General features: G+C 34.3%; 1 protein-coding gene across 5 annotated transcripts; it reads left to right on the top strand.

The window, feature by feature from the left end:
* Positions 1-14,253: 14,253 nt before the first annotated feature.
* Positions 14,254-58,769, top strand: LOC105220131 (GTP-binding protein Di-Ras2-like). 5 transcript variants are annotated; one of them, XM_054233198.1, is made up of 11 exons: positions 14,254-14,361; positions 14,426-14,645; positions 14,844-15,065; positions 15,137-15,452; positions 15,525-15,937; positions 17,662-18,729; positions 28,936-29,103; positions 32,413-32,522; positions 43,663-43,826; positions 58,109-58,220; positions 58,285-58,762. In XM_054233198.1, the coding sequence occupies exons 6-11, from the start codon at positions 18,565-18,567 to the stop codon at positions 58,358-58,360; spliced, it is 795 nt and encodes a 264-aa protein (XP_054089173.1). In that variant the 5' UTR covers positions 14,254-14,361; positions 14,426-14,645; positions 14,844-15,065; positions 15,137-15,452; positions 15,525-15,937; positions 17,662-18,564; the 3' UTR covers positions 58,361-58,762. The 5 variants fall into 5 exon arrangements, with proteins under 5 accessions (XP_054089173.1, XP_054089175.1, XP_054089174.1 ...); XM_054233200.1 differs by having other exon boundaries at positions 14,331-14,645; positions 17,662-18,471; positions 18,523-18,729; positions 58,285-58,765; XM_054233199.1 differs by having other exon boundaries at positions 14,331-14,645; positions 14,858-15,065.
* Positions 58,770-60,948: the final 2,179 nt, after the last annotated feature.

The following is a 60,948-nucleotide window of genomic DNA, read 5'->3' on the forward strand; positions in this document are numbered from 1 at the left end:
GACACATCTGATAAAACTTTTGACAATAATTGAATGGCATGAAGTAAGCTATCATAAGCCATCACTTAACCAATTTTCAGACTTTTCTGCACACGCTTCCACATCGCATTCACAACTAGCGAGCAAATAAAGCAAACATAAATAGCTAAGTGAGTAACTTAGTAAGCCCTGAAATGCTACTTGTAAGTGCAACTAGCTGATTGCAGTGCGAGGCGTGGACAATTGAATGACTTCCTACTTGCTTCTTTAACCGGCTGAGCGTAGCTTATTGTCTCGGCCGATTGTTTGTCAATGTCAATATATGTGAAACGCGTGCAACCACAGTTTCTTTACTCAAACACCAAATACAGTGGCATGTAAGTGCACCCCGTGCATATGCAAGCGTTTGCAAATGCTTACGCGCCTAAATGTATACAACATTTTGTGATTGCGGCTTATATGTTTGCATGGCAAAAAGCGCTGTAATACCTATAAGTCTATATTGCTATGTCTGTCAGAGGCTAACATGTCAAATACAGGCACACACAAACAACAAATACACTCACACATTCTGATAGCTATCGCCTTGTAATGTTAATTTCATAAAATGTATGAGTTATGGCTCTGTATGCTTTCAGGCAATATATTTAGAACTTATCCCCATCACTGTTGCACGTGCTTAACTGAGCTGTAAATGAAAGCAAATGCCTAATGTTGTTGTTGCCGAAATGCTTAACAGTTTTTATTGCGAAAGTTCGCATACACTAATTTCCACTTAATTCTCCAATTATATTTATAACTGGCATTTTGAGTTAATGGATTCGCTAGTGGGACGATGGCAGTTTGTGTTATTACTTTGATAACGAGGAAAACGGAAGAAATGTATATGACATACTATTACTTTCTCTAAATAGTTGACAGTTTAAGAGTTGTTAATGCAATGATTTTTGTCATCTATTACGGAAACCGGATGTCCTTCAATTTGTATCATGAAATCAGAATATGTAAAACATATTTAAATTTCTCTTCGGAAGCTACAAATAGTAGAGCAGTACACTTTTCCTGGTTCACTACTGTTAACCTCTTTTCTGTGGGGCAATTTCAAAATGGGTACTCACTCTAGGGAAATTTAGAATGGAAACAAACTTTCTCCAAAACTTCCAAAACTGATACCCGGGTAATTTTCTATAAGAAACAACTTTTAGTCCTTTAGTCCAGTCACAAAGGAATGCGGGATACTACAAGCTTTGAAGCAGTTCCCCCTTTACGTCTATATGCGGTACATCTCCAATATAACTTATATAACTGACATCAGTCTCTTTCCGACAGTCGGTTGCGCCCTACTTTGTTTAAATACTACTTTGTTTAATATAAAAGGGGAAAAGATGCTGACAAATAAATGTTGCAAGCCGGAGGCAAACTATGGTTACTGACTATGTTTTGCTCTCTTCGTAGCTGTGTAGGCACCCATAACGAAGATAATGACGAACCTCCAAGTCATTTCTAATGATTACATCTGGAGTGTCTACGCTTACCATCTCCCATTCCAGTGAGCGACTGTAAGTGGCCGTGGCAAGTGAGTCGTGTTAGTGAGTAAATTGCATTTTCTACGTTCCAGAAACTGATGCAACAGCAAATTCCATTGTCCCCAATGTTTCCGTAAGCCGCTAAAGCTTTTGTTTTTGCTTTTGTTTTTGCTTTTGTTAATCTCGTTTTGTTTAGTGCGTTCCGATCATCATAGTGTCGTCAGCGGCTTCAGCTTGCATTTGCACTGAAATGAACTCAGTTCGGTCTACCTTTCAGTATGACGCTAAATTTCACACTTCGTCTTCCAATGAACCGATGCCGAAACCCTACCATAATTATAAAACTAAATTCAATTGTCAATTGTTTGTGACTGTTCAGGGCGACAAGTGTCACTTAAATGGCGGGGTAGTTTGTAACATAAAAATCTGTATTATATTAAGCAGCATTAATGTAGTACGAGTTCGTATTCCTTGTAAGTAAGGGAGAAACCTTAACACTTGATGGAACATTTTAAGTTTGGGCGGATATATTGCTAAATATTTTGCGCATCTTCGAAGGTTTTTTTTTTAATTCTCTAAACTCTACAAACACATTAGACAATAGAGTTCAATAAGCAAAGCTACCTTAAGTAAAAATGTTGGTGGTTCTGTAAACCAATTTATTTTTCTACAAAAGTTCTTAGATTCTTAGGTTCGTAAGAGACACATAATCTTTTAGCGAAAAATCTCAAACTAATTTCATAATCAGTTGTGTGAGCTCAATGAAGCTCCCAGCTGAATTTAGTAAATTAAAATACTATAGCCACAATGCTGATATTTTATAGTTGAAGCATAATGATATTCGGGAGGTGAAAAAATTCCATGGATAAAGAGTACACCGAAGAATTTACTCTGCGACTGAGTTTACACTCTCCTAGGCAGTTTCAGTTTCATATCATTTCTCAAAGTCATTTCAACAGAAAAATTGTTTAGATAGACAATATAAATAGAAGATGGCAACACTTTCAAAAATATTATTCCTAAATACAAATATTTTATCAAATTTTAATTAAAAATATTTGAAAAGTTTGCTGCAGAAATGCAATGTTTTTCAACTGCGAAGTAAACAGACCGAGAACTTAAATTGTTTCACCTACACGTACACGCACTTCAGAGAAGAAAAATTCATGCGACAATGTCGATTCTACCATTCGACATGAAACTGTTGTTTGTTGTTGTTGGTTTTGTTGAAATAACATCCTTATTGTATATTCACCTGTATCTCATCACCTCCTCGAAACGAACAGACAAAAAGCCTGTCTGTTTCCAAATATTCTATCTTTTTGTGGCCTATTTACGTCAGTGCACCCAACTCTCAGCAAAATGTCATCGCTTTCAAGTGCGGCGCAGGGTATGCATAACGGTGAGTGCTTTGTTAAATTTCGTCCGTACACGTGCTGGACTTTTGGCAGTTTGTGCCGGCACTCACACACTCAAAGCGCTACAAAATTGAAAGAATTTCCGGTAGAATTTAGAATAGCGTTGCTGGCAAATTTTCGAAAAAACCGCTTAAAATCCAGGAGACGAGAACAACAACGGACAAAAAAGATGCGAAAATGCGAGAATGCACGGCAAAGTGTTTCGTTAGACACTTGATTGGACTAGAAATTGGATGTACAATCTAAATACAAATGTTTTTGCTATAGTGGTTTGGTCCAATGGTAGAGACATTTTGAGAACTTTGTAAAAAAAATTACTTTTCAACATAGTTTCATCAATACAGTCGAGTTGCGTCTCTTGCCTGTGGTCCAAAGATTTTATAGTCGCCAATATCAGTCATACTGAAGAAATATCAGAGAATGCAATCTAAATTTCGGCAATGCCAAGTGCTCAGCTTAATAGTTCTACGGCTTGTTGTTCAAACCTACTGACTGCATTGAGCCACCTCGCCAATTTTCACGATATTCGGATCTTTGTAAACGGAACATTTCTATTATTATTTTATTATTCATTTTTAGCGGACAGTAAACTCGACAACAGTTAGTGCAAATATTAGGGAATATTCTATGTCACTACAACACCAAAAAGTCGATCCATAGATTCAACTAGGGAGACTTGGATCGACTATCGTATATACATCTTTCTAATGCTTACTTTCTGTTAGCAAATTATCTTCAAAATATACTAGATTTAACTATTAAAACTGTTTAAAAAACGGACTGCAAGCGGCCTGAACTATTAAAATTTAAATTTCAGTACTCATCTTAATTTTAGACCAGCCTCATACGCCGGTGTATTAACTAATGGAAATGACGTTTTCTAGAAAATTCACAAACCCAAACAATAAGCTTGCTGCTTTTGTAATACTTACATTGTCTCATTTTACATATATTCTTCTTCATATTTTGCACTTGCCTGCCGAAAACCATCTGCTGCGATGAAATTTCACAGCCTAGTCGGTGGCCATTTCTTAAATGAATGTAAGTGACAGAGCTTTAATAGTGTCTTGCCAAAATTTATTATCTCTGTTACTGTGACGTGGCGCCTTATGAATTTTGTAATAATTTAACAGTTAGGGATCTGATTTAATATCATTTAATTGTAAAGGCAAGTGCGCTAAATTGTTGCCCATAGATGAATGTGACTAAAATAAAGTCTTTTCCAAATTTAATTTTTAAACAATCCGTCTAAATGTAAGCAACGTATTAGTAATTAGTAAGAGTAGGATGGATAGTAGATACTTTAAAGCCAACATTTCGGAGCGAAGCATAAAAAGCGGAAATGTAAAATTTAATAAAACAAGGAAAACAATAAACAATTAAAAGAACCTTTTTACAACATCTGTACGCAAAAGAGGGAGTAAAGAAACACAGCAATAAATAAGCATGTTAAAGTGGAGCAGGTTAAGTGATTATTGAGTCCGTCAATAATATTACAAATTCAAAACCAAAAGTAAATTTTACTACTGTATGCACGCAAGATAATGCACTCCTGTCCATGTGTATCAAAAATCATTAGTCAAAGAGAACGATATTTTTTTCGAAGCATCTATAATATAAAAATGAATCGCAAAATGTGTTGCTAAGCGCATAACTCGAGAATAGCTGAAGCGATTTCGCTAATTCTTTTTTGCAATGCTTCTTAAAGTACAAGGATGGTTCTTACGGAGAGAAAAATTGAAAAATTCCTTAAAAAGTCTAAAATCCACGCTTTTCTAATCTCCTATACAAACTACTCTACAAACATAAAAATGAATTGATGTTCGTTAGTCTCGCAAAAAGTTGAGAACGGTCACACCGTTCTGGCAAATTTTAGTCTTGAAAAATTCTAGCAAGCCCAAGAAAGGTTTAGAAAGTATGAAAATATGGAAAAATTGCGAGGAAGATAATAATAAGAGAATTATATTTGAATTGACAACAAAAATACAAAATAAAAGAAAACAAAAAATAATAATATTTTGAAGGTTGTCATTGTTGCTTTGTTAAAATATTTTTCTCATTTCTCGAATGTATAAGGTTGTGCCGATATCCCAAAACAATTTGTAACCAATAAAGAATGGCTAAGTTCAATCGAACATTTTATACTCTTGCAATTTATTGCTATATTTTTTTTAAGATAACACACAATCTGACCTATATATTCGGCATCCAGTAGAAAATCATCAAGGTTAAATTGCATATTCGGCCTTGAAATTACTCATTAATTGCAAATATATGTAATTTTTTCCAGATATTCAAGAAGTCGCTGGAAGCACTGCACAGGACTTTAAAGGATTTACCCGACAACTAAAACGTTTTCGTTAGAGACATGATTCTGTTGGCAGGTGATTTACGCCAGACCCTTCCAATTATTCCTGGATCAACTGTTGCTGACGAACTAATCGCATGCCTAAATCTAAATTGTGGCGACACATAAAGAATCGCCAATTAACAACTAATATACGAGTGATTTCGAAACAATATCAAATTGCGATTGTGAAGCAGTTGGAAATGGTAGCGTCCCAGTTGACACCTCGATGGATTAATAACATTTCAAACAGATTTCTGTCACTTCATTGATTCGAAGGAGAAGCTTATTCATCGACTTTTTTCTGACATGAAACCACAATATGATAACCATAAATGACTATTTGTGGTAAAAAACAAAGAGCTCGGTGATCTTAATGCAACAATTTAGAATTTCCTTCCCACAGACTATTTAAAATTGCCTGGACTATCCCCACTGACTTGCAATTAAAAGAAGTGTGCGTTGACTTCAATATTTCTCGACTTTTCAATATAACAAGACTGGCTGTGAAGAAGGTAATCAGTATAGTCATCGAAGCCAAATTTGAGCAAACTTTGAAATATGCTCATTTGTTACATACTTCAACATACGATTACAATTCAAATTATAACAAATTATGATGATTTACGATTAATACAGATCTACAATAATATATATTAAGAATTTTCAAATTTACCGGATATAACTTTTTCGTCTCTATGCGTAAGAATCTTTTCTCTGTATTGAAAAATTTACTAATTTAATGTATACCTTAGCCACAAAAACATGTGGCTGGGTCTGCTAGTTCATCATAAATTGAATCGGACCAAAAGTCTTTTTGGACTAATATGTGCGATAAAAACATTTGTAAAAAATATCTTAAAACAAGTAAGGAAAGGCTAAGTTCGGGTGCAACCGAACATTTTATACTCTCGCAATTTATTTAGAGATTTACCTATATTTTCGGTTAAAAATTACCCTTATTCACTGAGTTCTTCATGTTTGATATTAGGGGCCTTGAAAAGTCATGGTCCGATTTTGACAATTTTTCCACAAGTTAAGTCTCAGCTCAAATACAGTATTTGTGCAAAGTTTTATTTCGCTATCTTTATCGGTTCCTTATGTATACATTATAAAGTGAAAGAATCAGAAGGATTCATAATTGAGTTATATGGGAAGTAGGCGAAGTTGTGAACCGATTTCATCCATTTTCCACACGTGTCATCAGGGTGCCAAGAAAATATTATATACCGAATTTCATTCGAATCTGTGGAGTAGTTCCTGAGATATGATTTTTGACCCATAAGTGGGCGACGCCACGCCCATTTTCCATTTTGTAAAGAAATTTCAGTGCAGCTTCCTTCTGCCATTTCTTATGTAAAATTTAGTGTTTCTGACGTTTCTCGTTAGTGAGTTAACGCACTTTTAGTCATTTTCAACCTAACCTTTGTATGGGAGGTGGGCGTGGTTATTATCCGATTTCTTTTATTTTTGGACTGTATAAGGAAACGGCTAAAAGAAACGACTGCAGAAGGTTTGGTTTATATAGCTTTATTGGTTTGCAAGATATATACAAAAAACCTATTTGGCGGCGGGGTCACGCCCACTTTTCCAAAAAAATTAGATTCAAATGTGCCCCTCTCTAATGCGATCCCATGTTCCAAATTTTATTTTCATAACTTTATTTATGGCTTAGTTCTTTATGTGTTTTTGGTTATCGCCATTTTGTGGGCGTGGCAGTGGTCCGATTCCGCCCATTTTCGAACTTAACCTTCTTATGGTGCCAAGGAATACGTGTTCCAAGTTTCATTAAGATATCTCAATTTTTACTCAAGTTACAGCTTGCACGGACGGACAGACGGACGGACAGACAGACATCCGGTTTTGAACTTTACTCGTCACCCTGATCACTTTGGTATATATAACCCTTTATCTAACTCGTTTAGTTTTAGGACTTACAAACAACCGTTATGTGGACAAAACTATAATACTCTCTTTAGCAATTTTTGTTGCGAGAGTATAAAAAGAAACAAAAAAAGTTTTAAGTGTAAAGTACAAAACGAACAGTCGAACAGAAGCATTGCAATTAATAACGTAGAAATGAATAGTTTAACAACGAGAATGTATAAAGAACATGAAAAAAATTATCGTAATAAACAAAACGAACAGTTTAACATGGAGATAAACACAAAATAAAATAAAGTTAAACTATATAATTACTTTTAAATATTTATTTATGTAAAAAAACTGATTTATTTTTTGTAATAAATTTTGTTAAAATGTTGTTATTATATTATTGATACTTAACTTATTGATAAAAAAATTGATACTTAAACTTAAAAAAATTAACTGTAATTTTTTTGACTAAAACACAATACAATTTTTATTTTTTTTTATATATATTTTTACCAACATAAAAAGTCTTATTCTAATTAATAGTATTATTAATATAATTTCTAATAATAATGAAGGTCAGTCTTCATCACTGTCGCTATCCGACAGCGCCAGATCGTTGGTCAAAATATCAAGTATACTTTCGTATTTGGTGGAAGGGGTTTCTATACGAGCTTTTGCAGCTCCATCGTCTTTTGTAGCCGGAACATCATTTGAAGTTGTAGTCGCTATCATTTCCTCATCACTGTCGTTATCCGATAGCGCCAGATCGTCGGTCAAAATATTAGAAATGCATTCGTATTTTGTGGGTGGCGCTACTTCAGTGACTTTTGTTTTTGCATTGTCCTTCGGGGTCACAATCATTTCCTCATCACTGTCGCTATCCGACAGCGCCAGATCGTCGGACATAATATCAGGAATAGTGTCGTGTTTTGTGTGTGGAGTTTCTTTAGGGGCTTTTGCTGCTCCATCGTTTTTCGTAGAAGGAGTTCCATCACTTGGGGCCGCCATCCTGATAATGTGCTGTTGTTCTGACTGCTGGCGATATTGGTTAGCAATTGACATTGCAAAAGCCACTGCTGCTTCCTCTAAACGCTTCCGGTCATAGAGCGTAATGAGATGCTTAATGTGACCCAATTTAGCATACAAATAATCACAACGCTGCTTACGCTTGAGTTCGTCCTCGCTATTAATACGCTTGAATTTCTCCACAATACATTTCTGGATGTGCTCGTAGTCGGTATGATCTACAGGTATATCAAGAATTTGCACGCCAAGTGCGCGGAAACTGCGTTTCAGTTCATCTTGTTGCTGCCAGAGTGGCATATATTCTGCGTAATATCGGTCAAATGCAGCCTTATATTTTTGACGCTGTTCCAAGTTTATGATTTCTGTGTAATCATAAAAGTCGTAATTCAGGTGCTCGATAGCATAATCGGTGAGTCTTTTCTTCGACGGTTGACTTTCACTCGGAGGAGCGCTTAGGCGCTTTGATGCATTATCAATTTTGAGCGGCTTATTTTCATGTTGCGGTGGATTGGTTCTAGTTGTTAATGTTGATATAGAACATTGGGTCTTTACGGAGGTAACTTCTTCTGAGTTGTTTGTTGGATTTAAACCGCGTTCCTTGCGTATTTTCACTTGTTGAACCTGTTTGTCGGTGTAATAAGGCCATTTTTCGTCAACTTCTCTCCAGATGCATTGACGTAAGCTATATACACCTTTACATATCTGTGATATATTTTTAAGTACTATAGAGATTACTTTGCTTTCGCAATCGCGCAAACCTTCCCTTTGTAGAATTGCATACAGTTCAATTTTGGTATACGACTTAAAACCCAGCATATGAATTAGTCGTTCACGGATTTTACGTGTCGATATGTGTTGCAATTTGTTATTTCCAATGTTTGCCTGTGGAACTCTATTTTGTGGCTTTTCTCTTAGTAACAACTCACTTCCACTGACTTTGTTGTTAACTCCGGTTTGTGGCCGTCCGCTTAAAGATAATTTACTATCTTTGTTGTTCAAAAGCCAATTTGAGTTAATGGGATGTATTTTCCTGACGGCGTTATTTCGTTGGACGATTTTACTTTTGTTTAACGATGTCATGTTTTGTATTTATTTTGTTGCTGTTGTGTGTTTATAATTTTAATGTTGCTCTAATGAACTCCGTTGTGGTTATGATATGCATTGGCACATAGGTTGTCCTTTTATAATTTGCAGGTACAAACGCACCTGTAAAGTACCGTTTGATTTGTACCTGTTCTGACCTAACTTTTGGGTTTTAAGAAATCCTCGAAAGGGTAAAATAAACCCTTTATTTTTGGATCACGCCTACCTGCGGAATTACCCACTTGTCTCCTTTTTTACGAAAGCTTTGTTTTAACGGATCATGTACACCAGTCAAACAAAAAGAGGTAGTTTTTTACCCCTTTTACCCCTGGCACCCTTCGACCATAAACAACTTTTTTTGCCGATGAAGCGTCTTTTCTTAGAATCGTTGATCGATTAATTTTCGCAGACATACTGACAGTACTAATTTTCTCGTCGGTTACATTTAGGACTCACAAAGGTCTTTTAGGTCTTTAAACAAAATACATATCTCAAAATTTAAAAACTGTATTATATTTAACCTGAGATCAAAGTGGTCAACTTTATGCGGTCTTGTGGTCTGATCTTTGTGTTTTTTTGATCCAAAAACGTTTTCATAAATACAATTTTAATGATTTTAGAGGACGACTTCTACCTTATAACTTGTTGAACAATCCATTTGTCAAATAAACGCCTCTAAAAGCAAAAGAATATTGACGATCCATCTACTAGAGCTACTGAGTTCGAATGAATATAAATATGTTTAAATAGTTATTACTTAGAACAGACTGCGGTGGAAAATGAGTGCGTTAAAATCCGGACGGACGGAAAATTTTATTAGATGATTAGAATATGATGTTTTTTCATAGTCCAAATAAGCTAGCATCAAAGAGAGATTTTGTCTGGCTGCACACAAAATTTTCAGCGAACTTCAACTGCATTTCATAACTATTACTTTGAATTTCAGACGCATTGTTTGGTGTTATACTTTGGCCTTTGTTGAAACATTCAACATTTCAAACGGTGTTCGATGTTCGGTGTCGGGATCTTATAACTCTTAAAATTCAAATTCATGAGGCTTATAATCTTCAGAAATAATTTATTGTTATTTTAGGTACAAAAGTATGCCAATCATTTGGTGTGGTTTTCCTTCATTCCTTTTAATTTTAAAAACCAAAGCGCATTTCGGAAATCTTTTTTTTTCTTATAACATTCCTTTAGTGTGTATCACGACTTGTCGGCCTCTCCCAGCCTTTTTGGGATAAAAGAAAGGGGGCAAAACACGTAGATTCACTCCAAAGGCTTCACATACTTCGGCAATAATGCTTTGTAGAGTAAATCAAAAGAAATAATATTATGAACAAAAGCACAAAACAATTCGATTAAAATAAAAGTCATAACTTCCATCCACCTGAGTCCTAAGTATTAAGCTGTCGTAGAACAAAAGCCAATTAAGCGCATTGTCCCTACTCTTAAAAAAATTCCTCACCACGGCCAAATGCTGCTTGACCAATCTGTATAGTTGATAGTACTTGGGGAATTTCGGAATTGGTAATAAATCCCCTCAAGTAATGTCAATTAATTTAGCAGAATTTGGGGGGCAACCAACTGGTATACTTGTGGGAAGAATACATACACTCACTTTGGTTGTAAATATATTTTTTTGTTTGTTTGTATGTATAAGTAAGTGACTCAAAGAATTATTTCCATCTGATTATGCATGTGGGCATATGCTTTTTCGATAGCCAGGTAGCAAAATGTATTGAGAAATATTAAAGAAATACTTAGAAATTATTTTTATTTTATATCGAAATTGAAATTAATTGGAAAATTCGGACTGGTCTACTTGACGTGTTTAAGCCAAATTATGTGACCATTATATCCCTTGACGAGTTAAAACCATCAGCTCAACATTTTCTAGCAATTCAAATTCCTCGAAGGGGATTATTTTGTGAGGTGGCGCCTTTTGAATTTTGTAATAATTTAACAGTTTGGGATCTGATTTATATTATTTAATTGTAAAGGCAAGTGCGCTAAATTGTTGTCCATAAATGAATGTGACTAAACTAAACTCCTTTCCAAATATAATTTTTAAATAATCCGCCTAAATGCAGGCAACGTATTAGTGATTAGTAAGAGTAGTATGGCCAGTAGATACTTGAAAGCCTAAATTTCGGAGCGAAGCATAAAAGACGGAAATGTAAAATTTAATAAAACAAGGAAAACAATAAACAATTAAAAAAACATTTTTACAACATGTGTACGAAAAAGTAGGAGTAAAGAAAAACATAAAAAAAACATAAAATAAAAGTGCGTAAAAAATTAATTAAAAAATATGCGAAAGCATGTTAAAGTGGAGTGAAGTGATCTTTATTGTTGCTGTCATGCATGCAAATAGACGCTCATAAAAGTAGAGGAAGTAATTTGCTTACAATTGCAGTCACCGCTTGCAACAAACTCATATTAGATTTGGCGCATGCACGAGCAACAAGGTAACGGCAATTTGGCAATATTACAATATTGGCAGCAAGCTGTAGCATCCAAGGACACTGAGTTTCCTTCAAATTGCAAACGCATTTGTTGCTATTTCATTGTTTCGACTATCATTTCAATTGCTACTGTCACTCCTGTCTATCCTTGATGTTATTGTTATTTTTGTTGTTGTTACTATTGCCAAGTGTTTTCGACTGTAGGCGTCGGTTTCCACCTGCTCTCGTCAGTTTTGAAATACGAAATTGACATAAATTTTTCTTTCTCGGTAACGAGTAACAGTAGGAATTTTCCAGAAAATTTTTGGGTGCAATTAGCGCAAGCTATATAGCCCTTCTTCCAAAGAGGTAGCTTAGAGTTTTGAGCGAAGGATTTTCGTAGCACGAATGATGTACTATTTACCACAACTGCATCGTGCAAATTAGCGGTTTTAGTTCTTGATACGTTTAAGGTGAATTTTTGAATCTTGGGCATCGTTGCTTAAATGAAAGATTTAAAACTGTTTCTTAAATGAATGTAAAAAGTATTATGCCAGTTGGCCGGATTGGGAGTATTTAATCAGATAAAAATCCGGATGAATTCGCAAATTTACTGAATGTCATGGGAACGGACATCATTATCCTGGTAATTAGTGCTCAAATAAATTCAATAAATTATCATTGATTGATATACTTGATTGTTGAACTCATTTAATGCCCTTTTATCTATGGACCCATCCGTCCGAAACTGTTCGTTGGCATACAAATTCTTCGACCGTTGATGAACGACAAATTCCACTAAAATAGCTGTTTACTTCCAACAACTGGAACAACTTTTTGGAAAGAAAAGCTTTTTTTGCTGCCGTCTGCTTATTAGGTATAAATAATTTACATAAAAAAATTTTACAAGCGAAAATGCAGCTAGTAATCTTATATACATATATATTTCTTTTTAATATGGAGTATATTTTATATATAGTTACAAATTAATTAAAAAAATGCACAAAACTATAATTTATTGAACATTTATTCAGCGCTCAGTGGGTACTGAGCTATTTTGCAGTTTGACTGGCTCAGAGGATGTAGGAAATTTTTCTGCAAAAAACTGTGCAATTCATAATAGTGTCGAAAGCATGAAGCACTTACTGTTCTTTTTGAGTAGTAAACGTAATTATTATGCAGAGCAAGTCTCTTATATACTTATATAATTACATATGGTACTTATGTACCATACACATATATCACTACATAGTATAAAATAAAGTCGCATTTTCTGTCCCTATATCCCTATGTGCGCTTAAATCTTTAAAACTACGCAACGGATTTTGATGCGGTTTTTTCCAATAGATACAGTGATTCAAGAGGAAGGTTTATATGTATAATACATGCTTCATATACTAAGGCAACATTGCTAATTTTAAAGGTTTCTAACATGATGTCGTAAATTAACGTATTTTTTTGTGCTTATTTAGCAATTTAGAAAAACGCTGCCTAAACCCTACGAGTTAGATCAAATTAATAATGTACTACAGTATTGTACACCATAAAAAGGTCTACAAAAAAGTCCGCGATGGTATATGTTTATCTTTTAGGGATAACCCACATTAACCATTTTTATTGTTTACTTTTTACGTGAAAAAATGGCTTATTTACACCCGAGACACACATGTAGTAACAATACTATTGTTCGTACGAATACAAGATGTGTGTCACCAAATACCAGCACTTTACTATTACTACGTTTATTCTTCTTTTCTACTCGGTTATATTATACACGGGTAAGTTCAACCCACATGCATAAACACTTTTTCACTATGAGTTAAATGATCTACTCGGATAGAATATACAAATTTTCTTTACGTATGTAGACGAGTTAACTCGGATGCATAAACGGATTTAGAGTTAAGTTGAAGGTCAAATCAGTTGATTTTTGTGCCGGTGTATATGGTTTTGACAAATTGCATATACAGGGTTCCCGTATTGCCATTTTTTCGCTAAAAACCCCTACCCCACTTACTGCCGAATTTTTGCGGTAAACGCCTGGTACTGTGTAGTACTAAAGTAACCGGTAATTGGTTACTTTTTGGCACCGGTTTTTTTGTGGCACACCTGTGGCCCTGTGAGTAGTCGGATGGTGTAGCGAAAACCGGTTATTTGCAAAAACTTCGACGAGTGGGTAGTCGGTTTTCATAGAAAATCCGGTTTTTTTGGATCGGTCAGTGGTCGGTTTTGCTCGTGCATATCTGCCCGAACACTTCTCCTTCAACTTCTCCTTCAACTTCTTCTTCAACAGATTTATGCCGCACACCCGTATATCTCGAAAATTCGGACATATTTATAAAACGTGGCAGCCCTCAATTTAATTCAATTCAGAATTTACCTCGAGTAGAGTATTTGCCGTTTATGCTTATAGGCTTTACCCATGTAGAATATAACCGTGTAGAAATAAAGCATAAACGTACTATATGTGAGCAATGTAGTATTTTGCTGGTAACAATATCAGCATTTTTTTTTGTGGTATTTCACAGCTGAAAATAGGTTTGAAACCTAGGAGAGAGCTCATATACAAAAGCTTTTCAAAATATTTTGTCAAAATGACTTATCAAAAATAAATAAAAATAAAGAAAAATAAGAAATTTGTCAGAATTTATTTTTTCAAGGTAATGTACCGCTTTGGTTTGTTACAAGAAGTTGTTAATAATCCGCGGGATACAACATTGACAGCATTTTTTAAGTTAAGTGCTCAAGATGATTTCACGAAAACACTGACATATGACAGAGTTCCAAGTTACTATACATGGAACCAGAGTTCTAAAACTTTTCAACGGCGAAAACAAGGTGCTGCGGTTGATGGTTTCCCCGGAGTAAAAAAAGCGGATGCTCTTGGCAGAGTCTACACGATTGGTGAATTTAGATATTCCAAAGATAGCAGGAAATCTTCATAGTAAGTATAGGGAAAGAGGAATTGTTTTACTCCAAATTTAATGCGTGCAGGCCAAGGGCAGTAATGAATGAATCAAAAATACTAGATCGATTTTAATCATGTTTTCATTGAGTAACATAGGCATATATATTTTATGCCCGTGCAAAGTCGGAGCGGGCCGCTATGTTTTCATATACAACGTTCATAGTTTTTCTGTAGTGTATTTAATTTAGTATCAGCATTGCACCCGTGCGAAGCCAGGGCGGATCTCTAGTATATACATAACTTCAAGCTTCATGTGCTGAGTAACTGTCGATAGTGCAACGTTCCAAATATAAGGTTGTCATGCTGCAAAAAAAAAAAAGAGACGATGAAGTGTTCAAAAAATTTAAAAATTTCATTGAAACGCTAGAGAAAAAGCACTTCCTAACCCGTATTGAAGTAAGGGCAGGATTTTCAAAATTTACTACTCCCATAATATGTATTACAATATAAATTTTATTTACTTTCAGCTGAATTGCGGATATGAGTACATGTGTACAATGTACATATGAATATATATGTTTATATAAAATATGCATGAGAATGCAGGTGAAATTCTACACTGTCAAATATTAACACAAAAACATTTACATATCACACATACGCACACACAAACACATATTTGCTAACAACTGTAAGCGCAGCAAAGTGCTCAAAACTTTCAGTGAAGATTAGACAACTTGAAGGAGTGGTGAGTTGCCACCATCATCTCGGACAGACAGCACTTATGTCGTTGGCTTCAAATTACATTTGTATGTTTGTGTGTGTGAATGTTTATAAATGGGTGTAAGTTTGCTTTAGTATTCAATGTTATTACATACTTACATATAAAGTGTGATCGACTCCCTACTTTTTTAGTGAAAAAAAAACCAGAAACTTCAAATTTAATGGAAAACGACCGGCTAAACGATCAACGAAGTGCTCTCTCACTAAATTCATTGATTGATGCGATGTGTCGAAATCACGATCTTCAATTTCAGGATCAAATAGTCGGTTATCATGGCGCGATAACGGGCTCTATCGACGGTTACGGTCTCATCGGCATTTTTTTTGTTCCAAAGCAATGCAATGGACAATAATTCCCACCGTCAATGACATCTCCGTGTGAAAGTGGACAGGTTTTAAGTTAGTGCTGTCTTTAAAAAAGCTAGTGCTGGTTCTGTGGTAATCGTATTTTGTGCATGGTACATATGAATATATATTCACATTTACATGAAAAGCAACTGGCCCATTATGTAACAACCATTGTGCTGCTGGGAGTATCTGAAATTGTAAGTTTTGCTTACATTCACATATGTGTGTATATTTATATTTTGAAATCTTTCCAATATTACTTGCCAATAGCTATTTACTATTGCTGCAACTCTATTTATGCATCGATGCTCACATTTTAAATCCGAAATATATACTTATGTACATATACAACATGCTAAGGGCTAAGGTTATGACAGTTAAACATTCCTATTCATTTTGGCAGTGTATGCTTTTTAATGTGTGCAAATTTAAGTTATGAAATTTAAACGATTTTTGATTTTTGTAAAATTATTTGGATTATTTTCTAACCCACTTCGCCATCTTCAATTTAATGATTTTTAGTAACTATTTCAAATATTTCCGTAATACTGTACGCAATGAGCAAACTCGATAAAAAGCTAATAAATATCAATAATATTTTCTAATTTATTGCGATTATATGAACTATAAACAATTGACGTTAATTGCATAATTAGTTGACATTAATATGTTCACAAATAACCGCTATATTTTTTTTATATTTCAGCTATAGTGAATTTATTTACATTTGTGGGAATATATAGGAAATAAATAAACATATTTACTAAGCGATTCCTTAAATCATTATTTATACTGTAATTAAATGTTTAATTAGAGAGTGTTTTGACGCCATTATTTGCTAGGGAAACTATTTCCATAATTTGGGAGTATTATTACTAAAGATTTTTTACAAAGATTTGTACTCTAATATTGAATGATATAAGCCTTTAAAGTCGGAGTTGAAGAGTACAGAGTGGCAGACCATGCGAGCATTTCTAGCTTTTTGTTTTTTTGGTATTTAATGAACGTGATTGTTATTAAACTCGAGTTTAATACTAAAATATCGAGTTTAATATTGAAATGAAAACACAATCAAAACTAGATACCCATCAAATAGATGTTGTATTTGCATACTCCATATTTACTGATATTTGTCTATACATATTTAATCAGAATCCTTCACACAGTCTGAGACTGTCAGTCAATTCATTAAATTGATTAAAGACAAATATTTGCCATTATAATAGAGTAATGTACATCCTTATACTATGTGTACACAGATATAATAGCTCTCAGCCTCATGTTGGGCGCACATTTAATTATCAGTTGAGTGTGTATGAATGTGTGGATGTGTTAATTTCAAACTCCTGCGGGCAAAGACGAAAGAGTTATGCAAATACATGGTCTTACATTAATCTCATTTACCTTTACATGTACACCATATAAGTAAGTATGTATACACTCATAGGAGTTCTCATAGTTAAACTAAAATATATGTATATTCACAGCCACAATGTAACTGTTAGCTAGAATGCCTCCCAGACAACTTGAACTTACATAAAGTAAATTTAATTAGTAGGAAAAGATAATAATATTATTTGTTGTTTTTTTATACCGCGATGATTATAAGATCTCTTATACTTTAGTATATTTCAACTAAAATCTCTGAGAGAATAGAACCAAATAAGGATAACTCAAAATTCAGCTTAAAACCTTGCGTAAAAAAGCTAGATTTATAAAAATGAACTCAAAATGAATACAGAGTATTTTGGTTGGCTTTAAAGTCAGGCTTCTCTTAACACAGTTGGGAGGAACTCTTATTAATGATACAAAACAATATCTAACACACAGCTTGTTTCTGCTAACTCCTCTAACTTATTTCCTCCGCCATCAATTTCTATAAGAGATTTACTTACTATTTTCTTATAATTTATCTTTCCAGCTCATTCTTCAAGATACACAATAACATAAAGTTAAGAGATTAATAACAACAACAGACATTTGAGCATCATTTAAGGACATTATCAAATGGCGAAAGACAAGCGAATTTGTTGTAATCATTAAAATACGAGACTAATGTGAGCCAATACATCAAATAAGTAACAAATAAATAATTCAGAAAAAAGAGGGACCACCCACAACGTCTGCGTATAAAAGAAGGCACTTATTGCTAGTGTGAAAAGAAGAAGAGAGGTTGAGAGACGGCGCTGACAGCATGTGGTGCGGGCACAATATATAAATAGAGTGCCGGACTGGTAATTGACAAACTCCTACAACAACAACAAGTGTACACAAATAGAACATTTGTTGGCGCAAAAAGTACGCAGGCATATAACGGAAACGTAAATAAATCGGAAGCGAAAGCCTAATTGAATTTACGAGCATACGTAACACCTCCGCACGTCCACTCTCACTCTTTTTCTTCAATGCTGAGTAATGATTACAGGAAGTAACGAGAAAGTGTTAAATATAAATTAAGAAACATAAATGAAGAACGCGGTGAAAGCTCATTAAATATATTAAAGCAATCGTTTTAGTGTTAGTGTAGGATTTTCATCAGAAAATTCTCAGAAATCTTTTTTTTTTTTTGTGATTTTTTAGTCTGTACATCATTTAGTGTCTTGTAAAATGCCAAGAAGTCATAAAAAGCTTTAAATTTACCTTTCTTTAATCAACCAGCGAGCATATTGAATCAAAATCACACTTTGAGCGATTTAGCATATTATTAACGGTAATCTCAGCTTCGTTTGAAGTGAGAAGATCAAATAATATTACGGTACACTAACAAATCAGTAACTTTTAGCTGTTGGTCGTCTCTTAGCAGCCGTCGTCGGCCACATTCATAATGGCTGACTTGGAACGCATAAGACTGGTTATCCTGGGCGGCGCTGGTGTGGGCAAATCATCCATCATCAAACGTTTTCTCTTCAAGACCGACACAGACAAATATCGCGCCACGGTCGAGGATCTCTTTAATCGCGAATACGATTTGGGCGGTGTTATACTGAAGGTAAGTAGTTTATTTAGTGTCTTTGCCATATTTACAAGAACAATTTTAAGTTACTAATGTATTGATATGAATAAGTTCGTCAATAGTTTAGTAGTTTTTAAAAAGATATTTATAAGAAAGTAGTGAAAACCAACATTCTCTCTCTCTTCAGTATGCTGAGAATGAACTTTCGCTATTTTGCAAAGACTATAGTCATCTATTCTAGACCGATACGGAGCATTTCAGAGCTGATGAGAGAGCTTCGTTTAACCAGTCGCAAAATTTATATTCCGAATCAAAATTGAATCAACAGCGAAACCATCAAAATTGCAAGAGAACAGCAGTCGGTGTCAGTGATAAATTTAGAAACCAGAGACAATCTGCTAGTTAGAAAACTCGAATGTTTCTTCGACTTTATTGTCGAGCTGTTGCTTCAATATCTTAGTCACTTAATGGCATAACTTGTAGTTATTGTCTTTGGCTGACTCTATATCAGATTTCGCCTGCAGAAAATTGTTAAACTATCAAAGATGTACGCGGAGGTAAAATGGAGAGCGGACACACATGTTAGTGTTTAATTGAATTTGTCGTTGATTTTTTTGTTTTTTTTTCGTTGTGTTTTTGTTTTTGTATTATAAGGTTTTGTCTGGTATACTTGAGGTATCACCCTATGCCTATGCACATCTAATGCTTCAACTATTCACTGCCGTGGCAACAAAGAATACTTATTTAATTACGTACATAGAAGTCAATACACAACACACAACAACAATATACACACATACAGTCTCAGAAACATGACGGTAACAACATTCAAATTTTTTTTCGCCACGTTGCGCTCTGCCGGAAATTCGTAGTCATATAGATTTAGATATATATACATACATACATGTATATACTGTCGCACACATACACACACATTCACTTGGCAGACAATTAACGACAAAAACTTTCGTCTGCAAACATCTTTAACATGACACGCTCGACACGAAATTTTTATATAGCGCACAGACACACACATACATATACATGTATACATGCATTTGTTGTTAGTTCACAAAGTTTGCTGGTAGATATTGGCTCTATTACACACACTCTCATACAAATATTTATCAATATATTCAATTTGTTTATCTATATTTAGGATTTTTTTGTATCTGTAATTAATATTTTAATAAAAAATAATTTAAGTAATTTTATCGAATTTAGAATCTAAATATTTCGATTTTAGAGGCTAACTTCGAAAATCGGAGAATATAATTTTTTTACCTATGACTCAATCAGCCAGAAAAAATAGTTTGGTCCAATACCCAAAAATATGTCGATTGTGTCGTATAGTGTTATCGACCCTAAAGCAAATACTAAAATCTGGTATCAGCTGAATAATTTAAAAAAGAGATAAATTTGTAGTTTTATTATATATTCACACATAATTCCACAATTTCGGTAACGTAAAATCGATAACACACACAAGTAATAAAAATTGAATTGAGTGAAGCATCAGGGCAAGCACATAATGTGAATACCTGCACTTAAGTACGTAATTTATGTGTGATTTCTACAGATTTTCCTTTGTATATGTAGTAACGGTATTCGGATTTCCAATGACAAAATGAGCGCATGTCAGGCGGACAATTAAATTAGGTAACAATTTCAATGTAATTGTGATAATGTTTGGCCCGACACAATCGTGATTTGTTTGATATTCGTAAGCTTACGTTGCAGCTGACATTTGTGAGTGTTATTGTCCTTGTTATTGGATGTCTTTAATTTCATTAAAATTCCTTTGACACAATTAAAATTCCTCACAATTAGAATTATCACATAATATTAGACTTTTTGCAGCAAGTTCTATAAGAGGCGCAGAAATTTATTTGTTTTTTATGGTTTTAATTTTAAAATAAATTAATTAAAAAATTTCAAAAGCTAAATGTTTGCATTAAATTTGTTTCTTCATAAAAGTAAATTTGCCATCTATTTTGGGTCTACATTAGGCAGGTTCTACTAAATAATATGATATTACTAAATAATTACGAATATGTTTTAGTAAGTTTTCTGGTATTGAAAAATAGTGTTTTTAAAATTCTACAACTCTTTCTTTTCGAGATAAGTTTAAAGATATAGATCGAGATAGAAAATTTTACCACAAAGGAATGCATCCAAAAATACATCCACGACAACATCCTCAACCAGCTGTTTGTGATTAGACGTCAACATGCAAAATTTTCCATTTGAGGAATAAGAGTAAAAGCACAAATAATTAATAGCAAATGATATGTTATGTGCTTAGTTATTTTTATTTGATTTTTTTATTTATGTATATTATTTATGTAGTATATAGTCTTATGCTATGCTGAGCTACGTTCCCCTACTTTATTTCGCTTTTAAACCCATTTCAGATCTCTGCAGTAGAAGAAACAGACACAGCAACCAACATCTCTTTTATGGTTTGTTCCACTGGAATTTATGTAATCCTGGCATTGTAGGCCTTTTAATTTCCCGAATATATGGTATTAATTGTATTATATGCATCCATATGCCACAAATAGTTTTAATATGAAATCGTTTTCATTCATTCATTTCATTCATTCGTTTGTGTCCAGCCTAGTCGGCGGCGACGGCGGTTAAACATCACACCCCTCCTACTAACCGACTGGTATTTTCCCGTCATCTTACTATGCCCTCGTTCGTTCACCGCAAATGACAGTAATTTAGGATGTTGCTGCGCCTCATTGTCGTACTTTCGCCCCATTGATCGCTTCGCTTACTTTAAATTGACACCCAATTCGCATTGGTTCGCCATAATTTCGTGTCCATCAGGCGTGTTTATTAGTATTCAAATACAATTGCTGACATATGTACATTGTAAATTGACAGTTATTTGTATGTGTGATCATGGATAAATGGCAATTTGCATAAATTGAAATTTGTGGCACAATATAAGCTTGATAGTGTTAATTTGTATAAAATGTATTTAGCTTAATCAACATTTATATAGTGTGATATTTTCAGTTGATTGTTAAAATTTATACTATTAGAACTAAGTTTCAAACCTAAATTATACATTTGCTGAGGGGTGCCTCAGTTCGGATAACGTGAAGTAGTTGAACACTGAGACCTCACAGTTGTATTTTCCTCTCAATTGTCGCTTAATTTCTCCGTAGAAAATATTCTCATGAGGTGTGAGTACAGGAATGAGTACATCATTGGCGCCCACATTCGCATAATTCGCCGTCACACATAAAAACTTCTCTTGGCTATCTTAGAAAATGTTTTCCCGCTTTGATTGATTCGCTTGTGGAGACGAAAATTTGTGTCAGCGGCTAATATGAATACATTCTCATAACACATATTATAAATATAAATGAATGCACATTCGCGCGCATGTTAGTTAAATGAAGCGCAGCCAATGCGAATGAATGGAAGTTATGACCCGATTTCACTTATTTTTGGCACGGAGGCATATTATTAGAAGAAAATATATCCTCTGAACTTCTTACAAATATCTGAGAGACTTATTTATATTTTCGGTAAACATTTTATGAGAAGCACTGAGGTCCTCATGTTCGGTATCTTCACTAATGTTAACTTTATTCTAGTATATAGTATAATTTAATGGAATTTCTTGGAGTAGTTTTCCGATTTCGCCCATCTACGAGCTTAAACTTCTTATGGTGCCGAGAAATACGTGTACCCAGTTTCATCAAGATATCTCAATTTTTACAGGTTGCACGGACGGACGGACAGACAGACATCCGGATTTCAACTGTACTCGTCACCCGGATCAATTTGGTATACATTACCCTATATCTAACTCGTTTAGTTTTAGAACTTACAACCAACCGTTATCTGGACAAAACTATTATACTCACTTAGCAACTTTGTTGCGAGAGTATGAAAATAGTAAAATAATTGTTGTATTTGTATGTAATGTATGTAAATGCCAAAAAAACTCACATTCTTCGTTGCGGTTCAAAGGAGCGCATGAGCAACATTAAACAAGCGACGCGGTGCGAGATATGAGCTTCGTCGTCTTAAGAATTTCCAACATTATTACTTATATAACGGGTGATTTTTTTGAGGTTAGGATTTTCATGCATTAGTATTTGACAGATCACGTGGGATTTCAGACATGGTGTCAAAGAGAAAGATGCTCAGTATGCTTTGACATTTCATCATGAATAGACTTACTAACGAGCAACGCTTGCAAATCATTGAATTTTATTACCAAAATCAGTGTTCGGTTCGAAATGTGTTTATCGACAAATTTTGTTCAGCGATGAGGCTCATTTCTGGTTGAATGGCTACGTAAATAAGCAAAATTACCGCATTTGGGGTGAAGAGCAACCAGAAGCCGTTCAAGAACTGCCCATGCATCCCGAAAAATGCACTGTTTGGTGTGGTTTGTACGCTGGTGGAATCATTGGACCGTATTTTTTCAAAGATGCTGTTGGACGCAACGTTACGGTGAATGGCGATCGCTATCGTTCGATGCTAACAAACTTTTTGTTGCCAAAAATGGAAGAACTGAACTTGGTTGACATGTGGTTTCAACAAGATGGCGCTACATGCCACACAGCTCGCGATTCTATGGCCATTTTGAGGGAAAACTTCGGAGAACAATTCATCTCAAGAAATGGACCCGTAAGTTGGCCACCAAGATCATGCGATTTAACGCCTTTAGACTATTTTTTGTGGGGCTACGTCAAGTCTAAAGTCTACAGAAATAAGCCAGCAACTATTCCAGCTTTGGAAGACAACATTTCCGAAGAAATTCGGGCTATTCCGGCCGAAATGCTCGAAAAAGTTGCCCAAAATTGGACTTTCCGAATGGACCACCTAAGACGCAGCCGCGGTCAACATTTAAATGAAATTATCTTCAAAAAGTAAATGTCATGAACCAATCTAACGTTTCAAATAAAGAACCGATGAGATTTTATGCGTTTTTTTTTTTTAAAAAGTTATCAAGCTCTTAAAAAATCACCCTTTACTTGTTTGCGTGTGTATGTTAGTGAGGTAGCCATGCTGCGCGCAACGAGTACATCACTTACTCAACGGCAGTTAGACAAAGGACAAAGCGACATGAAAACTGCGTCTAACGGCAACAACAACATAGATGTAGGCGAATGATTAATTTTATTTAAGGCAGTTATTTCTGTGGGAATTTGTGGGTTTAAGTGTGTCTGTAGTGGCACAAAGTCATTATTTGACGGCTGAAAGTACTTTATATATACATATATATGTATGTGTGCCTTTGTGGCTATAATATTATGCAAAGAACCTCTAATACTATGTATATGGGAGCTAAGGGAAGTTATGACCCGATTTCACTTATTTTTGGCACGGAGGCATATTATTAGAAGAAAATATTTCCTCTGAACTTCTTACAAATATCTGAGAGACTTATTTATATTTTCGGTAAAAATTTTATTAGAAGCACTGAGGTCCTCATGTTCGGTATCTTCACTAGTGTTAACTTTATTCTAGTATATAGTATAATTTAATGGAATTTCTTGGAGTAGTTTTCCGATTTCGCCCATCTACGAGCTTAAACTTCTTATGGTGCCGAGAAATACGTGTACCCAGTTTCACCAAGATATCTCAATTTTTACTCAAGTTACAGGTTGCACGGACGGACGGACAGACAGACATCCGCATTTCAACTGTACTCGTCACCCGGATCAATTTGGTATACATTACCCTATATCTAACTCGTTTAGTTTTAGGACTTACAACCAACCGTTATCTGAACAAAACTATTATACTCACTTAGCAACTTTGTTGCGAGAGTATAAAAATGGTAAAATAATTGTTGTATTTGTATGTAATGTATGTAAATGCCATAAAAACTCACATTCTTCGTTGCGGTTCAAAGGAGCGCATGAGCAACATTAAACAAGCGACGCGGTGCGAGATATGAGCTTCGTCGTCTTAAGAATTTCCAACATAATTACTTATATACTTGTGTGCGTGTGTGTGTTAGTGAGCTAGACATGCTGCGCGCGACGTGTACATCACTTACGCAACGGCAGTCAGACAAAGGACAAAGCGACATGAAAACTGCGTCTAACGGCAACAACAAGATAGATGTAGGCAAATGATTAATTTTATTTAAGGCAGTTATTTCTGTGGGAATTTGTGGGTTTAAGTGTGTCTGTAGTGGCACAAAGTCATTATTTGACGGCTGAAAGTACTTTATATATACATATATATGTATGTGTGCCTTTGTGGCTATAATATTATGCAAAATGGGGACGAAAACGTTGATTTGCCCGCGGACATGCATGAATTTATATTGGAAGTGTGGAAATATGTGCCTAACGGTATTATATCCGCTTTATTCGACGCGACAAATGCGTATAAACGGTTTTTGGCATGTGACTTCCGCCGTTTTCATACAAATTCGTTAATTATTTATCGCCCAGTTTATAGTTTGCCATTATAATTAAGTATAATGCACACATGAGCTACTCCAGCTCACAGTAATTTCCATCGTAATTTTCGCATAAAATATGCATGTCAGCATAGCGAAAAATAGTTTAAAATTTATTATGAAAATTTATGACCTCGTTCATGAGGAGAAATATCAGTTACATTAGGGTGGCACATATATTAAAATTCGGTTGATAACAAATAATTAAATAGAGAATTTCAAGTAAAAACCAAAAAAGCAAAAACGGCCTGCAATAACTCCAAATAAATATATAAACTCTTAGCAGTGAGTAGAGTTGAACATACGAAAGTAGAGATGGGATACAAAACTAATGAGGGCTAAGGGCACGAAAACTTTGGTACTCTTCATTGTTGCTCGTCTCGCACAATAAAACTTGTATTGACTGAATAAAGCTTTAATAAGCAATTTGTCAACATTTTGGCAACTACTATGACATATCCTTCAAAATTATTGACCCTTCGTCGGTATAATGGATTTTTCACACAGAAGCTAATTGATCAATTTATCGAGTTACCATACAAAACAAAATCTACATTGATTTTTAATTGTAATTTAATCGACTTGAAAATTAAATGCAGCTCTGCGGCAAAGACCGGATTTGTAATTATATATATGTTCTTTGTTGTATACGCTACACGACGATAGATGTCGCTGCTGAAAATAGCAACCATCTGATGAAACTTACCAAATTCTTATGAAAAGCAAAACAAAAATGTATAACTCGATTATCGAGTAGCCGGCAGTGCGAAGGGCAAAAACTGGTTTTTCAACCTAAATTTTAATTGATCAATTAATTAGGCTGTGTAGGGTGTAGAAAACTTCTTATTATGCATTAAGAAATAATTTCTATAAAAATTTGTTTACTTCTATATCTTATGCCACCCTCATGTGTAGTATAGTACTTGCTGGCAAATATTGAGCCGTTCGGCTTCAGCGTGTGTGATAAAGTGGGTTATTAATCATACCTCTACACCACCACACACATATATATACATAACATATCAATTGGGAATTGTGCTCAGCTGCTGATTTTCGCCAATTCGCTGGTAGTAGATATTATATTAATAATACGACTAAATGGTGTAAGGCAAATTTGAGTAACTACACAATGGTCTAATATTATTGTGACTGTAGTTAGCTAAATTGTCATGCTAAAATTTGTATACTAAGTGGCTGATTTAAATAATATTATTTGGAGCTAAATTCATACAGTAGATACATATACATACATACTACGATCGATCCATATTGTAGCACGAGATGTTGATCCAGTTTTTTCTTAGAGTACCCTTAACCCTTGTACATATCTCATTTTATATAATTTAGAGAAAACATTCGATCATACTATTCATTCTACTTCTACATTAATTTATATTATGCTACAAGTTCCAAAGTAGAACCTTAGAATATTTGCATTATTTCTAAACTATTTCGCCATCTAACTATAAAAATACTCGCAATGCATAGAGACTGTGACGATTGCTGTATCTACACATTGCAAATCTTTGCTAATGCCCAGCAACAAATCCTTTGAGATCACCCACATACATTCCTGTATCGGCCATGTTGGATTAAAGGCTGAGTTGCCTTGTAAATACATATTTTAATTGTGGGTGTGCATGAATATTTCTCTGCGTTCGTATGTGTGACAGTCGATTTATGCATAGTCAAGTTAAAAGCAACGTGTGTATAAATTTGATTAATGATCCGTGCAGTGAGAAAAAGTGAAAACACAAACAAGAACGATAAGCGGAACAACAACAATTCATCTTGGTCGTTGCTGTGGTAGTTGTGCCAACGCCAATGAGATAAGCGCTCCACATGGCTAGCGGCTCAATGGCGCGGTGCTGCATGTTCGATGGGTGTATTTCGTATCCATGTGGATCTGGGTACCGTCATGTGTGTGGCATGTACATTAGGAGAGTAATTGGGGATTTTTATGAGAGTCGAATATTTGCTATGGTTAACGACATGTGCGCCACGCGTAAAAGTATTTTTTATATAGTATGAGCTTCTGCATGTTCATGTATGAGTCTCCTTTATGTCGCTTCAAGTGATGAATTTGCACATTTTTCACTTCTCAAAATGCTCGAATAAATAACTTTATTTCAGTTCGGGTGCAAGACCAACGCGACTTCTAAGTGTCTAAGTTCTTGTTTTGTTCTTGTTGTTTTACAATAAATTGATCAATTAACCGATTAAAACACTGATTTAGTTCGATTTACTATACAAAATAAAAATCTTAAAAACTAGTGTCTCAATCAAAATTTTAAATGATCAATTAATTTGGCTGTGCTATTGTACACCATTAGTATTCCGTAATGCTATATTCTCCAACTCTACTTCTTTGAAAGTCTTCTCCCGCTCGTTACACTAAAATAATTTTTGTCTAGTGCTACTACAACAATAACAGAAGTGTTTAAACATGCTATAAGAGACTAGATCCCTAAGAGCTAATTATCAAATGTCAATAAAAGGCTATAGCTTAATTGTTTCTTTAAAATAGCCACATGCACTTAAAAATAATTTAAAACAATAAAGAAACTACCTGAAGGCAAATCAATTTCTGTTTTGTTTTTGTTGTTATTTGTCGTTCCGTTTGCATGCATTCATTCATAGCCGTAACACAATTTCATTGCAATTAATTTTAATTTTCAATGCCAACCACAAATACGAATGCATTGCAACTTCAGTCGTGATAGGTTTGTATGTGTGTGTGAATGCATAAATAAACAGTAATTCAAATGTAAAGAGCAATCAATGCCTTTGTGTCATTTAAAATCACTTGGAATCTTGGCATAATTGCAATTAGTTGCAAACGTAATTGTTATTAATTGCACAATTTTCAAGGTCTCGGCCTGGAGCAAATGCAATCAAACGCCTGCATACAAAGCGGTGCCGGTGAAATGGAAGTATGAATGAATGCAGAAAGAAGTAGAGAAGATGCTGTGCAACAGCAACAGCGGTAATACTTGTAAGCACTCTGACTTTGCTCTTTGCATAATTAAAATAATTATTTTGCATGTACTATCAATTGCAGATGTTGTTGGTGTTTGAAACGTGTGTGTGTGTGTGTGAAGAAGCTTTTCAAATAAATACATTTAAATTATTATAATGTTTGCCGTTGCAAATATTTATTCTTATTATTGTTAGGAATTATTACTAAATTTTAACGATGTGAAAAGGTTACTCATACGCCATGCCTGCTTTCAACTTTTTATTCAGTGCTAACGAATATTACTTATACGCCGTGTTCAGACTGAAAGCTTTTGTTTTATTTCTAGTATCATTTGAAACAGTTTTTGCGTGACTTAATGCAAACTTGGTTGTCATTCTGAAGAATAATTTAGTGGAGGAAAACATAGTCCATTAAAGAATTTGATATGAGAATGAAAATAAATTTCCTACATTATTAATAGTGGTTTTTGAGTTGTCTTGGAAATATTCCAGTCTCCGGTTATATGCTTGAAACTGTTTTCAAGTTAATTTTTACTATTACCAAGGGTTACTCATAAGCCGTGTGACACCCAATTAAACATATTCACAACTTGCTTGTTTGACATGAAAATTTTTGATTACAAAACAATTAGTTTGAAAAACAAAAATAATAATAAACTGAACAAATTTCAAATACGCAAATTTATAAGACAACTTATTTTACTAATTTTGTTCACTCTACATTTACAGAACTTTATTAATCAAAACTACTTCATCTCTTCCTCCACCTTATTACTACTAAGCAAAATTTATTAACTGTGTTCTTGTATTTTCAGGTTGACATTTTAGACACTTCCGGCGATATGCAATTTCCCGCTATGCGACGTCTGTCCATTGCCACCGCCTACGCTTTCATGCTAGTCTATGCGTCCACGTCTGCGTCGAGTTTTCAATGTGTCAAACAGTGTTTCGAGGAGATACGTGAGCAGCGCGCTGACTTCGAAGTGAGTTTGAGAGTTGTTCTATTGTTTATAGAAAAAGCTATTTTAGAATGTTGGAAAGGAAATCAGTGATAGTTATCGATATATATGAGCAATTGACTAAATAACTCATGCCAAGTTATGCTCTAGACAAGAGTTTATTGTATTAATTGATTTTGATAGACTTTTATTGTTTCCAAGTTAATTTATGTTAGAAAGAACTGAGGCTTTATGTATTTTAAATACAGTTAATTCACTTTTTTTCAATATTTAGAAAAAATCAGAATTCTTTAACCTAGCCAAATCAGATTAATTTTACTATACATACATATGTATACACATTTATATATATATATATACTAGCTGACCCCACAGACGTTGCCCTGCGTGAAATTATTTGTTTTGAAAAGGAAAGAAAGTTGAATTTAGATGGTATTGAAAAACATTTATTTTCGATTTTTTATTTTTCAATGTAACGCAGCTTGATAAACAACATTTTTTGTTTTCTGTTCCGGAGCGTAAATGTACAGAGATGATGGTTTTTCAACTTGTGACCACTCCACATATAGCTGACTGTATGAAAAACATGGCATTTCCAGATTTATGCCACACATTTCCAGCAACTGTCTGTGTGACCTGTTGATTGACATCGCAAATGCAAGTTTCAGTGGAAACTAACACGTTTGAACTGAAATGGCAAATCGTTGGAACTCAGAGGAATTGGTGGAATCAAGCATTCTGCCCCTTGTAAGTCCCTTTCAAAATTCTTGCAACTATCACATTATTCGATAGCTGCGTCACAATCAGGGTTCAATTACACAGTTTCGACATAATTACATATTAATGACGAATCCAACTTTAAGATGTAAATGATGCGGCGGCATGTCAAGCAAATCCAAAAAATTTAGAAATTCAACACACAAATCTCTCTGAATTTGACTTGAATCGTATAGATTAAATCATCAACATCGGTATTTTTGACAGCTAAAATTGCGCGTGCTCTCAATCAATCGTAGTTACTTATAATTTTGGCCAATGTATTCAGATATACATTCGTCTTTCGTTGAAGTGAATTGACAAATGCCAGGTGGAATTGATATCAAACCATTGAAAAAATCAACTGGAATTTGTCAATTTACAATTTTTAACAGTTCTTCTGTGGTGCTATCCTGTTGCAGGAACACTCGCATATTTATGGTCAATCATATGGTTTTCACGTACCGCCACAAATACTATGACTTGAGACATTCAATTCATCCGCCGCTGTTGATTTTGAAATAACAGGAAGAATTTGTCGAAAATCGCCAGCTAACGGTATCATTGCGCAACCAAAGCGACGATTATTATTCCACAGATTTTTCATTGTTCTGTCTAGAGAATTGCACTTATCTCATATTGTTGCCAAAATCAATATTATCTGTTCCGCCGTTGTTGTCAATATAAATATAATTCATTTATTATTATCTTTCTAGCAAATGTTCAATATTTGTTTACTTTTTCCCTGTACTTCCACGGATATTTCAATACTAAAAAATAAAGATTATTAAAAAATAAGGAAAGGCTAAGTTTGGGTGCAACAGAGCATTTTATTCTCGCAATTTATTTCTATAGTTTTATTAAGATATCACACAATTTGACCCATATATTCGGCATAAAGTCCAATAGAATAACGAAAATCATCATAAATAGTATATTAGTTATCACAAAAACGGTACTCACGGACTTTTTTTAGATCATTAAAAGAGAAATAATTCTTTCATATATAACTTTTGTGTATCTTGAACCGCTTTCGCAGCGCAAGGAACGGAAGCCCTCAAAGATAAATAATTTCCCCCGTTTTTTAGCCTTCCTCGATAAATGGACTATCCAACACAAAAATAATTATTCAATTCGAACCAGTAGTTTCGGAGATTAGCGCGTTCAAACAAACAAACAAAAAACTCTTCAGTTTTATAATATTAGTATAGATGTATTTATTTATTTATGTGAACATTTAGTTATATATTCATATATAATAATAATTCATATATATTCCTCACACTTCAATATCTTAGCTCAGAACTTTTACACTTCCACATTTTTCAAATATGTTGGAAATAAATTTTGTTATTATAAAGAAAAAAGGAAAATTACCACAGAACTGAATTTATTTACAATTCAAGCATAAGCTGTAAACTCTCAATCAAAATGAAGTAATCATAGTTTATTTAAGTTTTAATTTATACTATTGCAATAAATAAATTATTTGTATGCGTGTGTTTGTGGATTTGCCGCAATTCCGCAACAGAAAGCAATCAAAAATTAGCAGCAAACAATTTGTAATCAAAACATAAAAATAACCTAAAAGTAACTGTCAATAATAATGTTTGTGTGGTGATTGGATTGCGTTCAAACTGTTAATTAGTTACTTCCATGCACAAATACAATATTTCAGGTGTGAAAAAATCATTAAAAAGTTTTAAAAATGTTTTGCATTTTCACACGTATATATTAATTACGAATATTCGATTGTTTGTAACAGTAAGGCGAAATGATGGCTTGCCGGGACATTTGGTGATAAGTGAAACAATTTGTTAACAACATTGAAAGAGGAAAAGAGGAAAGAGGAAAAATTAAGAAAATGTTGGTATATGTCAAATACCAGCAGAGAAAGTACCTTTAAATAGATTGAGTAGAGTGACAAAAGAAAGTTGAGTGATGACGGTTGGGTAATCAATAACTATTTGCAATCATTCAAGTACGATTTTTTGCCGATTTCAAGGCTCTACACTTCATGAACTCTGAATACATTGATATATATATAAATGTATGAAAGTCCTGAAATTAATGGAGTAAAATTCATATTCATATCGACATTTATTAAATTCTGAAATAAGCATATCTTTTAAGGGTTAAAGTATTTTATATGGCATTTGCGTCAATATGCATTGTTATATGCACTCTAAAATGTTACTTAACAAAACAATACCTTAATACTTTCATTTCGTACCATGAATATACTATATATTATATGATATACTCGCCGCAAGTGTAGTCATTAAACAGAATAGTACTCACCCGAGACAAAAATTCTCCAGATCTTTGACATTCATTACTTACATGAAAGATCAGGGACCTGAGCTGAAGACTATGCATAATTACCTGTAGATCCTTCATTAATAAACATTTTGAATCTATTCTAGAAATAGTTCTCTTTAATTTAGTGAAGTGTAGTGAATTTTACTGATACTTCCATTACAAATTAGATTTAAGTCCAGCCATTTTCAAAGTCATTTAGATTACTTACAAACACGTTTATTTTTTAAACTTCTCTTACTTTTCTTGCCGCCAAAGGATATTCCCATTGTAATCGCCGGCAATAAATCTGATTTGGCCAATACACACAGGGAGGTTCGACTGGAAGAAGTCACGGACTGGGTCTACTGTGAATTGCCGCGATTAAGGTGAGTTCAAACAAATTGAAAATTATTTATCTGCATAACTTTGACTTCTTTTTTATGTGTGTGCAGTGCGTATATGTCCTTTTACATCATTTCCTGTGTCTCATAGTTGTTTTGCTGCTTTCTTTTTGTCGTCGTCTTTGTTTGATTTATGTAAACTCATAACGGTTTGCACTCATATTACTACTGGATGTGTGTGTGTATTTAGAGGTACAAAAACGGTAGGAACATTTCTATATAGATAAAATATAAATTCGTTTATTCGTACACACCAATTTGAAGCGAACGCATTGTGGCAGACAATTATGCAAATTGATGAAACAAACAAGTATATTGCAATCGATAACAGTTAATATGCTTGATTAAGCATAACGATATAACCGAGGTAAAAGCTTAGGTGCGTGCGTATTACATACACAGAGTGGTTCCTGAGGTTGTTTGTTTTAAAAAATCTACAAAAAATGGCGAAAACTAATTTGGCATCAAATTCACTCTCTTAAGAAACAATGGTTCGCCATACACCTTGTCCTGGTTCTCTGGTCCTCAAATACGTAATAGACTTAATCACTAGTCGTTGATATTTACACCGGTTCTTAGGTCGATCATTGGTAGTGCATTATAGTTAGAAAATTTTTAAATTCTACACTCTCTAAATTAAACCGTACACAAATTTTTTTGGCGGAACAAAGTAATACAATGCAATCTCGTAATTATTGCAGCAAATCGAAAATGACGGTTTCCACTACACGAAGCACCCGCACTCTCTCTTCTTTCTCTATCTTCAATGAGCGCGCAACTAGTTTCCAAATGCGAAAAAAGAAAACGTAAACAATCTGTGTAACTGTGACCGTTTAAATGTGGCAACAACAATGTGGTGGCAATTCCCCAAAATAAAATTAAAATGAAAACAAAAAGGCTGCTAAGGAATAAAATGGTGAAGTAAAATAATATACAAATACACACATACACGTTCATGTTAGAAATGAGCGGTTCATGAAATCGGCGAAGCAAACAACCGCAAAAGTCATTACTGCGCTGCTAAAGTACAAGTAGTTGCTTTTGTTCAGATTGTGGTATATGTATGTAGTTACGAAAGCTATTTGCAATGCCCAGTTGGCATATAATGGTGCAAGTGCATACCAACTGGAAATTTACAAGATCAACAAGGGGTCATATTTTATCCGCCTTCATGCGTCGCGCTGCTTTTCTATTTCAGTTGTAATTTTTTTTTTTTTTGTGGTTTGATTGCAAATAGAATGGAGGAATTTGCGTTTGTTCGGCAATAAACATTTAAAACTTAAATTGGGTATTCCGAATGATAATAACATATTTATAGTATTTTGCGATACAATGGACATGGACTATTTGTTAACAACATCCCTCAACATTTTATAAAACCAAGAATTTATTCTTAACAATTAAATGTCCATCCCTATAAATGTGGTATTCAATGAATCCCTCGCCGACTTCAACGCGCTTAACGCAAATAAATATTCAAATTATGTTGTATACTTAAAGTTTGGCCGGTCTTGGATTTGGTCATTATCTCTCTCAGCTCCTAAAACGTGGTCAGGAAGAGGCCTATTGAATCTATAATATAAAAATGAATCGCAAAATGTGTTGCTAAGCGCTCGAGAACCACTGCACCGATTTCGCAAATTCTTTGTTTAGAAAGTTTTTAGAGGTACCGGGAGGTTCTTACAGAGAGAAAAATTAGAAAAATTGCCTGAAAAAGTCTTAAATTCACCACCACCCATACAAACAATTTGTGTCGTTAGTCTCAAAAACAGTCGAGAAGGGCCGAACCGATCTGGCTAATTTTAGTTTTGAAATATTTATGGAAGGCCAGGGAAGGATTAGAAAGTAAGTATATATCGAAAAGTTGTGAGGAAGATAACCAAAAGATGATTTTATTTGAATTGATAACAAAATTATAAAAACAAAAAACAAAAAATAATAATATTTTGAAAGTTGTCATTGTTGCTTTGTTAAAATATTTTTATCATTGTTCAATTGTGTAAGGCTGTGTCGATAGCCCAAAACAATTTGTAAAAAGTAGGGAAAAGCAACCGAACATTTTATACTCTGGCAATTTATTGATGTAATTTTTTTACACACAATTTGAAATAAAGTCCAATAGAATAACGAAAATCAGCCGATTCAAATTATGATGATTTACGCTTAACACAGATCCTTAATAATGTCTATCAATCATTTTAAAATTTATCGACTATAACGTTTTCGTCTTTATGCGTAAGAATTTTTTCTCTGCATTGAAAGATTTACTAATTTAATGTATAGTTTACCTTAGCCACAAAAACGTGTGGCCGGGTATGCTAATCTATAGTATAAAAATGAACATAGAATGAGCAAAACCGTGGACATTACTAAAACCTTCTAATTAAAGTATTATTTTTAGCACATATGTATATAATAGTATAATTATTGTCTTCACTTCTAGCTAGCTAGACAGCTACTTACTTTGGAATATAAATATAATTATTTTTAAATTGGGTCCTTAAAACTCACTATATAATCATTTCCATATGGTTACAAATATTCAATGAATGGCTGCTTCAAAAACTTTTAAAGTTTTAAAATTAAATATTATCCTAAATTAAAATTAAATAAATTTGCTTGTGGAACGATATGACTTCAGAAGAAGTAGAGATACTAATGATGTATATTTCATTAATTTCTCAAAAATATAACTCATTAACAGCCGGTTTCACGAAAATTTTTAATCAAAAATTAAGTTCCATTTATTTTTAATTTTAATTATTATTTAACTTTGCACTTAAGTTTCCTGCGTTTCATCATTATTAACATTTGGCATTCAAAAAATTAGGGATGTTAGTAAGAATAACAGCTGATTATGTAAACAAATAAATTGTATTTCTATGTCAAAATGGTAAACAAATGGGAATTCAGCTGATAGAAAAGCGTAACCATGGTTACATATGACAGTATTTAAATAATATTTAAATGGCAAAGCGTGACCATTTAAATAAAAATTAAATCAAATTGTGAAACTGAAATTAATTATTTTTCACTTAAATTTGTTTCATGAAACCGGCTGTAAATATCATAATATATAATTTATTTTATCAAAGAACTAAAATGTTTTCCAATTTTTAAATAGGTTACAACCTTTTCGTAGAATATTATAAATTGCTGACAAACCAAATAAGATGAATTAAAGTCCCATTAAAAAAAAAGACAGTAACATTTAAAACAGTCTTCTCTGCGCCTCTTTGCGTTTTTGTCTTCCACAACGTACATTATCTTCCAAGTATGTAAGCTCATTCATCAATTAATTCTGAGCTCTACATTTTGTGTTCAAAATCTTAATATATAAAAATCCAGTGTCCGTGTGTATGTTCCGAATGAACTCAAAAACGAGTCAACTGATATTTATGAAAGTTGGCATATACATGTAATTTGGTCCAAATTAGATGATGGGATAGTTATTATTGATGGTTATCCATTGTATCGCCGCAGAAACGCTGATATTGGTGGTCATACATATAAAATGAGAACTTCAATTTCTAACCAATTATAAATTGACAATCTATGGGTAGTACCATACTCACCACTACTCTCCAAAACTTACAAGGCTCATATTAATGTTGAACTTTGCAGTTCTGTCAAATCCATCAAGTATATTTGCAAGTACGTTAATAAGGGCAGTGATTTGGCCGTATTTGGAGTACAAAATATAGACGAAAATGATGAAAATGGACAAAATGTGTATTTCACGGAAGAAAATATTCTCCAAAGAACATGTGAACCACCAAAAACGACACTAACCGAATTTTTCACTTTGTCAAAAAACTGATATGTATAGTCAATTCGCAAAAACACTATTATACATACATTGATATTCCATGCTAGTTTACATTCAACACGTGAGCTAAAAAATGGGAACCACGTAAAAAGGGAGAACGACATCCTGCAATGGCAGGCATATTTAAAGCTAAGACACTGGGACGACTTTATACTGTACATCCAAAACAACGTGAATGCTTTTTTCTGCGTTTATTGTTGGTAAATGTTCCTGGACCAATCTCTTGTATGATTGTTGATGTATGTCGTTGCAACTGTGTCTGTGTGAAGATGACAGCCATTGGGATCTGACACTTGCTGATGCTGCTTTAACGTCCTCGTCGAGTAATATTCGTCAAATATTTGCCATTATTTTGACGTCATGTTTTCCAATACAGTCATCTACATTGTGGGAAAAATATAAGAACTACATGACTGAAGATATACCCTACCGACATAAACAAATAAACCACTCTACAAATTTAGACTTCAATCAAGATATGTATAACGAAGCATTAGTAATGATGGAAGATTTATGTATTATGATCTCAAGTTCAGCACTTAGTCATTATGGTATTCCATCTTCTGATCGCCCAGCTGCAGACATAGTAATTAGTGATATAGTGAAACTACGATCACAACATAAAATTGCTTTAGAAGTTGCATCATAGATATCATAGATATTCATAACAATCCAAATGCACTGCGATCATAATTTGGGATGAGTGCACTATGTATGGCTCATAAGCATTAAATAGGACTATGCAGGATTTATACAATAGTGACAGACTTTTCGGTGGTACTATTTTATTACTATCTGGTGATTTCCTCTACTTTTGCAGATGAAGTTAAAGCATGTCTAAAACAACCAATTTTATAGAGAAATGTTGAAACACTCAGACTGACAAAAAACATGCGAGTACAACTCCAAATATATTAAGAAGTTATAAAAATGTTATGTTAATTTGTGTTAAATTTTGTCTTTCAAATCCTTCTTGAATCACTCAGCCACCGCAACGCGTGGCCGGTTCTGCTAGTTGAATTATAAGATTTCCAAAATTCTCTGAAATTTATGATACTATTATCTGCCTCAATTTTCAAAATGACATAAACTAAGCCAATTAAACTAATACTACTAGTGGTGGTGAAAGTGAAAGTCAAAAGCGCAAGTCTGTTTATTAACGGCTACCATGTCCGCGGTGTCCGCAGATATAAAACCAAATTGATGTGAGAATAATAAAAACTGCAAGCACAACAATAACAGTAAATTTAAGGTATAACAATGCCGGTAGATTGCAACATGCTAACAGCTCCCACATGGACCAGTATGCATGTTATGCATATGAAGCATGTATGAAAGCTTACATATGTGAACATATTTATATGTATGTGTGCTCTTAATAAACGATTAACCACTGACCGCAGAGTTGTATGCGGCTTGATTGCATTTTTATCCTACATAACACGAATGTACTTTTTCGGACATGTATTTATATGAACGAATATAGAGGGTAAATCGATAAGAATATCTTCAGAAATTTTTATGAATTTTATTTTAAGACATTATCTTCACATTTTCTCTCAATAATATTTTATCGGTCTTGTCTTAGTGGTCATTGATATATTCAATGCGATCGAAGATCAGTTCGTGCAGAAAGAACTCGTCTTCATTGTTTAAAAATAATCCAAGCGCACTTAGATTCCCCATTAATTTGGGTGTCCGAAATATTGCTCAGATTATTATGTCATCCAATCAAATACCGGCTATAGCTCCCTCCTTTAACTGATTCCATATATCCCTTTAATCCATCAGTAGTATTCACTTTATCTCTGTAGTTATACATCTTAAATGCCAGTTTTCTATTTAGAAAGCCCTCAGTTAGATTCACTTGTACTAGAAGCCTCATTTTTCTCTCTTCTTAAAATTTAATGCCCGGTTTCACAGTTCGTGCTTAAGTTCTGCCCAAATAAAATCTAAACTAAGCATTGTTGCATACTGAGTAGTCGTTTGCGTTTCACAGTCGATGCTTATTTTCTATAAAATTTTATTATTAAATATGGTAGCACCATTAAGAAAAAACATCGGCCAAACCTATCAAAACTCTCACAACCGGTGAAAAAAAACAGTCTCTAAATAAACTGGGCTTCAATTACAATGCCTCAAATCGAAAGCCAAAATGCGGTACCCTGTATACATGTAGGTAATTAAAAGAGATTTTGCCACGTTACAGGTAACATGTGGTTCAACAGAAACCTTTCAAGAAAGACCCACATAAATATATTTGCACATAACGGTAAATACAATCAAAACAACAGCAATGCAATCTACCACAAAGCGTTTCAATTTTTTTAAACTCAACTCTCTACACGGTGCCGAGCCGACATCAAAGTTAATGCCTCGGCGGTGGCAAATGGCGCTGCTAGTGACACCGCCATAACGGCTTGCATGCGGCAATTTTACAATAAATTTTCGGCTCAAATTGCCGCTTACAAACGATCGCTTCGCGTGCGGCAAGCACACAATGTGTCCTTGCATATTTATATTTATATCTATGGATATGTGGGTGTGTTTTCAATGCGGTCTTTTGTCTGTGGCGGTGATGACGAGAGCGCGACGCGCACCATTTTCACCTGCATAACGGCCGTTATCGCATTCTCTCCCTCGGTCTTACTATAGCTCTTGTGTTCTACATGAAAGAGTCAAATTGAAAGCAAATAATAAAATATGAAATAAGGGTTACATAAATATTTTTGTATAAATTAATTTTAGCTATAGTTAAAATGCTCTTGGTGTGGAAAACCATATGTACAACACTCAAAAGCCAAATCGCCTTCGAGCTAATTCAACTAATTCCAACAATATTTACATTCTCATTAATTTCAGATCATTAACTGTACTACATTATAGATTCGCCTGTATGTCTCTATAGCTGTTTCAGTTGTTAAAATAATGCCACAATGATTTTTAATTCTCTTTATAATTAAGAGCTCTAACTATTTCTTTTTCCATCTCCAGGAATGCTGGATATCGATCCAACTCCAAGACCCAGTAGATCCATATTTGAGTCCTTCAGAAAGTCATAAAAAGTAATAATAAATACGGGAAGGATTTCCTAAGTTAGAGTTAAGAAAAATTTTCATGATAACAACCATATTTTTTAAATGAAGGCTTCTTAAAACACATAGACTAAAAACTTAAATAATGCAATGCCAATTTATAGACTGAAGTCTAAGTAATCCACTTAAATATATGTTAAAAAAAAAATTAATTTAAAAAAAATAAAAAAAATTAACTACAAATTTGGCGCTGCCTCACTTTACCCAACCCAAAAATATCCAAAATTAATTTATCTTCTTCTTACTTAGTTTTAATCTCTCCCCAGAAAATGGTGAAATAAGGAATTCAAAACGGGGAAAAACACAGGTGTAGAAACGTGACGAGACACCGAGATTTGATACTTGTGAAAATTACTTTTCACCCAACTCAACTGCAAGAAAATAATTAAATGAACAAGTAAAGCAACAATGTAAACCATTTTGCTGAGGCAAACAAAAACTTATTGAATTTTCTATAAAAAAACAGCCCTTTTAATAGCTGGTAGATTTAAAAAAGAAACGCTTGCGCAGCATACGAAAAATACAACAACAAACACGCACACACGGTTCCTTTGTCTTGCGCTATTGTTTTGCTTTGCGAAGTATGCTTTTTGACGTTGAAACGCTTGGTAATTGTAGCGTCCCTGCTGACACTTTGTTGCTCATGTGTGACATGTTGGATAAAAAACAACAACACATAACAAAATGACAAAAATAAAAAAGCAACAACGATAAAAACAAAGTGTGAAAAAATCGCACATACAGATCAGCGAACACGAACACTCAAACGAATGAAAATGAAATATTGAAATAACAAAAATAAAAAAAACTTCACTCACTCATCTATGCTGAGTTGGGGTGTGCTCTTTTGTTTGCGAAAAAAATTAAAAAAAAGCGTCAAAATATTAATTGGGTTGAAAATATTCGAAGCTTCTAAAATACTGTCAGCACTGCACAGTGATTCGGCTTGTATGAAGGTGCGGTCATAAATACTTCCGGTTGAGATATCGCTTTGAAATTTTCACCAAAAATCTAGAAAATTATTTTAAATAAATAGTAAAAAAAATGGCCTCTTCGGACTACTTGGTCCTATAGCTCCCATATAGTTTCCCCCATCCAACCCCCACATTCAACCCGTAAGAATAATATCATATAAACAAATCATGTAGGAAAAAAGCAAATTATCAACCAATTTAATACAGTTCATTTTTTCACTGCCATTCTACAGCCATTAAATTAGAACAAAAACTTATAATGCATCCTCTAGTAAACCATACATAGACTGAAATAAAGATGGTTTATCCTTCTTTCCAAGCTTTTTTAGTCCAATTATAATGAGTTTGAACTTTAAAATGGTTAATTCAAAGGCCATTATTATTTTGACGATTACTTCTATGTACATCTGCAAATTTCCTTAAGACTCTGGTAAAGACAATGTAAAATAAATCTAACGGGGGATCGCGGGGGAACACAACAAAAACTTTATATAAACACATTGAAGACGCAAAAAAAGGTTAAAAAATAGGTGATATAAAACACTAATATCACAAAAAATACGAATCACGTTACCGCTGGAACCATTATCCCGCTGGGAAGTCCTACTTAATTTCACAAGTTAAAATAAATACCTTTAGCTTCAAAAGCCATTAAAAATAATCTTGATTCGTTAACCTGAACAATTACCAGAACAATTTGAAGTGCGTTGTTGCTGCGAATTTAAAAAAAAAATGTCTGATGTGCTTTAAAAAAATACAGTTGTTCATGCGTTTAACTCTATTTTTAGAAAGTACCGTTAGATTTTTGAGAAAACCCGGTTTGAAAATAAGAAGTTTGGACAATTTAGAGGCCATCGGTTTATATTTTGTCAAAAAATCGATAGATGGATTTTTTGATTTTTGGCCTACGGCGGCAAATGTTAAGTTTTCTCATCTCTACTGTGTAGCCTTTGTTTTTAATGCTTTGTTCTACCAAACCAAATTTGAGCAACAGTAAGACGACAGCTTAAGGTTTATTCACGAATATAAACATATGGGCAAATATCGGCAGCTACACACACATTTGTATTACCTTAAAAGATCGACAAATACACTGATAACACTCATAAAGGGGGGATCGTGGGGTAACATAACTAAATGTCTATTTAAACATGAAACAACAAATAATAAATCAATAAAATTAATTTCACAAGATGAATTTATTAAAGTAAATACCTACAACAATAAAGTTCATTTTAAATAATCAAATTCGGACCTCTCTAGCAAACGTTTGACCACTTTGAAGTTCAATTTTGTTTTCACGAAAAGCTAACTTAGCGCAGTTTCGCTGCAAAATTGAACAGTTGATCCCGCTTTGCATTCTATTTTTAGAATGTCCCGTTAGATTTGCAGTAAAAACCGGTTTGCCATGAAGAAGCTTGGACATTTTAGAGACGATTTGGTAACTTTTCGCAAATTTTTGTTGCTATGTATTTTTTGAATTTTGTCCTATGGGCGCAACCACTGTGCACTGGGGTGAAATTTGTTTAAGCGAAATGCGAGCGAATTCGATTAAAAAAATTCTCTCTCAATACGGCTTGTTGATGGGAATTTAAAATTTCAATATTTGTTTAACTTATAATGGATTTTTTCTCATTTTCGATTTTGATTTTTTATCTGATGAAAAATTATGCTTTCTATGCTAGTTATCTTCTATTATTCATCGTCTTTATCTGAAATAAATGAGAGAATCGTTTACATTTCAGGGGCAGCTAAATCTGATAATTCCGGTTGTTGTCTGTTAGAACTATATTTATATCCAGCCATAGATAAACGTCTCAGAACGTTCAAGTGAATTAAAGCAGAAAATCTTATGTAATACATAAACGTGCATAGGGGACTTATAATTGAATCCGAGCATTTCTCTGTGTACCTGAGCCTCTGCTCTTATCCTTAAACAGAAAACTTCTCTTAGAACTTGATATTACTTGTCGTTCAGATGTCCTCTGTTGAAAAGATCTCACGTTTTTTTATACAAGACACATTATCTTGAACCTGGCTAGTTTGAGGGGCTAGCAAAAAGGGGGTGAAAGTTACTTGATAACATAGTGTATGTTATGTAAAATAGGGTGAAGTGTGAATAGAAAGAAGTTTAAGTTGCAACAAATCCAGAAATAATGAGGGTACCCGAGGTCTGTTTCAAAAATTGGGAATGAGAACTTAATTCATGTGATGAATCCATTGGTTATCTCTAAAAGAATGATTCGCTGTGACTGTTACTAGTACAACATTTCGATGTGTGTAATGTAAGGTGTTGGATATTACCAATGAAATGTAGGAAGATCTTCCCAATGACCCTGGCGGTTCTGTTGTTTCAAGAAAGTGTCTACAGGACTGAACTTGTTTAGATTTCACTCCCCTAATGTCCATAACTCCATTTGCTACAAACGGTTGTAAAATTACGAAATCTCTCGGTTTTAAAGATAATATTAATTATTTTTCCCAAGCTTTCGGTAGATACTTCAGACTTCTTAGTAAATTTCTACGATTAGCGATACAACCCTACATAAGTTTAACAACTTTAACTAATGTGAAAACTGCGAAAAGTCGTCATATCTGACAACTGATAATCTGTGAGCATATGCATAATGTCCTCTCGGCATCGATCAACGGCAACCAACATCGGCAACAATCCTAGCGTTGTAATAACTAACGTGGTTGGACGTACATGTCGTCATCAGAGTGGCTTCGACATTATTGGCAACTTTGTAAGTCTGTTGCAAGTGAAACTTTCGAACTCGTAAAAATAAAATTGTTGACATATTTCGCAGTGCAAACGGAATATTTTCGTAGGAAAATAAAATTCATATCAAATTTGCTGAGGACCTGATTTAACATGTTAACATTGAGTCTAAATAGGTAAAACTTTAAACCGTACGTTTTCGATTGGTACTTTCGAAAATAATGTATTTATCACCTTATAAATTGAAGCCCAATCAACCAATACTAGTGTTGTCTTGAAGAAAAAATAGGTAACTATAATACACAAGGCGTTTCATGGGAGAGGGATGTCATCAATTGTAGTAAAAACTTTTTTTTTTATTTCTAAATTTACTAAAACTCTCTTATTCTCATTGTCAACACATTCTCCTTATAACTTACGCAAAATATCAATTATTTTTATATATGCACTTTTCATGAATTTCCTTCTTAATTTTTAAACAGTTGCATTATTTTCTTCGTTACAGAGCGAAAGTGCTGGAATGCTCTGCCAAGGAGGATCAAAACGTGACTGACCTCTTCAAAACGTTGCTGTCACTGTCACGATTTCTGCCAGGCGGGAGCAATAATGACGGCACAAGTGGACTGAAGCGCCGCTCTTCGGCATATGTTAGCGCATCGTCAAGTAGAAGTAAGTACACTCAGAGCCAAATTTACACTGAACAAACACACTTAGATATTGGTCTTTTGAAAAAACAGTCCAACGCAGAGACTGTGGTCGTGCTGAGAAGAAAATGACTGCAAAAGGCATCACTTGAACTAAGCAAAAATTAAGTTAAATTAAATGCAATTGCAAGTGATACGCATTCGCTGCTTTCACGGCGACCTAGGCGGCCTCAATGTTCTCATTGTGACAATTTTGCGCTATGAGAATATTCATTTACATGACGTTTTACCTTTTAGTTGTTTGCAGCGGGTGCTCATCGGAGTGGTTCTCTGGTACGCAGTCCATTTTTTGCGCTTTTGTTTTCTTCAACTTTCTTTGTTTGTTTATGCGTTTATGTGCACCGGTATGCTTGTTAGAGCATATGCAGAGTAGCAATTGCGTTCCACCAATTCAGATGTAGCAATCAAAAACGCAAATAACAGTTGTAGCACTACTGCCACCAGGTGTATGAATATGGATGTGTGGCATAGCTTTAACTAGAACAAATGTTGCCATTGGAGTTGCAGCTGCCACAAGAGTTTAGTCTGCCGTTGCCTTACTGCGTTTTTGCCGCTTCGTCCACCATCTGTCATGGTCATGGCTTAGCCGTGTTCCACTTTTCGCAGTACACTGCACTCTGAGGTTCCATATTTCACCGTATTTTGTGCGCGTCGTCCTCTTCTTCTCCTGCTTGTGCATTTGGGTTGTTATTTTTGTTTGCGCGTTATACTTGCAATTTGCCATTCATTAATTTGGTGATTTACAAAGTCAAAATTTGGAATTTATTTAATCTGCTGGTTTGGGTGTTGCAGTTGAAAAATAAATAAAATAAAACACTAATTAGAGTATAAATATCAATAATATTTAAAAGTTTAAAATGTTACTCATACGACGTGATGTACTTTCACTATTTCATATATAATGCTAAAATCTTTCAGAGTTTATTTTCAAATACTCTTTTAAGTTGCTATGACAACCTTCTACCATAATTTCTCTCCTTTACGTATAATAAAATGTATGTTTTACTAACATTTGATATTTATTGTGTGTGGGTCTTATCTTCCATTTCTTCTTTGCCTGCTTCCTTTATTTAATATATTTATCTGTTTGTACTTTTAATTAAGAACTGTACTCGCTCGCTGTCTGACTCGGTGACAAATTGTTAAATTGTTTGTTGCAAATAGCGAGCTGCGGGCAGAGCAGTGCCGAGCTTGTGCCGACATAATCAGCTTATTGGCTGATAACTGACGACAAATATGCAGAAGATGTCATACAAATAACCGTTGGGGAAACATATGTAGCGCTGGTGTTGGTGGGTTGTTGCTGATGCCGTTGAGGTGGCGTTGATAAGGACAGCAGCTAAAAGTGGCTATTGAAAGCAAATGAATGTTGTAATCAACTGAAACTTACTTACTTACTTAATGGTCACCTGGCCATCTGTGTGTCATGCTTTTCCCACTTTTATTGAATTGAGATTATTATGTATTTTATCCTGTAAAAACATAAAATACATATATTGCCTACAAGGAAGGGCTTAGTTCGAGTGCAGTCGTATTCTCGTAATGTTAATTGTACGTCAGGTGAAGTTTCCCCAAAAAATATGATCACAAGAATAATATAGAGTTTTATACATCATAGTCCCCCATTTCAAAAAGTTACTCATACACCCCATTTAATTTTGATGATGGATGATTTGTTCTTGTTTGACATATTTGAAACTTGAACTTATTTCGAGCAGACTGAATCACTTACAAATCACTCTCTCTCGAAACTTGTTTATACACTGTCAAATATCTAGTAAATATACAAAGGTATTATTTTCTGTTGCTTTTGTCATGTTCAGATATAATTTTAAACGTTATACCTTTTAAAATTTTAATTCGCATTACCAGTAATTATGTCAAGCATATGTGTATGACTGAAAGTTTTAAATTCAATTTACTTACTTTATAACTCAATAAAAATATTAAAAACTAACTACTTATGAAACATATTTAAACCCTAAAGTCGCCAAAAACAGCTATTAAATCTCACATACATACATCTTATTTGCATTAAGCTTAAATACAAGCATATTACTACATTTATTAATCAGTGCAAGGTCATAAGCAGTGATAGTAACCGCCGCACAATAGCTTGAAATTATTATATAATTTATAATTAAAAGTTAATTAAGCAATAAATGAATCAGCGCTGTAAAAACAAGCAGAAAATTCATGCACTGATGCACCAAGTGCCGTAAAACATGGCATTGCTTTATGGCCTACTTGCATGGCGACGGGCGGTAAAACACATTGTTGCTCCTTTTTTATTTAACTAAAGTGAGCCTTGCACGTTAATCAGCACATTGCTCTTGCTTTAACTAACCACCTTCATCCATCTCTGCACATCCATGCATTTTTCCATCTGTCTGCTTGTCCAGTTGTTTGTTCATGCCACTGACATGTGCATTCACTGTGGACCAACGAAATGCCGGCTACAATACAAAGGTAAGCCGCAACAACCGCTTGCACGCCACTCGCTCTCAAGTGCATTTTCATTTGGATGGATATTCCCAAACTCACCTTCACTTTGGTGTATGAGCGTGTACGCGTGAATGACATGAAGTGTTTGCTCAGTTGGCCGCCGACACTTCATTTATTTATACCCAAAACCATGCCTACATTTGTAGTTGCATGTGCGTTGCAAATATGAAATATAAACTCCCCAACATCCAGTTTCACATATTAGTAGTCATGGTGCACAGAAAATACAGAATAATTTTAAATCTCTTTAGAAAGAAACCCAATACACCTATACTTCTCATAAAAACCCATAAATCAAAGCTGACTAAATTCTACATCGCTTCTATAAAGGCTGAAACTCTAGACCAAATCATGTATACTTTCCTCCATATTCAATAACTTTTTAAATGCAGCTCTCTGACATTTCATAACGTCTTGCAGAAAATCTAAAAAACTTGAAGACAAACGGTTAGTTAATAACATTCCTACGTTTACTGTATTACATGTTGATAAATCCATACCATTACTTTTAGAGTAAATGTAATTTTAAATCCTTCATTTAAACTCTCAATTATTTCAAAATATTATTTGTATATAGTATAATATACTTGTATGTATGTGATTGGCGTTGCAACCGTTTAGCCGGTTATAGCCGAATCGACGATAGTGCGCCACCTCTCTCTCTCCTTCGCAGTTCGGCGCCAGTTGGAGATCCCAAGTGTAACCAGGTCGCTCTCCACCTGGTCCCTCCAACGGAGTGGAGGCCTTCCCTTTCCTCGGCTTTCTCCGGCGGGTACTGCATCGAACACTTTCAGGGCTGGAGTGTTTTCGTCCATTCGGACAACATGACCTAGGCAGCGTAGCCGCTGTCTTTTTATTCGCTGAACTATGTTAATGTCGTCGTATAACTCGTACAGCTCATCGTTCCATCGTCTGCGGTATTCGCCGTTGCCAATGTTCTGAGGACCATAAATCTTGCGCAAAATCTTCCTCTCGAAAACTCCTAGTGTCGTCTCGATGTTGACATCGTCCAAGCTTCTGCACCGTAAAGCAGGACGGGAATGATAAGCGACTTGTAGAGCTTGATTTTGGTTCGTCGAGAGAGGACTTTACTGTTCAATTGCCTACTCAGTCCAAAGTAGCACCTGTTGGCAAGAGTTATTCTGCGCTGGATTTCGAGGCTGACATTGTTCGTGTTGTTGATGCTGGTTCCCAGGTATACGAAATTATCTACGACCTCGAAGTTATGACTGTCAACAGTGACGTGGGAGCCAAGACGCGAATGCGCCGACTGTTTGTTTGATGACAGGAGATATTTCGTCTTGTCCTCATTCACCTCCAGACCCATTCGCTTCGCCTCCTTATCCATGCGGGAAAAAGCAGAACAAACGGCGCGGTTGTTGCTTCCGATGATATCAATATCATCGTATGTGTGTCGATCCTCTTTTCACGGGTCTTCTCCAAGATTTGGCGCATGGTGAATATCTGGTCAGTTGTCGATTTTCCAGGTCTAAAGCCACACTGATAAGTCCAATCAGTTCGTTGACGGTGGGCTTTATCTTTCACACAGTACGCTCGATAGAACCTTGTATGCGATATTTAGGAGGCTGATCCCACGGTAATTGGCGCAGATTGTGGGATCTCCCTTTTTATGGATTGGGCAGAGCACACTGAGATTCCAATCGTCAGGCATGCTTTCTTCCGACCATATTCTGCAAAGAAGCTGATGCATGCACCTTATCAGTTCTTCGCCGCCGTATTTGAATAGTTCTGCCGGCAATCTATCGGCCCCGCTGCTTTGTTGTTCTTCAAGCGGGTAATTGCTATACGAATTTCTTCATGGTCGGGTAATGGAACATCTGTTCCATCGTCATCGATTGGGGGATCGGGTTCGCCATCTCCTGGTGTTGTACTCTCACTGCCATTCAGCAGGTCGGAGAAGTGTTCCCTCCATAATCCCAGTATGCCCTGGATATCGGTTACCAGATTACCACCTTGGTCTCTACATGAGGATGCTCCGGTCTTGAAACCTTCGTTAAGTCGCTTCATTTTTTCATAAAATTTTCGAGCATTCCCTCTGTCTGCCAGCTTCTCAAGCTCTTCGTACTCACGCATTTCGGCCTCTTTCTTTTTTTGTCTGCAGATGCGTCTCGCTTCCCTCTTCAGCTCTCGGTATCTATCCCATCCCGCACGTGTTGTGGTCGTTTGCAACGTTGCGAGGTAGGCAGTCTGTTTTCTCTCCGCTGCGAGACGGCACTCCTCATCGTACCAGCTTGTTTTTTGTCGTTGCCGAAAACCAATTGTTTCGGCTGCAGCGGTACGCAGTGAGTTTGAGATGCCGTTCCACAGTTCCCTTATACCGAGATGCTGATGAGTGCTCTCAGAGAGCAGGAGTGCAAGTCGAGTAGAGTATTTCGTGGCTGTCTGTTGCGATTGCAGCTTTTCGACGTCGAACCTTCCTTGTGTTTGTTGACAGGCATTCTTTGCTGCACAGAGGCGGGTGCGTATCTTCGCTGCGACCAGATAATGGTCCGAGTCTATATTTGGTCCTCGGAGCGTACGCACGTCTATAACACAGGAGACATGTCTTCCGTCTATCACAACGTGATCGATTTGGTTCCGCGTGTTTCGATCAGGAGACAGCCAGGTAGCTTGATGTATTTTCTTATGCTGGAATCTGGTACTACAAATGACCATATTTCGGGCCCCAGCGAAGTCGATCAGCCTCAGGCCGTTTGGCGATGTTTCGTCATGGAGGCTGAATTTTCCGACTGTTGTGCCAAAGACACCTTCTTTACCCACCCTGGCGTTAAAATCGCCAAGCACGACTTTTACATCGTGGCGGGGGCAGCGCTCATAGGTGCGTTCTAGGCGCTCATAGAAAGCATCGGATTGTGGCAAGACGTTCATCCACCGGGGTGAATGCCAGGACTCTGCGACGGAGTCTCTCTCCCACCACAAATCCAACACCAAATTTGCGCTCCTTTATATGGCCGCTGTAGTAGATGTCACAAGGACCCACCTTCTTCCGTCCTTGTCCCGTCCATCGCACTTATTGGATGGCGGTGATGTCAGCCTTGAGTCGTATGAGGACATCAACCAGCTGGGCAGAGGCACCTTCCCAATTAAGGGTCCGGACATTCCAGGTGCATGCCCTTATATCATTATCCTTAAAACGTTTGCAGGGGTCGTCATCAAAAGGGGGGTGTCTCATCCGAGGCTTTCGTAGATTTTTCATTGGGGAGATTTTTTTATGTGGTGGGTCCCAAGCCCTACGCACAACCGCATAAGCGGGCTTCGCCTTCTCACTTTAGCTCGCCTTCAAACGGATGTCTGTTGGCTACCCAGAGGATACTTGGTCTAAAACCGGAAGTCGTGAGCTGCTTGAACCATGTGGAGAAGAATCGTTTCTGGCCACTCCCAAGTGAGTGACAATCAAAAACTTTCCTCACTTGCGTGAACTTCTACACATGATCCCATCCTCCAATATTATCAGGAATGGTAATATACTTACTGACCATTAATTTCAAGTGTTTGTGCAAAATTAATTTGTGATTGTATTAAGCGTTATTAATTGCAACTGATTTATTACTTAAGCGAGCATTGATAATTAATATAATAAATAATTATTTTAATGCAATTAAAAGCTACTATTAATGAAAAGCTTTACTTGAATCGATTTATTAAGTGAAGTGTAAATGTATTTGGTTTGGTAAAATGTAATTTCAATGTTAAGAAGTTATAACATCGACCACATAACATTATATCGCTACTTTGATCAAATCCAATATTTTCGAGTGCAAATCCAAAATCCTTTAACTCGGTAGAAAATTGTGTCATTAAAAATAGTTTGATTACTAGTTTACTAAATATTTATGTAATATATTTCTTTCTAGAATAATGGATTCAAAAATCAATCAATCAAATTGAAAGATTTATCATGAAGGTTCAGTAATAATAGCGTTGGTAAATCGGGAAGTGTCAATTAATTACCAGCTAATATTCTACCTCTGAGATCGACTCTGATATGGAATCTGCAGGAGTACCGGAAAAATCCGATCATTAATGAACTGACAGAACCTTATTAGTACAACTTCATATTCATCATTTTCCAATCTTAGTTGAAGACCCGAAAACTGCGGGACAACATCCAACATTACTTCTGACAACTTCCATACTCACGATCGGTTCTATGTAACCGGAACGGTACAGGATTTATATCTTAATTAGAACGATTAACTCTGTAGAAAACTTAAAAATTATTTAGGTAATATTTGTTTGTCATTACCAAAACAAAACAGCGGCCAAAAAAAGATATGTTCGATGTAAATCTGTCGTTTCCTTTTCTAAGGGTCGTTCATATTGCATTCCTATTACCGATGCTGGGCTATCTAGTATACAGCACTTGCATCTTTATTGTGGTGCCAAATTCAATTCAATTAAAAAAATTTGAAACATAACAAAATTCAAAAATATTAATTATGTATTATTAGCCCATTATATAGCTGGCGTGTAACAGAATTTTGAGAGCCATTACCTTGCGTTTACTTTCAATCTAAAAATAAAACTATAATTTTTCACAAATAGTTCTTCATTTCTAGAGCTCTTAACTCTCTTTTAATTCAAATTTACTTTTTACAACACAATTGTTGCCTTGATTTGATTTGTTTGTTCGCTCGTCCATGACAAATCCTTCGCCTCAGTTAACTACAGCGTTGTAACTGTCAGTTATAATGGTGTAATTGGTTGCACTCATGCTCAACAATGCGATAAGTGGCGCGAATTTGTAGTCCAGTCGGGGAGAGAGAGGGGGGAACTGAAATATTATGAGAATGCTATTTTTTAGGTGAGGTATGGTGGCTAAATTGTACGTTATGCTTGGCTGAGTTTATATTTTTGGTGGGTCATTTGATTTTCGATTTTCTTCTCTTGCTAACTAAAACATGTTTTACTTTGATTATATATTTCCTTTTTTGTTTTATGATTTCTTACATTCTTCAAAAATTTCGTTCGTCGTCGCAAACATGGCGAATGCTCAAGGCTTCGCGATGCTTTTGGTGTTTTTCGAGAATACTTTTTCAACTCTTTGTTGTTATGCCAGTAAATATGTATGTTTCTAGGTATGTACTTGTTATATTTCCCTCATTCCTTCAGTCTCACTACTTTCGCATGTCACAGGCACACACTTCCTTGGAAGTATTCCTTTGTATACTTTTTCGACTTTTTTCGTGTTTTTGGTATTTTAATAAAATTAAGTGAGTGTGTAGTCTTCGATATATTGTATCTTGGTGGTGAAAACGAATGAAATCGGTTCAGGAATTACCTCAGTCCCCATATACTATTTATGATTTTCGTTATTCTATTGGACAGTATGCCGAATATATGGGTCGAATTGTGTTATCTCTATAAAATTACATCAATAAATTGCGAGAGTATAAAATGTTCGATTGCACCCGAACTTAGCCTTTCCTTACTTGTTATTATTATTATTATTTTTTTTTCTTTTTTATCACAATTTAATTGTTTTATTGCATTTACTTAATTTCGTCTAGCACGCTGCTGCTTATTTCTGTATTTATTTAATGTTTCTGTTGACTTTCGCGACAAAGTTGCCTCATTAAATTTATTCAGCGTGGAAGTTGTTGTTGTAAAGTTGTGTAAATCACAGCCAATTAAAAATGTGTACAATCAGCCAAAGCTGACGCTTTTTACGCCTCGTCAAATTTTATAACACAAAATTTAATTTTATAACCCTATTTAGCTTATTGCCTCAAAACTCCACTAGAAATTTTAAATTTTTTTATATTTATGTATTAAGCAAATAAATATTATCAGGAATGGTATGCGTAAATCATATTCACAAGTTGTCACATTTAACGATAACTTGAAAATTAGTTAAATATTTTTCAACTTTAATGAGTTGATTTTTCACTTTGAAGAGAGACTTTAAGTTTAAATCGAAATATATTTTTATATTATACATTTACAGTTTCGACTCTGTCGGAATTATATTAACGTCCCATCAAGTGTTAGTGAAACACTCAAGACACTTAGCTTTGAAGATCCCCGAATATAATCCGTTCTCAAACTCTGCCTCATCTTCTTGCGATCTCACGTGCAGTTTTTGATATATATATTTTTTATTTCATAACAGTACAAGGCTATGTAATGCTTGACTGAGCCAGATTTGGACATTCGGGAATATGAATGAATTCATTTGAAGCAAACCAGCTAAATAGCGACATACATATATTCGTACCTAAAGGAGAATTACATATTGATACCGTCTAAACTATCCAAAGGCATATTTTAATTAATAACCTTTTCATACATACAAAATAAAAATCTACATTCATTATTAATTGAATTTTAATCGACTTGAAAATGACATGCAACTCTGCGACAAAGACCGTATTTGTAATTATATATACGTTCATTGCCTGTTGTTCAAGTTACACGACAGTAAATGTCGCTGCTAAAAATAGAAACTTACCAACTTCTTATAAAAAGCAAAAACAAAAATATATTACAACTGTTCAGTTATCGAGTAGCCGACAGTGTGAAGTGCAAGAACTGGTTTCTCAATCAAAATTTAATTGATCAATTAATTTGTGTGAGAAGGCTATAAGGCTCTTAATTAACTGACTTACGAAACCTAAGGTGAATTTAATAAACCTCTTTTACTCGTTCTACACCACCCAGTCGAATTGGGAATTAAATTATTTAAAAGTTGAATGCAGACTTAACTTCTAAAATGTTTTATTATTAGGACTATTATTAAATTTAAAAGAAACTTTCAAATTAATTTTGTATTTTTCACTTTTCACGGTTCGCCGAGCTTAAATATGTCCGCGGATGACTAAATCAGAGTTTATGCTGAAACCCTAAGAACACACACACGATCGCACATAGTCAGTCTGAGTTGGAGGAGAGCGTTGAAAAATGATGCCAAATGATAAAAAAACTCTGCATACACAAATACATATATGGCAGCATAGGTATGCACGTGTTTGTTTCCGCTATGTTGGAAAGTGTTTAAATTTTGTGGGCTTTCGGTACGCGTTTGCATGCATAGACTTTTTCGCTATAAACACACCTACTCATCTTGTTTAAACATGTATGTGTGTATATATTTATTAAAATAAATCCGTTGGAAAATGCGTCACATGCATCGCTAGATTTCAGTCAAGCAGTCAGTCAAGTGACTTTACGATGTGCCTAAAAAACGGAGGCAATTTTCCCAGAAAACTTAAGAAACAAGTCTGCGGAAAGCGGTACTGAAACAGAAAAATTAAATTTTTATGGTGCGAATATCATATAATATGTATTAGTTGGAGAAAGAATGCCAAAGCTTTATGGGTTTTAATGCTCTTTTGAAAAATGGTTTAACCTACTTTTAAAGGGATACACTATATAGATTTATTAAATTTTTAAATTTACATATTATCGAAAAATATTAGAGCTTCATGTATTTTCTAGTTGTAAAGATTTATTTTAAATATTTTTTAGGAAACGTTTTTTTATATTTTTGACTTTTTTGTGTTAACTTAACAGAGCGGTCGAATAAGTGTCTATGTCCCTCTTTCAGTCATGTACTAAAATCACTTGTATAAGAATGAAAATATAACTAGCATATAAACAATTCAGATTTCTCTTGTATCCAAATGTAGACACAAGCACACACACTACTTCAACCCACACCTCGAATTCAATGGGTTCATTGAATTGAAATAAATCTATTTTGGATGTTTTGTATCTCATCAATAGCATTAAATTAAACTTAAATCTAATTTATCCTCCTTCCTTAAACTTCAAAGTGTGGCGAAAAAATTAGGCGGAAAAAAATGTTGGGGCCGGAAATGCTCTTCAAGCGGCATTCAAATGAACAACTTGCGTGAGTGAAACAGAAATATTCACTTACACTTCACACTTGCAAATTCCAATTCAAGCATATTGATTATAAATTGCCTATTTAAATGTGTCTGTGTGTTTGTGTGTGTGTGTGAGCACTTCGCACCCTCCAACTTTATTTCAATACCAGACTCATAATCAACTCAAAAAAAAAATAATTTATGTATTTTCGGGCAACTGTTGGCAAGTTCCTGCGACTGCGGCCGAAGTTTGCTCCATAAAACATTCATATGCGCATATTAGCGGTTTTGTTTGACACTTTTCATTGCGCACAAATTGAATGCTTCTGCGTTGGACATGTAGAATCAATAAAAATTTTGCAATAACTGGTATAATGAACAGCTCACTCATATAATTCTCTGTATTTTCAAAGAAAACGTACTTCGTTTTTATACTAGTATACTCAATTGAGTATTACAAATCTGTTAGTTTGAAACTATTTCAATAATTGTTTTGCTCAATTATATTTCATATTATCATACTTTGAGCTTTGGGAGTTCCACGAAATTTTCCCATGTGTCCACATTCTGTCGAATTCCACTAATTTATGCAACTTGTTGGACTTAATGCTTTGGCGATTTCACTGAAAACATGCGGTTTCGTAACACAAATGGTTGCCACAAACACATTCCATTGAAATTCGTAATAATTGAAATGAAAAATATTTTCAATAATTCAGCTCCCATAAACGTCAAGTGGTTTATATGCATAACAATGTACATATAAGCTCTTTATATTTAAATGTGGTACAATATCTATCTCCATACCCTGTAGGAAAAACGTTCAACTTTGTACACAGTATTGTCACGTTATTATTTTCGGCACGATAGCTAAGTTTTTTTGTGATTTATATCTTTCCAACAATTTGTAACCACTACAGTTGATAAAGTTAACACTTTGAAGTTTTTTTTCACAACCGTAGTTTGTATCTTCAAAATTTCTCTAAACTCTGTAGATATGTAAGGTTCTTTATCTAGTGTATTTATCTAGTGTATTTTTCAATTGTAAATAACATACAATTTGAATTTGATCAAAAGTGATGCCTAGCGGCTTTTCAGTAATATTAAAAAGAGCTGCATTTCTGACATATGTAACAATATATCTGAATGGAGAGAACTAAATCTAAACCTAATCTAGAGAACTTGTTAACTATAATTTTCGATTTCTAAAAACAATGGTCTGGCAAATTTTCTTGGTCCTACCTGATGTTAATACTAATTGCTACCAGAAATCAGAAGACCATGAGACCGGCTAATATTAATTTTTACTGATGACAAATTATTCTCGATTGATTTCTTTTTGTTCATATCTATTTTGTAAAACATTTCGAATTGCATATGCATTAAAATGCCAAATAACAATGCGAAATTGCACAATAATTGCTCAAACTATGAGCTTATGATCCCAAACTATTTTCATTTATTTGGTAATTGAAGCGTTCTGCGAAATTCGATTTCGGTTTAACTTATTCGTTATGCCATACCGTTATTTCGAATTAAATTACAGCAAACAATTAAAAGCTTGCCGAATGAAAACAAATTTTAATGGATTTTCGCAAACTGTTTGCTCTTTTTATATATTACTAGCTGGCCCAGCTGAGAAGTTTCTTCCGCCTAAGAGGCAGATTTTTGATTTTATTGAGTATTATTATTCTTATTGAGTATTATTATTAGTATGAAACTTTTATAATAAATTATCAGACATCTACACACTGAACTGATTGATGGTCTAAAGATTGTGCTTTCGCTACAATTAGAGGGCAAGGAATGTTCGGTCAATGAATATAAAATGTTGACTGATTACATTTAGGATGACTTGGACCGATTATCTAATACAACAGTTTTATTTGGTGACTTTAAACATGTTCTCGCAATTTCTTTTGGACTGTGGTTTAGTTTTCTTCAATCGTACATAATTGAAATCCATTACGTGAAGTAAAGAGATCAGCATTTCAATATATACAACTGAATAAGGTAATTAAAAACACGGTTCCAAGGTATAAAAAATTGTATTGGTATATCTGCTACCATATAAAACTTTTTGAACGGTTTTCTGAATATAGTATTTCGAGAAAAACATTAACACCCAATTGAGTGAAAAATTTATTTACTTACCCAATTTTGTATAATCAATCACAGACAACATTAAGTTTGTTGTCATTTGTGCATATTTTTATTTTCATCATGATATACAACATTATAATTTTTTTTGTTTATATTTTTTTTATCAAATTGATGTTGTGATTGATAATTTTTTCGGTTTTTTGTAAAATTGAATGTATGTATGTATGTGGGTGCATCTGTGGATAAAAATAATTTCATATAAAATGTTGAATAATTATAAATAACAATAAAATTGCTCACATTTCTAAGCAGCAACACTTTTAATAAAACAACTCACCCACACACACATACACTAGCGTGCAATAAAAATGCATGCAACTGCAAGAGGGTAGACATAACAGTATAAGGAGAGCAAACATGCCTGACCATAACTGCACTTGAACATCGAACTCATTGGTATTCAGTGAGTTTCGCTACAGACTCACATTTGCCCTTCCAGCCGTGTCAGCTCGTTCTGGCACACTTAGGCAATCACCCACTGCACTTTGCCACCAGAAATATTTCTGCTGCAATTTTTCTGCATTTCTGCAGCGCGGCCGTCTATCGTATTGCATTGTTTAGTTCCGTTTGAAACTTCGTCTCTTACACCTCTTTCTTTTTTTTGCCTGTACTCAATTGTCGTTTTGGGATTTTATTGGCTCACTGGTGGTACTAGCATGGCAACTACTGAATGGTGTTAATATTTGCTATGTCACGAACGAATTTATTTCATGGCTATTTTTAGACAATCTGCCACACACATTTCTCATATACTTTAGACAATATGGTTTTGCCTGCATCACTGGATTTTTAGTCATTCAGAAAATTTGGAAATGTAATTTCTTTTTGATGCCTATGGATTTTCCTAAGACTAATAGCTGTTTAAATGCACCATTAGTTTGTCGAATGGATTTGTGACTTAAGTGCAATTTAACAGCATTTTAGTATTATTTTTATGGATTTACGTATTTATTGCGAAATGAATTTATCTTCTTCACTTCTATTTCATTTAAAATTTGTTCTAAGTCTGAGCATAAGGTTGATTGAATGCAAAACTAGAAGAGTATTTTGCAGAATGTCACAGAGTTATAAGACCAAATGTATAGCATTGGAGATATTAAAGTTTCACTTCAACTACAAAATATTGTAACTAATATTAGCAGCGTTATGTCCGTAATAAGGTAAAAAATATGCGACTATATGCATATATGCGCTGCTGGCCGTCTGCAAATGTTTATTGTTAATCACTTCAAATATTATAAAAAAATGTTTTCATAAAAATAAAATTATAATATTTTAATAAATAATTTTAGATCGGCAAAGTGTTCGAAAATGCCTGGGTCCAACAAATGTCAGTTTAATATGGCCAAAACAAAATCTTGGTACAGGTAGTACAGTATACTATTGATGTCCCCTTCAACCTGCCAATTCCTACAGAAAACCAAAGCCTACTCGTAAATGTGGTTTTCCAAGAGAAAGCAAAAAATAATAAAAAAACTATTTGAAAACCTATAATCCCTAATTAATATATGTGCTAGAACCTCTGCGTTCCTGAGAATGTGTGCAATTGTTGGATGCGAGAAGTCTAGCTTCATGTATATTGCGCTAACTAACTGTCCTCAATCTATTTAGTTCCCACCTGACTCTCAGCAGTCTTCCTCTTTAACATTATAATGCCTTCCACTATCAATAATTGTTATTTTTGGTTTGTATGCTAATAAAGTTGATATAAAAATATTTTCTCCCATAGACAAGAATCGCAACGCCAGTTCATTCGTTTCCGGTGATAAAAAGTCCAGTTTGGTCGAAGCGGTTGATCCAGCCACCAGCAGCGGCGATGACAAGCTAAAGCCCACATCTAGGTTAGTGCCTAGGAGGGTTGTTGTGCAAATGAATGGCTCATAAAAATTTCACTCCAACTTATAGGTCACTCATACGCCGTGCATCACGAAAGACCAAACAACAAATCAACAATACGTCCGATGATTGTAATTTTCAATAAAGCGACGAAGGAAGGAGGTGCTTATACTTGATTAGAAGAAAATTGTAGGAACAAGAAGCAACAATAAGCAGCAAAGTGTACATATGTATGTTTGGGAGAGTGTATGTGTATGTGTGCGAGCGTTGATGTTGGTGTGCATGTAAGTAGGCGTAGTTATTTGTTTGTACAAATTTAATTAACTATAGTCAAAGTGAATTCACCGCAATTGTCGCTTGAATGATGACGGCGCAAAAAAATTACATATTTTGATATGAACGCTTAATTAGAACTATAACATAACACTACTAATAATGATGAAAACAGGGCAATTGTCGTTGGTTAAGAAAAAAATTAGCGATAGTTTTGTGGATATATTACGGCTAAAAAATTACGGCTTAAAGATTTACAAAAAATTAGCAAATAGAAAATAAATACAAATATATATTTAAAAAAAAAAGAATTTATAATATTTATTAAATTTTGTATTTGACGCACTAGTTGTTCTTCAATTTTAACAAATAATAATTTAAATTATAAGCGTAATTTTTTTATTAACATTAAGATTTAAGTGCACACACATTGCTGTTTAAGTAACAACAATTGACTTAAAACAACAAAAATAGTTTTTATCTGTTTAATTCACATAACATTTTAATAGGACACTTATCTGAACTTAATTTTATTTATTTTAATTAAGACTTGTTTAAAAAAATAGCAAAAACTGTTGTATATATGAAACAACAACCACATTTTTTCGTTTAAAACACACACCTGCAGTTCATGTATTATTTTTATGCATTTATATTTTGATTATTATTAATTTTAATATTTTCTTATTACTTTTTATATATCGTATATTTTATTTTATTTATATGATGGATTATCCGTTCAATTATTTTCTTGATTTTCTGCAAATTTGACCAAAACCAATTAGACCAGATTATTGTATATTGCCTCTGCATAAAATTGAAAATGTTTTTACTGGGTATTTAACTTTTAGTTTCAAAGCCTTCCATATCAACTTTGAACTACTCAGATTTCCTATGTGGTATATAAGCATACCAGACGGTTACTTGCCTCCTTGAAACTTCAATTTTTTGTAGTTCTTGCAAAGTTTAATATTTTTTTGCTTCCTTAATAAATTTTGTAAATTATTTCTTTCTATTATCAATCATACCTCGACATACCAATTCTTTTAAATACTTCTCCTTATTCTTCGAAAAAAAGTCGAATTTTGAGACTTCTCCTACTGAGTTGTTTTACCAGAGCTAGTTTCAGTTAATTAGTAGTTTACTTAGTTCAAAGCAGTATAGTTCATATTTGTCCGAAGGCCTATGTATCTCACGAATTTAACGAATGCCAAAGATTGATTGATTTTAACTCTACATTAAAGTTTCAAGAAAAATCGACCTACGTTATATGTGCGTACATATAGCGATGTAGGAAAACAACTCTCTATTCCATAAAATGTTAAGACCCTATTTTATTACTTTTTCTTGCTGATTAGGTTTAGTCCCAGTTGGCTGAAGTTCCCTATGTATTCAATTCTGCAAACATTTTATAATTAAGTAAAGGGATGTCTATTTAACCAAATACTAGTTTTATAAAATCATAATTTTATGATATAACTCGAATGAAAAACACACAACCAAAAAATGCAAAAACTTCTGAAATATATTGGGCCTAATCATTGAATCCGTATCGAAAATAAAATTTACGATCACATTGAACTCACTTACCGACTCGAAAAAATACATTCCGCTGCTAACAGTTGTCGCTATTTACGAAATCATTGAATCCGCAAAATCGAAAATTTTGCTCGAAATCTATCCGTTGGTGAATGAATTTCGGAAATGTAAAACAAATAACTCATTTGAAAGGTTTTATGTAAACAATAACAGATGACGGACTAAATCATGTTTTAAATGGGTATTTCATTATTCAAGACGGATCATCCATATACTTTACAAGATCAAATAGCGAGGCCGTCTACTTTGTCGGTTTTATAGCGACGATGAAGAAAAGTTGAATTGGTATCCACCGTTGTGAAGCATGCGTAGATTTTGAAAATATTTCGAATATATTTGTAAAACCCAGTTTTCAATAATGCATATATGTATGTATGTATGTACATATCTTGCAAATGCTAGCTATATCGATCATTGTAGACGATGTGATCATTAATGAAAAGTAAAAATTTTGTTAAAATATAAAATATAATATTAAGGATTAAAAAGTTTTTATGATTCATTATAATTGAATAAAATAAAGAAATAAAATGTCATATAATTTTTTTCATTCTGAGGAACAAACAGATAAGCTATTCTTAAATTAACGATAGGCGATTGGTAGCCAAAGCTATACTTTAAAGAAAAAATGCTTTTTAATAAACTAAAATTAAATATAAAATACATACCATAAATATAAAATACCACCAACCAGCAACGACGAGATTGGGTTCCTAAAAAGAAATTGTCAATGTCGGTTGGCAACACTGCTGCGATACATTAAGAGATTGGAGTAAAATGCCGAGTACCAACAATCATGTATCAGCCGCACATAAAACAAATGCAAATAACTTAATGCACACACCACGATTACATACCGAA

Source organism: Zeugodacus cucurbitae, chromosome 6 (assembly GCF_028554725.1).
Source record: "Zeugodacus cucurbitae isolate PBARC_wt_2022May chromosome 6, idZeuCucr1.2, whole genome shotgun sequence".
Classification (NCBI taxonomy): domain Eukaryota; kingdom Metazoa; phylum Arthropoda; class Insecta; order Diptera; family Tephritidae; genus Zeugodacus; species Zeugodacus cucurbitae.

Bases quoted from the DNA above. Each gene is read 5' to 3' on its own strand.
- LOC105220131 (XM_054233198.1), top strand. From the start codon at position 18,565: ATGGCTGACTTGGAACGCATAAGACTGGTTATCCTGGGCGGCGCTGGT. The intron at 32,523-43,662 runs GTGAGTTCAAAC...TCTTCGTTACAG, and splicing joins TGTGAATTGCCGCGATTAAG to AGCGAAAGTGCTGGAATGCT. The intron at 58,221-58,284 runs GTTAGTGCCTAG...TCCAACTTATAG, and splicing joins AAGCTAAAGCCCACATCTAG to GTCACTCATACGCCGTGCAT.